Below are 72,089 nucleotides of genomic sequence, written 5' to 3'. Positions count from 1 at the left end.
TTGATGTAGAAGCCCTCCGTAATCAATGCCCCCTCCGATGGAGTGCCGGAAAAGGCCCCAAGATGGATCTCACGGGTACAGAAGGTTGCGGCGGTGGAAATAGGGTTTTGGCTCCGTATATCATGTTTCCAGGGTATATGGGTATATATAGGAGGAAGACACTACAGGAATCAGCTATTTTGCCGTCTACCACGGCGGACGGCAAAGGCATGAACGGCGGACGGCAAAGGCATGAACGGCGGACGGCAAAGGCCTTTGCCGTCAGCCGCGGACGGCAAAAGGCTCCGGCAAAGTAGGCTACGGTAAACAGCTACTTTGCCGTCTGCTTCCTGGCGGCTGACGGCAAAGGCCCTTTGCCGTCTGCCGCGGACGGCAAAAATTGTGCTCTCAGTCCGTTAAGTGGCTAACGGCAGGCCTTTGCCGTCCGCCGCGGACGACAAACTTTCTAGTGCCTTTGCCGTCTGCCAGCGGACGGCAAACTTTTTAGTGTCTTTGCCGTCCGCCGTATGATGTCATCTACACGTCACTACATGGCAGGCCTTTGCCGTCCGCCGCTGACGGCAAACTCTTTTACTCTTTGCCGTCTGCCACTGTAGGCAAACTGACCAAATGGGTCAGCTCCCAGGAAGCACAGCTGGATGCCACGTGGCTTCTTTGCCGTCCGCGGCGGACGGCAAAGAGCCTGCATATTGGCTCTTTTTTCTGTTTTTTATTAAATCCAACAATTTTCACAGCAAATATATATGACATATATAGATATATTTCACAGGCATTCATATCACAAAATTCCATCCATAAACAAAGTTCCTTCATACATAAACAAAGTTTCATCCATAAACAAAGTTCCTTCATACATAAACAAAGTTCCATTCATATCACAAAGAGCCTTCATACATAAACAAAGTTCCATCCATACAGAAACAAGAAGACTAGAACAAGAAGAGTAGCTTCCATGAAGTGAATGAAATCTGCAAAATGGCAAAATAAGAAAGTTAGAAATAGGTGACTAGAACAAGAAGAGTAGAACAAGAAGAAGACTAGAACAAGAAGAAGACTAGAACAAGAAGAGTATGTCATTTATGAGCTAACTTACGTGAAATGGATCATATATGAGCTAACTAAGTTGAAATGGGTCGTTTATGAGCTAGCTAAGGTGAAATGGATCATTTATGAGCTAACTTAGTTGAAATGGCTCGTTTATGAGCTAACTAAGGTCAAATGGATCGTTTTTTAGGTAACTAAGGTGAAATGGATCGTTTTTTTTAGCTAACTTAGGTGAAATGGATCATTTATGAGCTAACTTAGTTGAAATGGATCGTTTTTGAGCTAACTTAGGTGAAATGGATCATTTATGAGCTAATTTAGTTGAAATGGATCTTTTTGAGCTAACTTAGGTGAAATGGATCATATAAGAGCTAATTTAGGTGAAATGGATCGTTTTTTAGCTAACTTGGTGAAATGGATCGTTTATGAGCTAAATTAGTTGAAATGGATCGTTTATGAGATAACCTAGGTAAGATGGGTCATTTTGGAGTTAACCTAGGTGAAATGGGCCATTTTAAAGCTAACGTAGGTAAAATGGATCATTTAGGAGCTAATCTAGGTAAAATGGGTCATTTTTGAGCTAACTTGGATGAACTGCATCATTTATAAGCTAACCTAGGTAAAATGGGTCATTTTGGAGGAAAAGAAGCTAACTCTAGGTCATTATGGTAAGCATATTGGAGGAAATAAAGCTAAGTCTAGGTCTTTATGCATTTGTTAAGCAAAACACTAGAGAAACTTACCGTGATCAGGGCGGTGTAGGAGCGGGGTGGCTAGTGCCGCTACCTGGAGAAGGATCGTGCGATGCGTTTCTGGAGTTAAGCTGCACCAAAGATCATTTCCAATGTCTCGTTAGCATTATGACACTCAAATGTTAAGACTAGCAAGTAATGTCCATTCAAATTAAACTCACCGTGCTCCCAGGAGCAATCACTGGCATCGGCGGAGCGGGCTGACCGGACTTCTCGCACACAGACTGCACATTTGGTTTTCACAACAGAGTCATACTAGTTAGTAATGAGACTCAAATGTTAAGACTAGCAAGTAATCTGCAGAAGAAACTCACCACAAGGAGCTCGTACATGGCCCTTGCCTGCATGTCATTCCGTGCCCTCTCCTCCTCCATCATCTTTCTCGTCCTCTCCTCCATCTCCCGCTGCCTCTCCGCCACCTCCACCAGAAGTTTCTCCGTTCTATCTCTCTCAGTCTGTATAGCAGCCTGCAACACCACTCACATGACCATTTGTAATCATTGATGGAAGCGCACACAATGTAATGGAGAAAGATAACTGAGTACGTATCACTAACCTTGATGGCGAGTTGCACTGGCCGTTCACGAGGCCTTATCTCAGGAGCGGAGCTCGACTGGCGCGCCTTGATCTCCGGGAGAGTGCTAGGATAACGGATAAGTCCATCTCCAATGGCTATGGAGCCATGGGACCTCCCGCCACCAGATATCATCACCAGCTCTGGATCAATGGGACCCTGGCTCGGGTTAAAGTCCTCCCCTTTCCTCGCCTTCCCCTCATCTCTATATCTCACGAGCTTGTTGTGGGAGGAGATGTTGGTGAAGTTGTTTGCATCATCGAGGTCAGACTGAGAGAAAGCCTTGACTTTCTTGAAAGAGGCAGTGTGGGCCATGGCATACAGGTCGTACACCTCTGGCACCTTATCCGCCTTATTGTAGCGTGCCTGAAAGAGAGAAACAATGAAAATTAGTAATTAAAGGGCTCAAGCTAGCATGATGAATGAATTGCATGAATCATGAAGCAAACCACATACCCAGTTGCGCCCGAACTGATATAAGTTGGAGCTGCCTTGATGGTGTGGCACACCTTCCATTTGGGCACGTTAGTCCTTGGCCTCGTTGTGGAGGGCTAGCCATTCTTTTGAGCACCACTCATCGACCAACACCTCCCAACAATCCATCCGATCCGCACACCATCTCGGAGGCGCCTAAGTTAGCAAATAGAAACTTGAGCGCTACGGCTAAGAGTTACTAAATGAAGGAACTTAAGTAGAAGGCCTTAAGAATTACCTTCATGTACTGCTCCTTACTCAGGAACTTATCGCGGCACGCCGGCTTGGTCTTCTTGATACCACGCAAGGCGTAGTAGTCTCGAACAGCCTGCACCCGAGCCTCGTGCCGTAAGTTCTGGAGTAGGCGCTTGTAGACGTTCTCGATAACATGTGCTGCGTCCTCCTCGTATCCCTCCTCACACCTGTATAATGTCTGCAATCAAATGAGACAATATTGATTAGTACAATTAATAACTAGCTAGTTGAAGATTTTTAAATGTGTAAAGGAGAAATTACCCAGAACTTTCTGATCACCATGTTTGCCCTCGTGTCACACACGACGCCGTCGATAATCTCATCCGGCGGGGCCGGGGCAGCCACGTAGTGCTCCCAGCTCAATCCAAGCTCTGGAAGCCTACCCTCACTAGGCAACGTGACAAACCCCGGGAAGTTTTGCCGGCAAAGAACTCCAAGGACGGAGTTGGGCCGGCGGACACTATGATGGTGGTCCCAACCCCTGCAGCATGACAAGGCCAACGCATTAGTTATTTGAAGAAACGTGAATGCAGAAGGTACAAAAATATTAAATGCACTTACGTACCTCTCCCCATCAGGGAAAATCAACCACCTCTGCTCGCGGGTCGCCGGCACGGACGGGAGCCGTGTAGCACCACGCTGGTAGACGGTGCCCCCCTCCTCCTCAAGATCAGTCGGCTCCCCGCCATCATCAGCATGGCCACTCGGCTCCTCGGGCTGATCCGGCTAGGTACCCCATCCGGATGTGCGCTCCTCCGGGTTCTCGTGGGCCGAACTCTCGTGGGCCGAAGGCCAGTCGACCCGAGGCTCGTGGGCCCAAGACCCGTGGACCGGAGGCTCGTGGACCGGAGTCCGTGTAGCCTCCTCCTCGGACGAGTCCACCCTAGCAGTCACGTGCTCGGGTGAAACAGCTGGGGGTGGCAGCGAGGAAGGCGCCGTAGCAGTCACCCTACCTCCTCTCCCGCGACCACGTGCCCCACCTCCTCTCTTCCTACCTCGTCCCCTGCTGGGCACCGTGGTCGACGAAGAAGGGCCCGGCGGTGTGGCCATACTGTCCAGCAACGCTCGGCGGAGAGGTGCGTCTGGAATGGAAGACCTCAGACCACGCGCCGACGAAGAAAGGGCCTTGGCGCGCTCCCGACCAGCGCCCACCATCTTTCAACACCTGCCATGACAAACAGTAAACGAAATTAGTACAACATAAAAAAAAGACCGACATGAATAATAATATGTGTATCACTTAAGTGTATCACCATCAAGTACAACATAAAAAACTTTAATACCTGACACTACTAATAATCTCGATCAGTATCATCAATAAATGCATAATCATCATCATCACTATAATCAATGACGGGCTCATAGGGTTCAGTGGCATCAACATGTGGAAGGCCACCTTGACGTAATCCGTCAAGCAATGACAGGTCATCCGCAGCAGTAACCTCTTCTTGTTCCGGCTCTTCTTGTTCCTCCTCTGGGGTGATGTCGGATTCACTGTCGCTGTCTACTTCAATGTTTTGGGGTGAAGTATAGCGGTTCTTGAAACGCTTTTTGGAAAGACGTGTCTCTTGGAAGAATTCTCCTTCATATGTGTCTGGGTTAATGTGAGGTTCATAATCCTCTTCCTTTGGGGGAGATAGTCTAGCACGCGGCGGCACTTCATAAACGACATCCCAACCTTTCAGATTTGGATTAGTTTGGCAGGCCCACGGTAGATAGAATACTTGGGTCGCCTGTTGAGCCGTAATATAGACATCAGGAACATCTAAATGGGTGCTTTGGTTGATTTCAACTAGCCCTATATGTTCATGAGTCCTTCTAGTCTCCTTCGGCTGAAACCAATAACATTTGAAGACTACGACATTCGGTGGGTTTTCACCATAGAATAGAAGTTCATAAATTGCTTCAACTCTCCCATAATACTCGGTACCTCCTTCGCCGATAGCAGATACACAACAATTTGTAGACTTTCCGGTCGGCCATAGATAGCTCTTTGCCATAGGTACGAAAGCGATACCCGTTGATGTCGTATTTGTCAAATGAACGGACCTTATAGTCAAAACCATTAGCGACTTGTCTCAATTCGGCGTCCATAGACTCTGAATTAGCCTACAAGTTTAATATGAAAGGATTGTTGCATTACGCACAAATTAGCGAATGAAACCGGGATAGCCGCCTACAAATTAGCCTACAAGTCTAATAGAAATTACCGTTTGTTTGAACCAAGAGATGAAACCGGGATAGCCGCCTCCTTGCTTTGCGAGAAGCTCATACTCTTCGACAGAATCCTTTTGGATCACCGCTCCATACGAGAATAAGGCGACGTATCGACTGTATGAAATATCCAGGAATAAGAGCAGTTCAAAGGAAATAGAAGTTGCGAAACTATGTACCGAGAACTTACTCGATGTACGGCCGCACTTCTATCAGGTTGTTGAAGATATACAATGAAATGGTCCGGCCATTGTTCGTTATCCAAAGATACTGGATTTGAAACACTGGCTGGTGCGAGATTCCCTTTGAATAGGCTGAGGTTGGATCCACCCTTTTTAGGGTCGTCAGCATTGTACCGAGGCTTCGGATTATGCAAATGACGATTTTTGGCTTCGTAGTGTGCTGTCACGAAGTTTGCCGCCTCCTCAGTGATGAATGCCTCAGCCATCGATGCTTCAATTCTACGTTTATTTTTACATTTTTGTCGAAGCGTCTTCTGCATCCTCTCAGTTGGGTAGCACCAACGATTTTGCACGGGCCCCCCCAATCTTGCCTCGGTCGGGAGATGCAAAATCAAATGTTGCATTGGATTAAAGAAGCCCGGTGGAAAGATCTTCTCTAACTTGCAGATCAACTCCGGCGCCAACTCTTCCATTTCTTCTAGCACGCCAGGCGATAGTTCTTTCGCACAAAGAACACGGAAGAAATAGCTGAGTTCTGCCAGTACTAGCCATTCATCCTCAGGGATGAAGCCACGCAACATCACCGGCATTACCCGCTCAATCCATATGTGCCAATCATGACTCTTGAGACCAAATATCTTCAATTTATCAAGACTGGCTCCCCTCTGTAGATTCGCTGCATACCCATCGGGGAACATCAACTGCATTTTCACCCACAAGATAATTTCCCTCATAGCTGGCCTTCCAAGATTGAACCATGCCTTTGGCTTCGTCCAGTTCTGCTTTCCTTTCGGTTCTTTCATGTTTTGTAACGGCCTATCACATAGCGCCTCCAGATCGACTCTAGCCTTAGTATTATCCTTTGACTTCCCATCTATGCCGAACAATGTACCAAAAAGTGCCTCGGCGATATTCTTCTCAGTGTGCATCACGTCGATGTTGTGTGGGCAAAGGAGGTCTTTGAAGTAAGGCAGATCCCATAAGCATGTTTTGTGAGTCCAGGCGTGCTTAGAATTATACCCCTTGAAGTACCCTGGACGCTCTGGATCTGGCTCGAGAGCGTTTAACTGATCCAGGGTCTGTTGGCCTGTCAATGCAGGTGGTGCAGAGTTTTTGACAACTCTACCTCTGATGAAGTTCTTCTTGTCTTTCCTGAACTTATGGCGAGGATTCAGGAACTGTCTATGCATGTCGAAGCAAGAAAACTTGCGACCGGCCTGAAGCCAACGAAACTCAAGAGCTCCCTTGCATGTGGGGCACGGGAACCTTCCATGCACACACCAGCCAACGAATAGCGCATACGCCGGCAAGTCATGCGTCGAGTACATGTACCAGACACGCATTATGAAGTTCCGTTTGCTATAGGCGTCGTATGTCTTGAACCCATTATCCCAGGCTTCTTGCAATTCGTCCTTAAGCGGTTGCATGTACACATTCATATTTTTCCCCGGATAGTTGGGCCCTGGAATTATCAACGTCAGGAAAATGTTCTTTCTTTGCATAATCTGTCCGGGGGGGAGATTGAGTGGAAAGACAAATACGGGCCAACAACTGTATTGGGCTGCCGTCATACCAAACACACTGAACCCATCCGTGCTGATGCCGACTCGAGGATGCCTCGGATCTGCCGCTTTGTCACCATGTAATTCATCAAACTTTTTCCACGCAACACCATCCGATGTGTGTACAATCATCAGATTCCCATCTGCATCTAGTTCGGTTCTTTTGCCCGTTTTGTGCCATGTCATCTGTCTGGCCGTCTCTTCGACCATGAAAAGACGTTGAAGTCTTGGTACGATTGGCATATACCGAAGAACACTAACGGGGATTTTGGTCTGTGTCTTCTCACCCATACCGTTGTCTACCACAACATACCTGGAAGACTTGCAAATGGGACAATAGTTCAAGTCCGCATAGTCAAGCCTAAACAAGACACATCCTTTCTCACAGGCATGTATCTTATCATAGGGCATCTTCAGTGCACGGAGGATTTTGTCCGACTGGTACAGGTTTGCAGGCATTACATGGCCTTTGGGTAGAAAGCGTCCAAATACTGTCATCATTGCATCGTAGCATTCTCTGCCCAAGTTGAACTGAGCCTTCAGAGCCATTACTTGTGAGATGGCATCCAACTGACAAAGCTCAGTGTGCTCATGGAGCGGACGTTTTGAAGACTCCAACATTTCATTGAAGGCCTTTGCAGATTCCTCCATCTCCTCGTCCGAATCCCGAGCATCATCAAAGTCTTGCACCATGTTTTCCATCCCGGTACCATGCTCGTCGGTGCGACGACGATCCACCTCAGCTCGGTCACGTTGGGCAGACTCACCATGAAATGTCCACACCGTATAATCGGGCGTAAAACCACTCTTCTGCAGGTGTTTGCCCATTTCAGCCTCTGTCCTCTTTTCCCAATTGCCGCACCGTAAACAGGGGCACCAGGTTTTCCTCTGGCCATTTGCAAATGCGGCTCGCACAAACCCCTTGGTTTTTGTGAACCATTCAGTGCTCCATTTGTTCTGACCAGTGTGACCGGTGTACATCCACGCACGATCACTCATCTTGACTTTCAGAGCTACTAGACACACAACAAATATATATATATATATATATATAATTCACCATGTATATATTCATCAGTTGATCTACTTTGTCAATTTTATTACGTCCATGCAACCTACACTCTAATAGGTAATGATAGGTCCTAATCCCACCCGAGTATGTTTAGATTGGGTTCATTTTCCCATGCTATGCTCCGGATCCTACGCAAAATTTCGGCAGCACCTCCCCGCTGTTCTCCTGATACACGTCTCTGCAATAAACAGAGAGGATGTGTATCCGGAGAACAACAGGGGAGGCACTGACGAAATTTATGCGTCGGATCCGGAGCAAAGCATATGGGAAAACGAACCCAATCTAAACATACTCGGGCTGTCCATGGATAGCGTTGGACAATTCGAAAGAATCAAGGTTATAAATATGCAAATGCATGCATATTTATAACTATGACGCTTTCGAACGGGAGACACATATTGGTTACGCATACTGATGATTCAAGACACATATATAGCTAGCTATCAAGTTTCATCGGAATAGATCAAATAATTAATGGGGGAGGAGGACATGTCATTTGTGCTCACCCACGAACGAAGGGGCAGAGCTCGTCAAACGCACGGCGAGGTCGTCGAACACCAAACCTCGCAGCGATGAAACAACTGCACATTTAAAACTACCCGATCAACACAATTATATATGATGTTTTTCATAACAAAATCGAAAAATATATGACCTAACTAATAATTCACAAATATATGACCCCGTCGGCTTCTGGAAGGCCAAAGAACACCTTTTCGGGAGGTGTCGGGGGTCGGGGTGTCGTGTCGGTGTCGGGGTGCCGTGTCGGGGTCTGGGTCGGGGTCTCGGGGTCGGGGTGTCGGGTCGGGGTGCCGGGTCGGGGTCAGGGTGCCGTGTCGGTGTCGGGGTCGGGGTGTCGGGTCAGGCTCGGGGTCGGGGTGTCGGGGTCGGGGTCGAGGTCGGGGTCGGGGTCTCGGGATCGGGGTGTCGGGTCGGGGTGCCGGGTCGGGGTCGGGGTGCCGTGTCGGTGTCGGGGTCGGGGTGTCGGGTCAGGCTCGGGGTCGGGGTGCCGGGTCGGGGTCGGGGTGTCGTGTCGGTGTCGGCGTAAGGGTGGGTGTGGTGTCAGGGTGTCGGTGTCGGGGTCGGGGTCTCGGGGTCGGGGTGTCGGGTCGGGGTGCCGTGTCGGTGTCGGCGTAAGGGTGGGTGTGGTGTCAGGGTGTCGGTGTCGGTGTGTCGTGTCGGTGTCGGGGTCGGGGTCTCGGGGTCGGGGTGTCGGGTCGGGGTGCCGGGTCGGGGTCGGGGTGCCTTGTCGGTGTCGGGGTCGGGGTGTCGGGTCAGGCTCGGGGTCGGGGTGTCGGGGTCGGGGTCGGGGTCGGGGTGTAGGGGTCGGGGTGTCGTGTCGGGGTGCCGGGTCGGGGTCGGGGTGCCGTGTCGGGTCGGGGTGCCGTGTTGGGTCGGGGTTTTTTCCTCTTTTTTCCTTTTTTTCCTTCTTCTTCTTCTTCTTCTTCTTCTTCTTCTTCTTCCTCCTTTCCTTTTTCCTCTTCTTCTTCTCCTCCTCTCCTCTTTTTTCTTCTTCTTCTTCTTCCTCTTCTTCTTTTTTCTTCTCCTCCTCCTCTTCTTCTTCCTTTCCTTTTTCCTCTTCTTCTTCTGCTCCTCTCCTCTTTTTCTCTTCTTCTTCTTCTTTCCTCAAACTAAACTAAACCTAAAACTAAACCTAAAACTAAACCTAAATCTAAAACTAAAACTAAAACTAAAACTAAATCTAAACTAAACATAAACCTAAAACTAATAAAACAGAAAAAAAGGAAAAAAACTAAATCTAAACCTAAAACTAAACTAAAACTAAACCTAAAACTAAAACTAAATCTAAACTAAACATAAACCTAAAACTAAAAAAACAGAAAAAAAGGAAAAAAATGAGGTAGAGCTCACCTGGGGGGCCGGGGCGGCGGGGGGTCGGGGCGGGGGGGGGGCGACGGGGCGGTGGGGCGGCGGGGGGCCGGAGCGGTGGGGCGCCGGGGCGGCGGGGGCGACGGGGCGGCGGGGGCGACGGGTGGTGGGGCGGCGGGGGGCCGGGGCGGCAGTGGCGACGGGGCGGGGGGCCGGCGGGGCGGCGGGGTGGTGGGGCGGCGGCGGCGGCGGTGGGGTGGGAAGTGGTGGCGGGGCGCGGCGAGGAGAGAACAGAGAGTAACGGCCCGTACCCCCCCCCCCCCCCCCGCCCGTTAGGTAGTCTCCTCTTTGCCGTCCGCCTCTCTTTGCCGTCCGCCCTTTTCCCTCTTTGTCGTCTGCTGGCAGACGGCAAAGAGGTGGGGCGTTAAGTTTTTTCCAAACGGGCGGGGGGTGGGGGCCACCTCTCTCTTTGCCGTCCGCCAGCGGACGGCAAAGAGCTCGCGGATGGCAAAGAGCTTCTTTGACGTCTGCCTTTTCTTTGCCGTCTGCTTTTGGGTAGCTGATGGCAAAGAGCTTCTTTGCCGTCAGCTAGCAGACGGCAAAGAGCTGGCAGATGGCAAATTAGCTGATTCCAGTAGTGAGAAGTACATTGGTGGAGCAACGAGGGGGCCACGAGGGTGGAGGGCGCGCCTGGGGGAGGTGGGCGCACCCCCCTACCTCGTGCCCTCCTCATTGATTGCTTTACGTAGACTCCAAGTCCTCTGGATCACGTTTGTTCCAAAAATCACATTCCCGAAGGTTTCATTCCGTTTGGACTCCGTTTGATATTCTTTTTCTGCAAAACACTGAAATAGGCAAAAAACATCAATTTGGGCTGGGCCTCCGGTTAATAGGTTAGTCCCAAAAATAATATAAAAGTGTATAATGAAGCCCATTAAACATCCAAACAGATTATAATATAGCATGGAACAATCAAAAAATTTAGATACGTTGGAGACGTATCAACCTCCATAAACGAGAAACATATCCTTAGTCCTTGTCAGGTATTTCAGGATGTTCTTGAACGCTGTCCAATGATCCACTCCTGGATTACTTTGGTACCTCCCTGCTAAACTAATAGCAAGGCACACATCAGGTCTGGTACACAACATTGCATACATGATAGAACCTATGGCTGAACCATAGGGAATGACTTTCATTTTCTCTCTATCTTCTGCAGTGGGCGGGCATTGAGTCTGACTCAACTTCACACCTTGTAACATAGGCAAGAACCCTTTCTTTGCTTCATCCATTTTGAACTTCTTCAAAACATTATCAAGGTATGTGCTTTGTGAAAGTCCAATTAAGCGTCTTGATCTATCTCTATAGATCTTGATGCCCAATATATAAGCAGCTTCACCGAGGTCTTTCATTGAAAAACTCTTATTCAAGTATCCTTTTATGCTATCCAGAAATTCTATATTATTTCCAATCAACAATATGTCATCCACATATAATACTAGAAATGCTACAGAGCTCCCACTCACTTTCTTGTAAATACAGGCTTCTCTAAAAGTCTGTATAAAACCATATGCTTTGATCACACTATCAAAACATTTATTCCAACTCCGAGATGCTTGCACCAGTCCATAAATGGATCGCTGGAGCTTGCACACTTTGTTAGCATCCTTTGGATTGATAAATCCTTCGGGTTGCATCATATACAACTCGTCTTCCAGAAATCCATTCAGGAATGTAGTCTTTACATCCATTTGCCAAATTTCATAATCATAAAATGCAGCAATTGCTAACATGATTCGGATGGACTAAAGCATCACTACGGGTGAGAACGTCTCATCGTAGTCAACTCCTTGAACTTTTCAAAAACCTTTTGCAACAAGTCGAGCTTTGTAGACAGTAACATTACCGTCAGCGTCAGCCTTCTTCTTGAAAATCCATTTATTCTCTATGGCTTGCCGATCATCGGGCAAGTCAAACAAAGTCCACACTTTGTTCTCATACATAGATCCCATCTCAGATTTCATGGCCTCAAGCCATTTCGTGGAATCTGGGCTCATCATCGCTTCCTCATAGTTCGTAGGTTTGTCATGGTCAAGTAACATGACCTCTAGAACCAGATTACCGTACCACTCTGGTGGGGATCTTACTCTGGTTGACCTACGAGGTTCGGTAGTAACTTTATTTGAAGTTACATGATCATCATCATTAGCTTCCTCACTAATTGGTGTAGGAGTCACAGGAACTGATTTCTATGATTTTCCAATAAGGGAGCAGGTATAGTTACCTCATCAAGTTCTACTTTCCTCCCACTCACTTCTTTCGAGAGAAACTCCTTCCCTAGAAAGGATCCATTCTTAACAACGAATGTCTTGCCTTCGGGTCTGTGATAGAAGGTGTACCCAACAGTCTCCTTTCGGTATCCTATGAAGACACATTTCTCCGATTTGGGTTCGAGCTTATCAGGTTGAAGCTTTTTCACATAAGCATCGCAGCCCCAAACTTTAAGAAACAGCAACTTGGGTTTCTTGCTAAACCACGGTTCATAAGGTGTCGCCTCAACGGATTTAGATGGTGCCCTATTTAACATGAATGCAACAGTCTCTAAAGCATAACCCCCAAACGATAGTGGTAAATCAGTAAGAGACATCATAGATCGCACCATATCTAATAGAGTGCGGTTACGAGTTCGGACACACCATTACGCTGTGGTGTTTCGGGTGGCGTGAGTTGCGAAACTATTCCGCATTGTTTCAAATGAAGACCAAACTCGTAACTCAAATATTCTCCTCCAAGATCAGATCATAGAAACTTTATTTTCTTGTTACGATGATTTTCCACTTCACTCTAAAATTCTTTGAACCTTTTAAATGCTTCAGACTTATGTTTCATCAAGTAGATATACCCATATCTGCTCAAATCATCTGTGAAGGTTAGAAAATAACGATATCCGCCGCGAGCCTCAATATTCATTGGACAACATACATCAGTATGTATGATTTCCAAGAAATCTGTTGCTCGCTCCATTGTTCTGGAGAACGGAGTTTTAGTCATCTTGCCCATGAGGCATGGTTCACAAGTACCAAGTGATTCATAATCAAGTGATTCCAAAAGTCCATCAGAATGGAGTTTCTTCATGCGCTTTACACCTATATGACCCAAACGGCAGTGCCACAAATAAGTTGCACTATCATTATCAACTCTGCATCTTTTGGCTTCAATATTATGAATATGTGTGTCACTACTATCGAGATTCAACAAAAATAGACCACTCTTCAAGGGTGCGTGACCATAAAAGATATTACTCATATAAATAGAACAATCATTATTCTCGGATTTAAATGAATAACCGTCTCGCATCAAACAAGATAGATATAATGTTCATGCTTAACGCTGGCACCAAATAACAATTATTCAGGTCTAAAACTAATCCCGAAGATAGATGTAGAGGTAGCGTGCCGACGGCGATCACATCGACTTTGGAACCATTTCCCACGCGCATCGTCACCTCGTCCTTAGCCAATCTTCGCTTAATCCGTAGTCCCTGTTTCGAGTTGCAAATATTAGCAACAGAACCAGTATCAAATACCCAGGCACTACTGCGAGCATTAGTAAGGTACACATCAATAACATGTATATCACATATACCTTTGTTCACCTTGCCATCCTTCTTATCCGCCAAATACTTGGGACAGTTCCGCTTCCAGTGACCAGTCCCTTTGCAGTAGAAGCACTCAGTCTCAGGCTTAGGTCCAGACATGGGTTTCTTCACTTGAGCAGTAACTTGCTTGCCGTTCTTCTTGAAGTTCCCCTTCTTCCCTTTACCCTTTTTCTTGAAACTAGTGGTCTTGTTGACCATCAACACTTGATGCTCCTTCTTGATTTCTACCTCTGCAGCCTTTAGCATTGCGAAGAGCTCGGGAATTGTCTTATCCATCCCTTGCATATTATAGTTCATCACGAAGCTTTTGTAGCTTGGTGGCAGTGATTGAAGAACTCTGTCAATGACACTATCAACCGGAAGATTAACTCCCAGCTGAGTCAAGTGATTATGATACCCAAACATTTTGAGTATATGTTCACTGACAGAACTATTCTCCTCCATTTACAGCTGTAGAACTTATTGGAGACTTCATATCTCTCAATCCGGAGAACGGAGTACCAAGAGACTGTAACTTGGAACACAACCGGGAGTGCCAAGTATTCCTCATCCATGGCCTTTTTCCACTTCGGACCACCAAGTGCTTCACGTACATTCTTTGGTTCACCTACAGCACAAAAAGAGCCCCAACGGACACAACCATCCTTATAAACATTAGGTTTGATAATACCACTTTGTGACCTGGTTTGCAAGCGCACAGGAGGAGGCGGAGCAGGTTGATCAGATTGAATTGCAGCCGGTTTTGTGAAGCAGAGTTGGCAGAGTCAGCGGCAGCCACAGAAGATCCCAAGCCGACCACAGCCGATCCCGAGGCAGATGCCTGGGACGGGTCAGCAAGATGCGGTGTTGCCGCCCGTGGCGAACTGCCAATTGGCAGATCCGGGCTGGATGCTAGAGATTGCAGCGGCAGAGAGGCGTCTGAGCCCGCACCCGAGCCGCCACGTGGGTCCCGCGGAGCCGCAGGAGTGGCCCGACCAGGAGCACGAGGGGGTGGCCCGCCTGGCCGACAAGAGGCGCGTGGGGCTGGCCCGCCTGGCCCAGACGAGGGTGTCAGCCGACCGGGAGACAGCCCGCCAGGGGGCCCGCCTGGCCGCCCGTCTGACGCGTCTGGCGACGCGGATCCCGGGGCAGATGGCGCTGCTGCTGCATCAGGGAGCGATCCCGAGGTGATACTCCCACCCGAATCCGCTCCAGGGGCTGCGTCCGGATCCTCTGCAACATGTGATCCTGGCTGCATAAAATCAAGATCATTTTGACCTATTTCTTCACTGATTTCTTGGCCTGTTTCCTGCACACTTTCAGCAGAATGATCATCAAGAGTATTAGATATAGACATAGGGCCTGCAGCTGCATCCACTCCTTGGAGAAAATTACGTGGAAGAAGATGAGATGGTAAAAGAACAAGTTCTTTGCGGAGTTGTGCACCGGCATTTGAATGAAGTTTAGCAAAGGGAAAGACTTGTTCGTCGAAAACAACGTCGCGAGAGATATAGACACGCCCGGAAGAGATATCAAGACATTTGTACCCCTTGTGAAGACTAATATAACCCAAAAAAGCACATTGCTTAGAGCGAAACTCAAGCTTCCGCTTGTTGAAAGGGCATAAGTTGGGCCACACAGCGCACCCAAAAATGCAAAGGAAGGTGTAGTCTGGTTTGGTTCCAAAAAGATGTTTTAGAGGAGTTTGATTTTTAATAACACGACTAGGAACACGATTGATAAGGCAGACAGCTGTGAGGAACGCTTCGTCCCAAAACTTTAATGGCATGAATGCATGGGCCAAAAGGGAGAGACCAACTTCCACAATGTGTCTGTTGTTTTCTTTCTGCAGCTCCATTGTGTTGATGGGCATGAGGGCAAGAGACATGGTGAGTAATGCCAATGCACTCAAAAAAAGGGTTGAGCTTTTGGTATTCACCTCCCCAGTCTGTTTGCATAACGAGAATTTTACGATTGAAAAGACGTTCAACATGAGCTTGAAAGAGGTGAAATTTCTCAAACACATCAGACTTATTTTTGAGCAAATAGATCCAACTAAACTTGCTAAAATCATCAATAAAACTGACGTAGTACTTTTGTCTGCCTACAGAGACGGGTCCAGGACTCCAAACATCTGAATAAATGAGCTCTAAAGGGGCTTTGGACTCACTATTGGAACGGGAATAAGGTAGTTGATGGCTCTTGGCCATCTGACATGCATCGCAAACCAAAAAATCGTGTGTGTGCTCCAGGTTGGTTCGTAGGCTACACACAGGTGATTTTTTGGGTGGCGGAATCGATGTTGTCGAGTCTGTGGTTGCTTCCATCCATGAAGCTCGCGGGCGCTCCGCTGAGGTGATTTCTTCTGAACCCATGGACCGCAGCTTTGCGGAAGACCAGTTCCGATTGGTGGAAGCCAATGTTGCCTTGTACTGCAGTGGTGAGAGCAAGGTCGTTGGTGACTCAAACGACATGGCTCCTCAAGATACGACCGCAGCAGTTGTGTAAGAGGATGGAGATGCAGAGGGTGTGGTCGTCAACAACTCAAAAGGCTCTTGCTGGACTCGACGGTAACGAACAGTCACCCTGGCATGGCACATGTTGACGGAGTCAACTCCCGTGCTGCGTACATGAAACTGGAGTGATGCACGCTTGACGGCGACATGGAGGTGTGCTGCACTCCGGTGCCTGCTGGTATACGTGAGCCCGCACAGAATATCAATAAAGCAAATACAGCCGCTGTACAGCGGACTCTTCTACGAATACAGTCAATATATGGGAGCATCATGCACGCTTGGCACCGATCGTGACGAGCACTGACGGGGCTGATTCCGGCTTGCAGGTAGCTCGGCCACCAAAGGCCACTTTCGATCTAATAGATCCTATATTAGTTTATAGAGGGAGTACTACTTATTTAACTTGCGAAATGCAGAGAGCATTACATTCTGTAATGTGCTAACTTCATTGAAGGGATAGATATTGATTTGTTGGTTATACATCCCCAAAGGACTTTATGATGGTGCCCGGGGATTCTACTCGACCATTATGAGTGAGTAATTCAAAACCAAAATCAACCAATTTGATTTAAAATCACTTCATGAATCATGAATGGCGCCAGTACGAGTAATTAGTAATTACCGCCCAATAAGGGCCGCTGGTACCTTTTAAAGGTTCACCACAATACATGGGGTCCTCTGTTGAATTGTGGAACTTAATAAATGTATCTGCCCATCCTTTTGGTGGGTAACTAATGAAATTAGAGTGCGAGGTAGTATTGCTCACGCCTCACGCAGCAACTGAGACAACCGAGCTGCCACTTCGGTTCAGCGCTTCGCAGGGACTGCACCATACCTAAGTAAATGGACTCTGTCTTTCTTTGTTGCCGCTGTCCTTTTTTTGGCGTCAGTTAATTTAGCAGAGCACAACAGCCAGCCAACATCCCGTTTCCAGCTGCAATGCCCGATGATACGATGACAGAAAGCAATGAATAATACCAGCTGAACTTGAAAACTGCATCCAATACGATGACGTGCTAAGTGCAGTGGGTTCCGAAAACGAAAATTGAAAAGTCACATAAGTCCGGAGTTGCCACCAGAGAAAAAGAAAGTAGTTAAATAGTAAAATTCAGTGTCGGGAACAAACATGAATACTACATGATACATACATGGTTCATACAATGAGATGGCTGTGAGAGAGTCAATTGCCCCTGTATTATACATGGCTAATCTGTTGTGCCCGTACATGGTTAATCTTGAAGCGGCAGCACTACATGTGTTACCGACTGTGATGTATTATCCCTCTTCTTTTGGAACAGAGCAAGTTGCCGTTTTCTTTTTTCGGCTTCAGCTGCATCATCCTGTTCTAGCTGCAATTTGCATATGGCATACAACAAAGGAATACAACAAAGGAATACACAAAGGATACTTCCTGTCAGTAGCTTGTGATTTTTATATGAATGCACAGCAAAGGAAGTGCTATGTAGTGCGTTTTTTAAGTGATACATACCACTGCTGCATTACAGACTTACAGTCCTGCTGTATACGCCCGAGTGACGTCAATTACTAGTCCTACTGCATCTGCATGTATAGGAGTAGAAGGCAGAAGTGCGGTAATAAGAATCCGATGGAAACACACACACACACACACACACACACACACAGAGAGAGAGAGTTTAATAGTCAGTCAACAATGTTCACTCTCACGTGCTCCGCTACCTGTCTCTCAACCTGCTCCCTCTGCACCTCAAATATTTTACTGTAATATCTGTAACCATCTTTCTGCACCTCTAATATTTCATTGAAATAACTGTCACCATTTTTAGGCAACTGAATTTCTTTGAGGCTTTTGAGGGCTGGCAGCCCGGAGATGACCTTCAGCTCTGTGCACACACCAATTTGTAGCAGCTCAAGCTTGGGCATTGTGCCTTCTTCAAACAACACCGACCGTAGTTTATCTAATCTATCGAACCACAGCACCAAGAGGCTCGGGAAAGATGACCCCTGGAAATGGAGTTGTGCCCCCATGAACGAGTTAAATTGCAGGCGTAGTACCGCTATATTTGGTAGGACCCCGATGGCTTGTATGGCATCATCTTGCTCCAATCTGCTACGTTTTAACACCAACTTGGAGAGATTTTGAAGCCTATGGATCCATTCTGTTACATTGACTAGCTTACCATGCAGAGCAAGGTTCTCCAGGCTGCTGGGTGGCAACAAACCCTCACCAAAACAGCCATCTAACTCATTCCTATCTTCATTCGGGTCACCTATTTCAACTGATAAAGATTGAAGTTGATTATGATCAGCAATGGCAGACCATAACTCATTGATGTTTCTGTAGCTCAGACCACCCACTTTAAGCTTACGTAGCTGAGTAAGCTCTCCAAACTCTTTTACAGTGGCATTTCCATTTCTCCCGGAAACATCAACAGCACCTAGGGCATGAAGGGCCTTCAATTTACCAATCCCTTTAGGAAGAATAATGCCATCTAGGTTCCTCTCCTGGAAGCGGTATAGATTGAATATATCATACCTGTTCAAACCGGCATCTAATACTTGTGGTCTCAAGAAAACATGACTGCTAGACAACAAAACGCTGCATCTTTTACCTGTGGAAATACGATCAATGTAACCTTGATACTTATCAACTATGTCATCCTCTACCCTAACACCAAAACGGTCCACATAATCATCTGCATGAAGGTTTTGTAGCTTCCGAAGATCGGTGATTATTGTTGGCAACTCAGATATGCGTGTACCTCTAACATCCAGTGTTTCGAGGTGCCTCAAATTCCCGAAAGAATTAGGCAGGCAGAAAATGTTGCAACATCCTCGAAAAGAAAGGTACTTGAGGTGACGGAGCTGCCCGATTTGATCAAGATGATGATCTCTTAACCCCAGTGTGTCTTCTAAGTCAAGCACTCGCACAAACCTCATATTTTCGGAGATGAAAAACGATCTCCACTCTCCAAACACGGTCAATGACCGTACGTGTGACAAGTCTAGCATGCTCTCCAGCACATCTTTGTCCCTTTTCCAGTTGCTGCCTATGACAAGATGGCGTATTGCACCTTGTGTCTTGCTCAAACAACATCTTTCCTCCAGTGTGAAAACAAGGTTTTCCTCCCTAGCCTTTGAGACACATATTTCACGGATCATATCATGAAGTTGGCAAGAATTGATTTTCTGTTTGTATTGGTCTATCCCTTCCCCTGGAAGGATCATACTCCTATCCAAAAGCTCATCAAAGTACCTCCGACAAAGTTCAGCTGCAGTGATGCCAAGCATATCCCTTGAGTAACCCTCTGCAATCCACCGTCTCATCAAGCGACCCCACCTAATTCGGTGGTCTTCTGGAAATATGGACAGGTACAAGAAAGCATACTTGAGATGGTATGGTAGACCATCGTAGCTCCTCATAAGAATTGACTTTATTGTCATAAGTTCAGGATTTATCTCCAGTTCAGAGCTAATACACTCATTCATTTTTCTCCATTCAATCGCAGTTTTTGGCTTAGTGGCTAGGAATCCACCGATGGTCGTTATTGCAAGGGGAAGTCCACCACATTTTTGCAGGGTAACTCTTGCTTGTTCCATTATAGCTGGGGCTAAATCAGTTTTTACAATATTGTCTTTGAATACCTGCAACAGACATTATTTGACAAAGTTAATTATTTGGACTAAAGAATTATTGTGGTTAAATTAAGAATATGAAATAATATGAACTTGTTTGTCCTAGCTTCAAGTGGCTTCTAGAAGCCAGAGTTGAGTCGCTGACCATCACAAGGGTAGGTTCACTGTGAAAAAAATCCCCAACTTTGATAAAAAAATTATTATTTTTGAACTTTAAATTTCTTACTCCATCCAATCCATAATAATTTTAATCACAACAATTATTATGATCGGGTGGAGTACTATTACATGGAATGGTGTGAACTTTAATTTTCTGCATATGGAGAATTAACTAAGCATTGGAATTTCCATGTATATTCTGTTGTGCCCTAAACATGGCAATCCCAGATACTGCTAAAATTCAAATGTACACCCAAGAGCGCATGCTCTAGGTAAAAAAAGAACATGTTCTGGACTTTATTAAAATCCCAAAAAATCGGGTAAAAGTACTATTTACATTTGTTGAAGAATTTTGCATATTTTTCCCTGTGAAATGAAAATAAAGATGAGGAAAAATGGGTGCTATTTTTGCCCTTGAAAATTGTATGCATAAGCTTGGTATCAAACCTGATGTCAGGTTAGTAACTGTATTTTATGGACAAGATCCGCTTCAAACAATACCGGTAAAAAGAAGACAATTTTACTGTCATGACAAGATTTACTCCAAACAATACCAGTAAAAAAGACTAACTCCTAACATAGTGATTTAGCTACTTCACACAATGAGGAAGTGCCGGCAAGTCCAAGATGAGCACGCAAGACACCCTGTCCACAGTGTAAAGATGTTGAACCACCAAGCACGGTCGGCAACCTGAATGCCACACAAAGTCATACCTACATCTATGCAACAGACACCTAAGACACTTGATGTTATCCGCTCGCCGCGTCATGATGCAAACAACCCATACTAGCTAAAGAATGGAATGGTCATCGTACATGCACCGCCGACGAATTTAGACACCAGCCAAACCAGGCAACTTGAGTCACATCGCTATGCTGACATGGCACACGTTCCACCAGGATCCACTCCCTTGCCACGCGAGGCCACAACACCTTCACATTGCAGACGCCACCGTGAACCTGCGAACAAGATGATTCCTGCAGATCCAGCAAGCCGCCAGTCATGGCTCACATGGGCGCAGCAACATGCATGCTGTTGCTTGCCCCGGTTTCTGCCAAATCTGTGACTGCCACCGGCAAGCTCCTGATAGCACCCAGAAATGGACCAACTCTTAGCCATCACTGGCCCTAAACCTGATCATTCACCGGGCCGGGCTTGTCAAAGCCCAAAGCAAAAATCCCAAGCATGAGCCCGGTCCAACCCGAAACACATGAACAGTTACATTTTTAAATTAAATAATAATATTTGGGGTATTAAATAATAAAATATACCTATATTTTGAATAAAACGTACATTTATGGTCATTTCTGGCTTTTTCGGGCCAGGCTTCAAGCCAGAAAATGGAGCCCGGGCATGGCCCAAATGCCGGGCTTTCAGGCTCGGGCCTCCCAGCCGGGCTAACCATGCACAGGTCTAACTGGCCCACCATCCTCTGGAGGCTCCAACACGCTGCACATCAGGAGGCTTCACTCACAGTGTCCAAAACCGCACCTATTCACATGAACCCAACTCCCACCATGACGTGTGCCTTGAATTCAGCAAGCTGGTCCAGATCTAATATTTTGTTCGATATAATAATGGAGGGCTTTTTCATAGATCAAATATTTTGGTATGTATAATACTATTGGAGCATGAACATTTTTATTTCAAACAGATATTAGCTTTTATACTTCCACAAAGTCTGGGCAGAGAGAAGGCTCAAACTTATGATATTTGTACTGATGCAAGGAGAAGCACAACTCATATGAAAGGTAATAAATGATACTAAATATAAAAGTACCTTCTTTATGAACAGGTCAAGTGCCTCGTCATATTTCAGAACTCCAAGAGGGTACATGTTCCTGACTTCTCTTGAACAATGTTCGGCAATCTTTTTTTCTCTTGTGGTGACTATGATCCGTTCAGCATTATCTAAGCACTGTTTGACCAACTCCCATTCAGAAGTGGACGATATATCATCAAGAACAATAAGGCACTTTTTTTCTGTTAGTAGCCGAGCTAGCTCCTGCTTCAACTCTTGAAGTTTCATCCCTGATACGTTTTTCTTCTGCACGCCAGTTGTTGTTGCTCGAGCAGGATCTTCTTGAACAGTATTCTGAAGCTGCCAAGCCAAATCTCTAAGGAGTACTTCAGGGTTAAAAGGACGCAATGCAGTGGCCCAAGCACGCTTCCAGCCACCAAGCTCTTGGTTTCGGTAGATGCTTCGGACAAGAGTGGTTTTTCCAAGACCCCCCATTCCCCAAACTGAAATCACCTTACGGCCTTGATTGTGGTCTGGTTGGCCCACTAACTTGATAACAAAAGATTTCTCTGTTTCTCGCCCACAGAGCAGTCCATCAGCCAGTGTCAGTGTCCTGCTGCGATCAACCTTCTTTCTAACAGTTGGGTTATGAGCTTTTTCAGCACCTGCATTATTAGGTTCTTGGTCTTCCTCCTGTATTTCACCGGTGGACATTGATGTATTCTTCTTGGTAGTAGTAACTATGTTTGAGTCGGATATAGGCTCAGCAGAACATGATGCATGCATAGCCTAAACAAAAAACAGATATATGAGAATTTATGTACCTGTACTCCACACATTTTCACATCTAGACTACCTGCTGCGTGTCTTTCAAAATATTGAGGATTTTCAAATGCACACTTTTAGTGACAGCAGTATGCCCCAAAAATCATCTAAGTTCATATATATCCATAGTTTAACTTCAAAGCAGAATGTATTTTTCAATTAGTGTGTTATTTCCCTCTAAATTTTATATTTTGTTGAATATGTTTGAGCACCAGGATTAGCTCATTCATAACGTGCACGTGCACGACGTGTGCGTGCGTGTATGAGGATAGAAACAATACACTACTGAACATTTATGGAACCCAAATATAATCCATAGACAAGCAAATCTAATTTGAATTTTGATCAGCTGGTGGAGTCCCACCTTCGGTTTCTCCTCTGACGTAGCAAGCCTTGCTTTGTCGTTGGTGTCATGCATTGCCACACGAACACCATCCATACTGGTCTGCTGTTTTGAATTCTGCAACTAGGCGTTAAATGAAAAGAAGAATCAATCATCCATACAGAAAAAGAAACAAACACATAGCAGAAAACCTACAAGAAAAAGATTTACCTTTGTGTGGAACAAATAAATTGTTTGATCACATGACAACTGCTCCAACTCCGAAACTTGGTATGGGTTCTCTGTGCACAAGCTTGCAATTTCAGCTTGCTGCGTGGAAACGATGATTCTACTATGTTTCTTGTTGTCAGGAAATAACTTCTTAATGAAATGCCACTCTTCTATGGTGACCAGGTCATTTATGACAACCAGGTAGCTGTTCCTACACAACTCCACATTACACATACGGGCTAAATCTCTTTGATCCATCTTCTCCATGTTGGCCAGAATTTCAGCCCCAACTCTTCTTTCTTGTTCAGGCTTTCCGACCTCATCATGGTAATTTCCATAAAATTGCCATACCAAGCTCCTGAGGAACTCTTGTGGACTGAAAGGATGCATCAACCTTATCCAAGCACAGAATCCAAACATTTTCAATACCTTTGGGTCATCATAAACCTTCTGGATGGCAGACGTCTTCCCGAGATCACTGCTGGTTCCCCACATGGCGATCACCCTAAGATTCACATCGTTCCTCGTAATTAGCTGGTGGAGGTCCACCTCTGATGATTTTTCATGCTCTAGGGTAGCAAACCTTGCTTCGTTGATGCCAAACATTGCAGCGCCGGCGATGCTGGCCTGCTCCTCTGCCACGGTAGGCTTGGAGGCTGAGCTCTCCTTGATGAGCCGATAGCGCAGGTTCCTGTTGCTCACGTCCTCCACCTCAGCCCTCAGCTGCTTCACCTCCTTGGCGATGCGGCGTCGGTCACCTGGGTTGCGGGGGATGCACCCCCAAAAAGGCTTTTTCTCCGAGTGGAGGCCGAAGTCCATTAGGCTGTCCTCCACTTTGTAGGCCAGGGCCCCGATCTGGTTCACCCAGGTGGCAAGCACCTTATTTTGGCTTTGCTCCTCATCGGCCGTCATCAGGAACGACTGCATCATCTGCAGTTCGTCCCTGATGAAGTTCACATCGCGCTCGACACCGAGCTGCAGCGCGATCTCCTCCGCCGCCTTGGACGTGGCATAGCCCAGTGCGCCGCCCAGCGCGGCCTTCCCCAAGCTCACCCCCGTCGCCTCCATGGCTGTGCTTCCTGGCTGTGATGTGGAGGTGGTGGTGCTAATGGCAGATGTGAGTCTAACAGCTGTTAAGGGCGACTGAATTAATAAGGGGACTCCATTTCAGCCACCAGCTTTATGTCAAGTGGGCATTTTTCTTCTTCATAGGCTGAAGGCTCGAGGCAGCATCATGTGCGCTGAGGTCCTAACAAAGTAATTTAGCACCATCATACGAACCCACATGCACAAGCCCAGCTCATGTTGGCTTTCAGATTGTTAAAACTAGGCTGCATGACCTGACTATGTTGGCTTTATATCAAAGGTTGATCCAAAGGTGAGTGCTGCCCCATTAATGTAATGTTTCTCATTTTGATTCTCTCGTTTAATTTGTATTCATCCTTTAGTTTAACTGGGCGGCATGACCTGACTGACTAATAGTTACAGTACAAATTTTACAAACTGATTTGGGACAGAATTACTAGCAGTCTGCAAAAGTTCGCCACAAGAGTACAGCACAATCAAATTAGACTGTACCTTCACTGCCGGCCCGTGTGGGGATCTTGTGGGAGACTGCGACCATGTCGTCGGCGCAGCTTGGGCTCCACCGCGGCGGAGGGCGACGCGCTTGAGGTGGCCTGCACGCGAGTGTGCCGCCGCGACTGAACCGCCCGAGGGGCGACGCAATAGCAATCGACGCCGTAGCCGCGCCTGCAGCAGTCCGATAGCTGCCACGCTCCAGCCTCCCATGACCGCCGTCTGACTGCCATCGCGCCCCGCCGCCAGGCTCCGCCGTCACCGCCCCCCTACTTTCAGTGATTTCAGGATGATGCTGTGTGCTCGAGGGAAGCGTACCCAGGGATTACGCTTTCGTTGTGTGGATGTGTATTCTGTGTATTTTACGCCTTTTCAAGTATTTTTCCGTTTTCCAGAAAAACTACCGTTTACGGCAAATCGAGGCCAAAGAAAAATATAGTCTCCAACAGCTTCCATAAACCCGAAAAAAGATTATGTCATCCCGGAAGTCGCCACGCCTCCCATGCCCCGCCTCACTGCTCTGCCCGCCGTCGCGTCGCCTCCGCAAGGCCGACCACCGCCGCCGCCACGCCTCCTCTGCCCCGCCTCACTGCTCCGGCCGCCGCCGTCATGCCTCCCCTGCTCCGCCTCACTCCTCCGACCGCCGTCGCGCCGCCTCCGCAAGGCCGGCCACCGCGCCACCACGCCTCCTCTGCCCCGCCTCACTGCTCCGGCCGCCGCGCGGCACGCCTCCCCTGCCCCGCCTCACTGCTCCGACCGCCGTCGCGCCGCCTCCGCAAGGCCAGCCACCGCCGCCGCTAAGCCTCCTTTGTCCCGCCTCACTGCTCCGACCGCTCTCGCGTGCCTCCGCAAGGTCGGCCACCGCCACCGCCACGCCTCCTCTGCCCCACCTCACTGCTCCGGCCGCCGTCGCCACGCCTCCCCTGCCCCGCCTCACTGCTCCGACCGTCGTCGCGCTGCCTCCGCAAGGCTGGCCACCGCCACTGCCATGCCTCCTCTGCCCCACCTCACTGCTCCGGCCGCCGTCGCCCCGGTGTGTCACTGACTTGCGGGGCCCATCGTTGTTTAATATGGAATACTAAAAAATATATTTCTATTTTAAGGGAAGAAGTTTTACGGGAACTAAGAAAAGTAGATGTTAAAAACATTCCTTAAATTATACAGTCATCCCGTAAAATGATTTTTACAAAAAGATTTTTATTGGAGCTATTGAAGTTGCTCTTATGAGTTACTACGAGGCAATAGTTGAATTTTACTTTTGTCGTTTGCTTCTCACCAGACCAACCCGTCAATTAGTTGCATGCAAAATAGTTCATCAACTATGGTTACTCCAAGATGACCATTTTTCACCCAGATTAGATTTACACTATACACTCTTTCATAACGCTCCTGCTCAGCCAACTGATCAATTGGATCTTCTTTTGATCGAACCACCCACATCAATCTTATCCATAGATTTGTTTTTTGCAACATAGCCCCTGTTGCAATCTTACCGAGAGCAACAGGAGATCGGTTGCACGAAGACACAGACATAGGTCCCCACTGGCGTGTGGTGGCGCACCTCTAACTTCCCCTCCATAATTGAACGACCCTAAACCCAGCGGCACAGCTCCCTTCAGCGCCGCCGTGTGCACCTTCTCATCCATGGCCGCCACGGCCTCACCTCCCCCTCCTTTAATCCATGGCACTGTCGACGACTCTAGGGGGAGCTCGCGGGTTCTAGCGTGCCCTGTCAGCCTCCTCCACGCGAAAGCAATCTGCTGGTCGTGACCGACTACGCCCCACACCCAACAGCGTGCTCCTATACTCCTATGCTCCCCATCTCGTTTTGGACAGGATCAAGCCACCGACGACAGGGACTCTTGTTGCAATGGCACAATTTTGTTTGCGAGCCAAAGATGCTTTTTTTTAACAAAGGTCTTGTTGCAAAGGTCACCACAACAACACCTTTGTTGCAAAGATCGAAGGAAGAAACATGTTCGGGAAAGAAAACGGTTTGAAAAATATTTTTGCAACAAGGCTCTTGTTGTAGAAGGCCGAGAGCAACAAGCGGCTTCTGTTGCCAAGATTGGAGGTGGGAATGGGAAGATGCAACAAGGCTGTTGTTGCAGAGTGGCACATGAGCTCTAGCTCCAAAATTCCGCTGATGTCTAAGGTTACTATTCTGATAGTTCTATTAGTTGTTTTTTTTTGCAGGGAAGTTCTATTAGTTGGTTGGCTGTTATGTACAGGGGTATGTGATGTTCTACTTAACTTTGTGAGGATATCATGTTGTGTTATCCTTGTAGAAATGTGCTCATATCTAGGTTGAATATTTGTAGTGTTTTATTGAGTTGCACATTGATTGTTCTAGCTTAGTCTTTTGGTTATTCAGACCTAAACACAGTAGCCTTTTACATGGGGGGGGGGGGGGGGGGGGGGGGGGGGTAGAACATGAAACACGAATACTATATGTAATCTGGTTATTTTTTTATTGTTCCAGATTCGATCGAATTGTAGCATAAAGATAGTCCACCATCATGGCAATGCTTTACTCTTAACATTATGTAAAATGTTCTAGTGGTTGTAATAATAATTTCGTCTGAAGACGCGCAAAAGCACACGCAAAAGCCCGGTAGCAGCCATACACATTAAACTTGCACGTTGGGACCGAGGTGCACCCACTCTCACCCCATGTGTATGTCTCTCCTGCTTCTCCAAATGCGCAGCAAGTGTCCCATTTCAATGGTTGAATCTTTCTAAAAATTTCATTGCAATCTTTCTAAAAATTTCAAGGTACATGCTTTCATGAAAGCTGCGGTAGCAGTACCAAATACTATATTATGAACGGATATCTCCAAATAGGTTTATGAACAAGATTTCTTTCCCTAGCGGTAGCTAGGGTTACACCTTCCCTCCAAGTAACACTGGTGAGTCCGTGTATTCACCTCCCCTCTGCCGGAGGGGGTTCCGCTGCCTCGGCTCGGGCTAATAGTTTAGCCTAGGGTTTGGGTTTTAGTCCTCGCATGGGCGATGTTCAGGCGGGTGGTGATGCTTCTTTTTTGGAGTTGGTCTTTCAATCTCCTATCTTCTTCAAGTTTGTCTATCTGGACGAACTCGACAGAGCTCTAGTGTAGATTCTTGCAGTCTCCTTTACCGAAAAAGGCTTTCGCCCTGCTTTATATATAAAGCACGATCCACAAGCAACATGATACAAATTCATGCCACCACCGCACATGACACACACACCCAAGGCAAGATACAAAGGTGCCGAGCACCGCCACACCACCCCAACGACTACCAAGCCACTACACATGCGCAAGGATGAACCGCTTGGAACCAACAGAGACCTCCAAGCCTCCGAGGAGAGGTGAGACGGAAAACGACGGGACAAGGACTCCAAGATGGTGCCTCCTAGAAGGGAACGAGCAATGATAGGCGCCACCATCCGATCCAAAGGTCGAGTTTTCACCCGGAGCAACTTGAAGAGGTAAGGGCACCGCGGCGGAGCCTTCATGAAGGATACGGTGTCCACGGACGCCACCGCCGTCGGCCAATACAAGATTGGGCAAGTGATGTACCCTAGCACACCCACCCCTCCGACGCATCCAAGCACCGCCAACCACCAGCGACCACCCACCCGCATGGCCATGGCCGCTCGCCCGCATCGGAGGTGCAAGTTCTGCCCACGAACGTCGTGCCTCCCGCCACCAGGGCCACCGCCCAGCATCCAGACACCCCCAAGACCATCCAAAGAGATCAACTTTGAGCCACAGGGACTCCCCGACCGACGAACCGTAGCATACGCCGCGCCTTGAACACCGTCGGAGCTGCGACGACCCGCACACGGACGGGGAAAGGGGGAGGTGGGGGAGCGGACGCATCCGGATCGGCACACCCCTGTGGTAGTGGCGGGTGGCCCAAGCACGTCGGCACCGCCCATCCCTCCAGCCAACCTCCACACCGGACACACCCCTGTGCCGCCCCACCGCAGCAAACCCGCGCAAAGCCATCGACGCAGATCCGACCACCGGCAAGGAGGATCCCCACGGACCACCACCAATCGCCAAGAATACTCACCGGGGTGCCCATCTGCCCTGCCGCTGTTGTCAACTCCTGGAGCCCGACCAACACGCCCATCTACCGCCGTCGCTGCGCCTCCACCACCACCAGTTGCGGCCACGGTAGGGGCGGACGCTCGCAGCTCGTGCCGCCCTCGGCCCGCGCCGCCTGGGCCCAGATCTGGCCGAGACGCCGCTAGAACCCACCGCACACCACCACCGCTGCAGCCCCTTCACACCGCCGCCCACAGCCCGTGAGTCCGCCGCCAGCTGCTGCCGCCGCGCCGCCACGCCCCGAGCAAACGCCGCGCCGCCGGCTGACCCGGAGGCCCCCGCGCCCACCAGATCGAGCAGGGGAAGGAGAGTGTCCCGCCGCCGCCAGCACTGGCCGGGCTTTGCCTGCCAGTATGTCGAGGCGGTGGCGAGGGGAGGGAGGAGCGAGGAGGGGGGGCTGCTCGCGACGGCGCTAGGGATGCACCCCCCCCTGGCGCTCACGGGAGCGTCGCGGGAGGGGGGACGAGGGGAGGTCTTGTTTCTTTGCAATTGTGAGAGTTCTTGCGGTCTCCTTTGGATGTCCATGTTAAGGTTTCTTGTCGTGCGCGTGCGGTGGCGAGATATAATGGCAGGCAATTCAGACTGATTCAAGTGTTCAAGGACGACAATTGGGGCTCCAGTGTGCTGGTCCTTAGGAGCGTATGCACGAAGACTTCCCGGTTGTCAACGACAAGGTTAGGCCGCCTCCAGTAGGGAAGTGGTGACAACAGCACATCCGCGGCTTGTTTTGAAGGTGACAGTGGTCGTTTGGTGGTCCAGAGACCTGGATGTAATGTTTATTATGTTTGGGATACTTTGTACTTTTGGTGATCTTTTTAAATAGATCTAGATGGTTTTTTTCAAAAAAGGATGATAATACACGCAAGTAATTAAAACAAACTAATACTCATACAAGTAGCTAGGGAACATTGCTAATTTTTTTTGAGGAAAACAACAGGACTCTGCTGCTTATTTTTATTAAAATTTATTTAGAAAAACACAAAGTCTAGAAGTCTCAAAGAATAAATAAAAGGCTACACAGGAGGACTCTGCTGCCAATTATATTTTCATATAAAGCAGAGGCATTCACAATTGTTTAGCCAAAACGTAGTACAAAGCACTACACAAAAAGCAGTAAATTGAGTTTAATTACGGTGTGGCACAACGCGCTAATCAGCTGAGTGTGAGTAAAAGACGATATAGAAAGTAGAGTCTTAAACAAACCCCATGATAAACTAATCAGCTCGCTGTGACGGACGTGCACCCACTCTCAACCCGTGGTTTGTCTTCTTGTAATCGGCAGTTCGTGCTCCGATTGAAACTTTGCATCTTGCCTGCAGAAAAGGAGCGAAGCACATGAAATGGGAAGACAGAACCAAAAGCTTATGGTATTTTACAGTTCAAGATACATGTACCCGTGAATGCTGAGGTGGTTGCGCCAAAAGCTGCATTAATTAAAATAGATGAAACAGCCCATAGGGGTAGCTAGGGACCTCTGCTAATTATGCTTTCATAGAAAGCAGATGCATGATCAACTGTCAAGACATAACAAACTACAAAGCACTGCACAAAAAGGAGCCAAGCACGTTTATTTACAAGTGGCACAGCGCACTGCTAATCAGTCGAGTGAGGAAAGCTGACCAAGAAAGCAGAGACCTATAAGCCTGCACTGCACCAAGGACCTATCATGTGCATCGATCTGAAGACTCTCTTGTGCAACCGATGCACACTTAAAACTCAAGATAAAATGCTCTACAAATTTATGAAAATAATTGAATACATCGACACAATATAAACTGGCCCATCATGGTTCACGCCATGAAATTTGTTATTGGATGACGGATTTCTTGTATGAACATGGTGCTTCGAATACCCATCGGCTGAACGACTCATTTTGGACTATGGATTTCGGGGAATTTTGGAAATTCGCACATCCCCAACCCCAAGACAGTGCAAGACTTCTTTGCTTGAGAGCTGGAGAAAAGCAGTACTTTTTCTGTTAAAAGTGCTTACCGGCTTGGCGAACTTTGATCGTGATGAATCTTTTGCTGGGGGTGCTTCTAATAGCTAACCTCAAGGCCATAGATCACTTTAGAATTGCATATGGAGGTCTTTGGTTCTATAGAAAAGGAACATCAAGGCAGCGTCGGGTGCACTAGCCACCTCACTGTGTAAAGTCTACCATTTTTTTAACCCGCAACAAATATTTTTGGCATTTTTATACATGTTCAATATTTTTAAGATGCAAGATTCACATTTTTCTAAATTTATGTAAAATATTTTTGTAATATATATATTCAAAATATAAATAAAAGAAGAAAATAGAATAAAACATGAAGAAAAAAATGCGTATGACATCACGACGACAATAGTACGGCGCAACAGCTGGTAACTGGGCCGGTCCAGTTCTGGCTCCCTGCAGCGAGCCGTTCCTAGGGGTCCCAGAAGGCGGCACATAGCCGCGCCGGAAAACCCTATGCGCCGCTCACTGCATCATAGTGTCGACGCTTCGCACAGGGTTGCGCAACCGAACCATGCAATAGGCCGGCCCAATTGCCAGCGAAGCTTTTTTTCTGTACTGTATTTCTACCGGTTTTGGGAACCTTCTAGAAGGTTTCTGAACCGGGTTTTTTCTTGTTGGTTTCTACTAATGGGGTTTTTTGGTTTTCTTTTTTTCTTTTTCTTTTTTTTTTCGTTTGTCTTGATTCTTCTAATTTTTGTGTTTCTATTTGGACCCTGATAAGTGCCACACTTGTGGCTGAAGTAGATCAGGCCATACATTGTAACACGTAAGCTTTTTTATTTTATTTTCCACACATGCATTCAAACAGGGACGAAAACATATGATGTCATTGGAAATCTTTTAGGTTTTTTCAAACTTTAAAATATTGTATGTCCTAAATGACAAATCTAATTTAATATATATTTTTACCATTAAGTCCGCCGCGGCGAGGACTTCAAAACTAGCTCCTATATTGATATGTTTCGACGATATTTTTTTACGGTCAAAAGTTATCATGTCTATTGCACATAAATTGCCATGGTGTTTACACTGATGTTGCTTTCAACTACTCATTCTTTCACGCTTGAACTAAATTTTGACATGTTAAAAAAAAGAAATTGAGAAACTAAACTTACCATGGTGAATTACTAAAAAATTTCATGATCCATGAAATATTTTTGATAAGGTTCATAATTAAAAAGAAATCCGTCGTCAATTACTTTTAAAATATATGGTCAATGACTCAAATTTTCCATGAACCAGAAACTAAAATTGCCATGGTGAATTACTTAAATTTGCCATGATACATGCACAAAAAATTGCCATGGTTCATTAGAAAAAGAATTCCATTATGAAAATACTAGAATTGCCATGATCTATAAACTAAAATTGCATCATGAATTACTAAAAATTGCCATGATCTATGAATTAAATTTGCCATTGTTAATTACTAAAACTTATCAGGGTCAATTAATAAAATTTACCGTGAAAAGCTGTTCAAATACAATGGTAGTTTTAAATCTAAAAGAGAAAAAAAAATGAGACATATCATGTCAACTTTAGTGTAAGCACTATAACAATTTCAGTGTACCATCATGGTAAATTTTGGCCTCCAAAAAAAAATCATCAAAACATATCAATATGGGATCTAGTTTTGAAGATCTCATCGAGGTGGATTTAATGCTGAAAACGGATTTTTAATCGGATTTTGTATTTAAGAGATAAAACATTTTTAATTCCAAAAACCAAAAAGAGTCCGCTGATGTTATCTTTTTGATGTTGAAAAATAGAGGAAAATTGGGGTGTTTGGAATATGTTGCTTCGTCTCACTTATCATTTGGGTTCTTTTTTGTTTTTCATTTTCCTGTTTATTTTGTTTAAAAATTTCAAACATTGTTCACAATTTGAAAAATGTACTCATTTTCAATAATTTGTTCACAATTTCAGAAACTATGATCATTTTTAGAATTTTGTTCACATTGTAAAAATGTTCTCATTTGTAGAAAAAATTCACAAATGTTTTTAAAAAGAATCATGTTTTCATTTTTTCAGGAGTTTCAAAAAATGTCCCAGTTTCAAAATTTTGAAAAAAGTTCGTGTTTTCGAATTTTGTTCCGAAGTTTCATGTTCGTCTTCCAACTTTGATTTTGGAATTTCAACAAATGTTCCCGTTTAAAAAAATGTTCATCATTTTCAAAAAATGTTTTGCTTCAATAAAATTGTTCAGCTTCAAAAATGTTCCTGTTTTTAAAACTCTTCGTCACTTAAAAAAATCACATTTTTTGAGGAAATGTTTTTATTTTTGCCGAAAATGTTTTCAATTGAACGCGGCTTTGAGTTCTTGTAATCTCCGCGCTATACAAATTAGTTAGACCTGTCTGGTCTATTGGTGTGCTGCACTCACCTCGAATCCGAGGTCATGAGCTCAAATCCTTGCGCCTTCTCTTTCTTTTTACATCTTTTTTAAGTGATGCGCGCGTGGTCTGCTGATGGGATGGCCCAGTGGAGGCACCTGTGCGCGTCGCTCCAACTATTTGCGGCAAATAGGAGCTCCCGGCCGCGCCCATTACTCTGGGCCAGGAAGGGAAACACTGACCGAGTTAGGCGTGATATTTCGGTCCATGCGGCTCCCTTTTTCTCTGGTTTCTACCATGTTTTTTTTATTCTCGAAAAAATTACCACGTGTTTTTTTGGTGAATCTTATTATACTAGTTGTTGATGTTGACTTTTGTCTGAGCAGCTCAAAAAAGGTTTTCTGGGAACAGAAAAAAAAATCAGCTCAAAATAGGTACCGCTCGTTGTACTAGACCAGCGCCAATTAATTTGAATCTATTGTACTAGAGCAGTGTCAATTAATTTGGATCGGAGGGAGCAGTAGTTGTTTCACAACCTGACTAGAATGTTTCCTTCTGACACGGAACAACAGGTATCTAGACCATCCAGCCAGTTCATTATCGTGTTCTTCACAAACCCAAGCATGGCGAATCTTACCATCTTAACTGAGTGATCTCGCCATCATTTGATAATGGATGCATCTCCCTAAACACTTTACGTACATCCATTTACGTTGTTGGAGTAGAACAGCTGCTAAAATACCAGCATGCTATCAATCTCCTCAGCAAGAAAATCCCACAGCTTTTTGTGGACGCACATTAGTATCCTAGCTAGTGCAGCAGGGAGTATTGGTTATACCAAAATGAATGGATTATTCTTCTAATAGCAGACGGATGGAGTATTGGTTACCAGTTTCTCCGCATAGGGTTAGATTACTACACACTTTGGGCAGCAAAGAAGATGCTTATGTAACGTTTAACTGTGGACTGAAGCATGCCTCGACATGCATGTTCAGTGCACTATCTTCAGCATTCCGAGCCTGTACGACTCTGAACCGTGGAGGCACAATATACATAGAATGTGTTTGGGCATCGGGCAGACATGCTCTAAGATGTCTAGTTGGCAGAGGCACAATCCTCACTCTATGTATGCATTGAGGAGCAAGTGCACACACCAATTCTTGGTGTGAGAGAACGTCGTACCCTTCCTAGGGCGACGACTGCGTGTTATATAGAGCGGGGCGCGACTTCCCGTATAGCGTACAGAGGAGAGATTACATTGTTAGGATCCTTAACTTGAGACCCAAGGGATAGACTAGAGAGATAGAGATAGTTACAAGAGATAAGAGGAAATCATAACTACCCTAGTCTAAGGTGCGGTGTAGACGACCTCCTGGTTGAACCGGACCTGTGTACGCATCATCTGTCGCTTAACACCCTCCCTTAATCACAACTGTACCAAGTTGAGATTACTCTTGAATTCTTCAAAATTTCTTGTGGGCAACGCTTTGGCAAAGCCATCTGCAACTTGGTCTCGTGAATGAACAAATCTGATTTCCAATTGTCTGTTTGCAACTCTTTCTCTGATAAAGTGGAAATCTATCTTAATATGCTTTGTTCTTGCATGAAACACTGGGTTAGCAGATAGGTAGGTAGCACCCAAGTTGTCACACCACAAACATGGAACTTCGGTATGCTTCACACCAAGTTCTCTTAACATAGACTGAACCCAGATAATTTCTGTTGTAGCATTTGCTAATGCTTTATACTCTGCTTCAGTGCTTGACCTAGATACAGTAGCCTGTTTCTTAGCACACCATGATATCAAGTTTGGTCCAAAGAACACTGCAAAACCACCAGTGGATCGTCTATCATCCACACATCCTGCCCAATCAGAATCAGAAAATGCACTGACAAGATTGGATGATGACTTGCTGAAAAAGAGACCAAGCTTCATAGTATGTTTAACATATCTCACAATGCGCTTTGCAGCAGTCCAGTGAACTGTGGTGGGTGCATGAAGAAACTGGCATACCTTGTTGACAGCAAAAGATAAATCAGGTCTAGTTAAGGTTAAATACTGAAGAGCCCCAACTAAACTTCTGTATCTAGTACTATCTTCTTGATTCAAGAGAACTCCCTCTTCAAGTGATAATTTTTCTGTACTTGAGAGGGGGGTCAACGATGGTTTGCATCCTTGTAAACCAACTCTTCTTACCAGGTCAGCAGCATATTTTTCTTGAGATAGGTGGAGGCCATCTTCATGTTTCTTTACCTCAATACCTAGAAAGTAATGCAGGTCTCCCAAATCCTTGAGAGCAAACTCAGCATTTAAGTCTTTTAACAGCCCTGTCACTGCTTCATCTGATGAACTTGTAACAATGATATCATCCACATAAATCAACACAAATATTGATGTATTTGACTTATTGTAAATAAACAGAGATGTGTCAGACTTGGAAGGAGTAAAACCAAGTGCTCTGGGAGCCTGCTTTGGTCCATATAGAGCTTTATCAAGCTTGCACACATAGGAAGGCTTACTTTTGTTTTCAAACCCAGGAGGCTGTTTCATGTATACTTCCTCTTCCAGTTCCAGAACGCCATGAAGAAACGCATTCTTGACATCCAGTTGTCTAAGACTCCATCCCCTGGATACAGCAATAGACAGCACAAGGCGAATAGTTGCAGCTTTAACAACAGGACTAAATGTGTCCTCATAGTCAATACCATACTGCTGTTTGAAGCCTTTTGCAACCAACCTGACCTTGTAGCGATCTATAGTTCCATCAGACTTTCTCTTTATTCTGTAAACCCACTTGCAATCAATTAAATTTTTACCTCGCCGTGGGGGAACTAAATGCCATGTTCTGTTTTTCTGAAGTGCCATGTATTCTGCTTCCATGGCCTTTTTCCACTTTTCATCACTAAGTGCCTCATCAAGAGTGTCTGGCTCACCTGTAGAACAAGCTAGGCCAAATTTGGTTATTTGCTTATAGTTAAGAGGTTTAATTACCCCTCTTTGCAACCTTGTACGCGAAGGAACAGGAGGAGCCGCACGGTTGCCCTCCGCAGATGATCCAGCCTCTGGACAAAGCGATCCCGAGGCGGATACCCCTGGCGCCCCCGACGCGGTTTCTAGAGCAGCAGGATTTTCTGCGGCACCATCGGTCGGTGTGGTTGTGCCGGGCGGAGCAGAAGATCCCGACCCATGCATGCGGTCTGCGCCAGACCCATCATGACACAATGATTGCGCGGGCCCAGCAGAATCCACGCCGGATCGCACGTCCGCGGCAGGACTAGCGGCAGGATCGGCACCGGATCCCGTGCCTGCATCAGTTTCCGCGCCTGGAGGCCCACCTGGCTGGCGGCGCACGTAGTGGCGGGGTCCGCCCGCTGGCCAGCGAGGCGGAGGCTGGCATGTGTCGCCAGCTGGTTGGCGCGGAGCGGATGGCGCGCCTAGTCCAGTTTGAGCCGCCCGCGTGGCAGTTGCTGGCTGGCTGCTACCGCGCCCGGCGGTTGGAGCAGAACCCGACGCGCTGACGCCCTGCTGCGGCACAGATCCCGTGGGGGATTCGCTGGCGCGCTGCTGGGGCACCGATCCCGAGCCGGATATGTCCCCCGTTCGGTGGCACATGAAATATCGCTCGTTTGGAGCGTATTGTGCACCGTTTTGAGTATTTCCTTCGCCATTTTTTTCAGCGTTTGCATCTGCATCAGTACAAGACTCAAAAGCAAGGTTATGAGGATTAGTCAATAGTTGATCATCACAATCATTTCCCCCTTGATGAACACCGGTGAGACTAGACGGTAGGAGAAGTATTTCTTGACGTAGGAGAGCTCCGGCATTGGGTGAAGATTTGCGAAGGGAAATTTTGTTTCATCAAACACTACATCTCGGGAGATATAGACACGACCCGTGGGAATGTCAAGGCACTTAACGCCCTTGTGTTGGGCACTATAACCAATGAATGCACACTGTTTGGATCTAAGCATGAGTTTGCGATCATTGTAGGGGCGAAGATTTGGCCAGCAGGCGCATCCAAACACACGAAGTGACGTGTAGTCTGGTTTGGTGTGAAGGAGCCTTTCCATGGGAGTTTCATTGTTAATCACACGACTAGGTAGCATATTTATAATGTGGACAGCAGTGAGGAAAGCCTCGTCCCAAAATTTGAGGGGCATGGAGGCGCCGGCTAGAAGGGAGAACCCAACATCAACAATATGTCGATGCTTACGCTCGGCTGACCCATTCTGTTGATGGGCATGAGGACACAAAACATGATGGGATATGCCAAGTTTCTGAAAAAATGAGTTTAGCTTCTCATATTCCCCTCCCCAATCATATTGGAGAGCAAGAATTTTACTGTCAAATTTTCTTTCTACAAGAGCTTGGAAATTGAGAAAAGCTTGGCAAACATCCGAACGTTTCTTAAGGAGATAGATCCACGTGAATTTGCTATAGTCGTCAATGAAACTCACATAATATGTATGTCTACCAACAGAGGAGGGAGCAGGCCCCAGACATCAGAAAAAATGAGTTGTAACGGTTTGGTAGAAATACTTATAGAAATTGGATAAGGCAATTGGTGGCTCTTGGCCCTTTGACACGAATCACAAATTGTTTCAACATCACGATCCCCAACATATGGGAGTTTATTTTCCTAAGCAAACGCTCAACTAAAGAGAAACTTGCATGACCTAATCGATCGTGCCACCGTGTTGAAGACACTTTGGTGGCACTAAAAGCTTGTTTATTGGATCTTCTAATCTCCGGAATCAACGGGTAAAGCCCACGAACGCCTCTACCTCGATACAGCACCCTCCTCGTTGCCTGATCCTTGATCAAAAAGAAGAAGGGGTGAAATTCAAGAAAGACATGATTATCAATGGCAATGCGGTGGACAGAAAGAAGATTTTTGTTGGCACTAGGGACATGCAAGATGCGTTTGAGATGAATTTTTCTATGAGGGGTTTTAATAATTGAGTGACCAATATGACCAATCTTCATACCTTCTCCACTAGCAGTGTGGATGTGATCTTGGCCGCGGTACTTCTCCCGCATGGTCACCTTCTCCAGCTCACCGGTGATGTGGTTTGTGGCACCGCTGTCGACGTACCAATTTGTGTCGACGCCGTAGGAAGCTTCAGCAGCCCCGGCCACCTTTTCATCTTGAGATGAATCTTCATCTTCATCAAACCGGTACCAACAGTCCTTTGCAGAGTGGCCCAGCTTACCGCAGATTTGGCAGCGGATAGCATCAGGCCGAGACTTGTTGGTGGAGCCATTAGATCGCCGGCCGCCCTTGGTGTTGGAGTAGGAGGGTCGGCCGCCGCCGCGTGTGTTGTTGCCGCTGGTGTTGCCCCCGCCAGGGCCCCTGCTCTTCCCGCGAGGAGGGCCACGAGGACGAGAGCCACCGCCACGCCCACGGGTGGCGACATTTGCCGAAGACTTGAAGCCGCCACCGGTCCCAGCCCCTTGGAAGAGGGCCACTCGTTGATCGAAGTTGCTCATCTGAGCGAACAGTTCGTCAAGAGTGACCGGGATGACACGAGCATCAAGGGCAGAGACCAGCTGGTTGATATTCCATGTCCAGGGCGTTGATGATGTAGGAGATGAGCTTGTCGTCGTCCAGGGGTTTGCCGGCCGCCGCGAGCTCGTCAGCGAGAGATCGCATGTGTGCGAAGAAGGTGGCCACGGATTGTGTGCCCTTCTGCGCGTTGGTGAGCGCCGCCCGGATGTTGTTGACGCGGGACAGCGAGGTCGACGAGAACATCTTCGCCAGCGCCGACCAGAGCTCGTGTGCATGGGTGATCGACGTGACCTGCACGAGCACTTCCTTCGAGAGGTTATTCAGGAGATATCCCAGTACCTGTTGATCCTCCCGGATCCACACGTGGTGGAGCGGATTTGGGACGGACTCCTCCTTGCCATCCTTGTCCTTGGTGACGACGACTTTGGCCGGCTCGGGTATGCTTCCATCAACATACTCGAAGAAACCAGCACCTCGGAGCTGCGGCGTGATCTGGGTGCGCCAAAGGATGTAGTTGGTGCGGGTGAGGCGTTCGGTGATCTGGCCGGAGAGGGTTGAGTTGGAGGAGCCGGAGGAGGCCATGGTAGGAGGTTTGTGGCAATGGAGGAACTAGATGAGATGGAAGAGGTAGGCTCTGATTACCATGTGAGAGAACGTCGTACCCTTCCTAGGGCGACGGCTGCGTGTTATATAGAGCGTGGCGCGACTTCCCGTATAGCGTACAGAGGAGAGATTACATTGTTAGGATCCTTAACTTGAGACCCAAGGGATAGACTAGAGAGATAGAGATAGTTACAAGAGATAAGAGGAAATCATAACTACCCCAGTCTAAGGTGCGGTGTAGACGACCTCCTGGTTGAACCGGACCTGTGTACACATCACCTGTCGCTTAACATTTGGCACACAGAAACTTGGGTGCACCGGCCCAGAGCTTCATCTCTTCCTTCTTGCCTCTGTTCCACATCTGCGCTACAGGGTCTACGTAACATACGTCTGAGCTATCTGAGTAAACGAACTCGGTCGTCATTGAACCCTGACGATCATGTCTCGCAGCTCTCCCGGCAAACTTTATTTTTCTAGTTTCATTTACTAATCGAAGTACGTGGTCACCAATCAGCGCTGCTCTGCTCCTTTCCTCGGTTTCCTCTGCTCTGCTTCACAGTAGAGAGCCACCTCTCCAGCTCTTACCCAACTCTTGAGCTATCTGTCGCGAAGCTCTCTGGACAAACTATTTTTTTCCATGTTGCTTTTACTAATGATCAAATGTGAATGGTGAGGAAGGTAGTACATGTAACACATAGGCCTGCTCTACTCGGACAAAATACCGGTGGCCACACAAAAATTACAACCAACCCAAAGCATCCCGGGATTCTTACATGAAAATTCAAAAGAATTTGAAAACAAAATGATACAGATTTTTTTTAGGGCTATGTATATCAACCAATTAGATCGAGGCAGCCGTACATGTGTACAGTCACAGCAAATGTATCTTGTGTTGAAATCAATTCAGTTCGGTGGACTTCCTGAAAAATCAGTTCCACGGACAGCAGAAAAAGAGGCAAGGCTTTTTGGTATATTTCTTTTAAGGAAAATTCGAAAATCAGGAACGGAGAAGAGAGGTAACCAGATCATTCATTCATCCCCTAGGAGTAGAAGTATTTTGCTCATCGTCTACATAATAAGGATGGGACTCAGATTTTTACCTCAAAAAATACGTAGCATCCCTTAGGTTCAAATGTTGTTGAAGGAGCTTTTGCCGTGCTGTTGAGATGCAGGAGGAGGTGAGCTGGTGTGTGTGCAACCTTCTTCGGTGCTCCGTCTCGTCTCTAAATTCAGTTAATTCCAAAAAAGGAAAATGGACTCAATTCTGAACTCAGTTAGTTTATGAACCTGAGAGCTTCAGGTTTTATGACGTGCTAAATTCAGTTAGTTCCTCCTAGTTCTAGGTGTATAATAAATAAATAGGTTCTGCCATCTCCTTCAGCGCGACACAACACCTATGCACCGTCTCGACTCTGAATAAATGGAATCTGCCATTGTACCATTGTTTTCGGTTAGCAGTGCATCATTAAGAACTGCATTTGATTCCAAGATTCAGTCAAATATCCAGTTTCATGTGTAGGTGGTTAATGACCCGACTTCAAATTCAAACCGAGCAAATACACAACTGCAGCAGTAGTCAAAAACGAAGAAAAAGAAACGCAGAGCCAGCAGAGAAAGACTTGTGCAGCTGAATTCAGCATGGGAGAAGAAGCAATGAGTAGTTATTCTGCCATGGCGGGATCTACTACAGTAGTACTAGAGGAACAATTACAAGAGTAACAACACACACCAATCTTTGCTCTCCGATGGAGTCTATATAGGCGTATATACATATAAAGAAAGTTTACTCAACAATTTTCACTCTGACGTGCTTCATATGCTCCGCTACCTCACTCTGCACCGATTCCTTCAATGTTTCCCTGAGATAACGACTACCCAACCGAATTTCTTTGAGGCTTGTGAGGGCTGGCAGCCCGGAGAATGCATTCAGCTCCCTGCACAAGTCAACTTGTAGCAGCTCGAGCTTATACATTGCGTCTTTTTCAAACAGCGCCGACTGGAGGTTGTCTAACCAATACAACTGAAGCACCATGAGACTCGGGAAAGATGAGCTCTCGAAGTGGAGCTGTGTCCCATAGAACGAATTCAGCCTCAGACGTAAAACTGCAAGATTTGGTAGTAACCCAAGGGCTTGTATGGCATCAACTTGCTCCAATCTGTTAAACCTTAGCACCAACTTGGACAGATTCTGAAGCGTACGGATCCATTTTGTTACATTGACTAGCTTACCATGCAGAGTGAGGCTCTCGAGGCTGCTTGGTGGCAACAAACCATCACCCAAACAGCCATCTAACACGTTCTTCTCTTCATGCCGGCCACCTATTATTTTAACTGACAAAGATTGAAGTTGATCATGACCAGCAATGGCAGACCATAACTCATTGATGTTTCTGTAGCTGAGACCACCCACTTTAAGCTTATGTAGCTGAGTAAGCTCTCCAAGCTCTTTTACAGTGACATTTCCATTTCTCCCGGAAACATCAACAACACCTAGTGTGTGAAGGGCCTTCAATTTACCAATCCCTCTAGGAAGTATAACGCCATCTAGCTTCATCTTCTGGAAGCGGTATAGATTGAATATATCATACCTGTTCAAACCAGCATCTAAAACTTGTGGTCTCCAGAAAAGATGACTTCTGGACATCAAAGAGCCACATGTATGACCTCTGGAAAAATGTTTAATGTAATTTTTATACTTTTCAACTATGACACCCTCTCCCTTGACATTACCAACGTTGTAGTAATAACTCTCTGCACGGAGGTGTTGTAGCTTCAGAAGATTAGTGATTGTTGTTGGCAACTCATATATACATGTACCTCTAACATCCAGCATTTCAAGGTGCCTCAAATTTCGTAGAGAATTAGGCAGGTATAAAATGTTCCGACATCCTCGAAGAGAAAGATACTTGAGGTGACGGAGCTGCCCAATATCATCAAGATGATGATCTTTTAACTCCAGTGTGTCTTCTAAGTCAAGCACTCGGAGGAACCTCATATTGTCGGAGATGAAAAAGGTTCTCCACTCTCCGAACACGGTCAATGACCGTACATGTGACAAATCTAGCTTGCTCTCCAGCACATCTTTATCCCTTTTCCAGTTGCCGCCAATGACAAGATGACGTATTGCACCTTGTGTGTCACTCAAACAACATCCTTCCTCCAGTGTCAAAACAAAGTTATCCTCCCTAGCCTTTGACATGCATATTTCACGGATCATATCATGAAGTTGGCAAGAACAGATTTTCTGTTTGTATTGGTCTATCCCTTCCCCTGGCAGGATCATACTTCTATCCAGGAGGTCATCAAAGTACCTCCGACAAAGTTCAATTGCAGTCACGCCATGCATATCCCTTGAGTAACCCTCTGCAATCCACCGCCTCACCAAGCGACCCCACCTAATTCTGTGATCTTCTGGAAATATGGACAGGTATAAGAAAACAGATTTGAGATGGTATGGCAAACCATCATAGCTCCTCATAAGAATTGTTTTTATTGCCCTAAGTTCAGGATTTATGTCCAGTTCAGTTCTAATTTGATCATTCATCTTCGTCCACTCAATAGCATTTTTTGGCTTGGTGGCTAGGAATCCACCGATAGTCGATATTGCAAGGGGCAGTCCATCACATTTATGTAGGATGAGTCTTGCTTGCTCCATCATAGCTGGGACTAAATCATTTTTTTCAATATTGTCCTTGAATACCTGTAATGGACATATTTTGACAAAGTTAACTATTTGGATTAAATAATTATTGTTGCTAAACTAAGAATATGAAATAATATAAACTTGTTTTTCCTAGATTCAACTTGACCCTAAGGATAAGTTTGCTCTGAAATTATTCTCTCCGACTATTAACATTTTTGTTGAAATTTCCCTTTTGTTACTCTTACTTGACAGTGATATAAAATGAAATTCTCTTCATATGGAGAATTCATCAGCATTCAAACTACCTTGTATCTAAGTGGTGCACCAAACATTGTCATCCTAGATACTGCTACAATTCAAGTATGCACCTGAGAGCATGAGTGCGATAATTCAAATATGCACATAGGAGCACATGCTCCAGTTTTTTAAAAAAATTGTGCTTCCAAGAAATTCTTAAGAAATCACAAATACAAATTTTCAAGTATTTTGCACAATTACATTTTTTTAATAATGTTGCAAATTTTGCTTATGAAATAAATAAATAAATTTAAGGATAACGAGGTTGCTACTTCAGCCCTTCAAATTTGTGCGCATATGCCTGGTAACAAAGCAGATGATTGGTTGACAATTTTAATTCAATTTCATGATAAGATTCACTCAAACAGTACAGGCAAAAGAACATTATTGCTCGACTCCAAGCAATACCGGGAAAAAAGACTCACACCTAGAAAGTAATTAGCTACTTCACCAGCTTACATTAAAAACAGACAAGTATCACTCATTGAGTATGGTGAGAACATTTGATGCTGCAACTAAATCAAGGAGGCAAAAAATTTACAGAACGTTGCTCAGGGCAAGAAAGAATGTGAGTTGATTGTTTGAACCTACCTAATTACAATCGCAACGTAATCTTTGTTGCATTTCTGTAGCATTTGGAAAAAATTGAGGACACAAAATTGCTACTTCAACTCTTCAAATTTGCTTGCACAGGACAAAAACTGCAAATTTTCAGTGAAACTTTTTCCAAAAATGTGCAAAAGCTTTGCATCTTATTCCATTGTTCAAAAAAATGTAGGCTAAGAATATGCAAGTACATCCAAACAACAACGCAGAGGACAATAGCCAACAAATCGCTAGGCGCTCATTACAACACACACTCCAATAAACCAACAACGGCCTTGATGCCATCACACATGAACACACGCACACACATGCACCCCAATTTGAGAAAAGACGGTAGCCCATCAGCAACAGTGAATCACAACCTCACACCGGACATGGCATAAAGATGTTGAACTACCAAACATGGTCGACAACCTGGATGTCGCACCACCGCAAAAAGCCACACTCTACATCTATCACAACAAACTCCTGAGCTACTAAATATCGTCCTCCTGCCGCCTCATGATGTAGACAGCCAAAGCATGGTCATTGTCCATGAAGTCTGAGGCATTGATACACCAGTCAACACAGGTGTTCAAGCAACATCGCTAGGATGAAATGGCACAAGTTCATCCATGTCCCCCTCCATTGGCACACGAAGCAGCAACACCTCCGTGTCATGGATGACACCATGAACCTGGGAGCTAGACAATGCCTCACAGACCTAGCGAGCCACCGGACATAGCTCAAATCAGTGTATCAACATGCTTGCTGCTGCCCCAGCCTCTGACGGATCTACGGAAACACCACTGGCATAGTCCAGATAGCACCACAAACTACCAGCCCATGGCCATCGCCGGCCCAAGACCATGGAAGGTCCCAGCACGCTGCACATCAGGAGGCTCCACTTGCAGTGTCTAAGAAAGCTACCCAATCACACAAACCCTCCATGGTGCTTACCCAGAAATAAGCAGGCAAGTTCATAATATATATCGAATATTTCCCCAGATCTGTTGGTGGACATTTTTCTAGATCTAATATTTTGGTACGAAGTATTAGTGATTAAACATTTTCTTCAAAGAAGGCATCAGCTATAATACTTCTAAATTTTGAATTGAGAGAAATATCGAGCTTACGAATATCATGTGAAGCAAAACTCGTATGAAAGAGAAGAAATGGTACTAGTTACAAAACTACCTTCTTTATGAAGAGGTCAAGTGCAGCAGCATCTTTCAGACCTTCAAGACAGTACATGTTCTTGTCTTCTCTTGAACAATGTTTGGCAACATTTTTTTGTCTTGTGGTGACTATGATCCTTCCAGCATTATCCAAACATGATTTGACCAAATTCCATTCAGAAGTGGACGATATATCATCAAGACCAACAAGGCACCTTTTCAATTTTAGTACCCGAGCTAACTCATCCTTCAAGTCTTGAAGTTTCATCACTGATATGCTTTTCTTTTGCGCTCCAGTTGATGTTGATCCAGCAGGATCTTCTTGAATAGTATTCTGAAGCTGCAAAACCAAATCCCTAAGGAGTACTTCAGGGTTAAAAGAACGCAATACAGTGGCCCATGCGTGCTTCCAGTCACCAAGCTGCTGGCTTCGGTAGATGCTTCGGACAAGGGTGGTTTTTCCAAGACCCCCCATTCCCCAAACTGAGATCACCTTACAGCCTTGATTCTTGTCTGGTTGGCCAACTAATTTGAGAAGAATAGATTTCTCTGTTTCTCGCCCACAGAGTACTTCATCAGCCAGTACCAGTGTCCTGCTGCGATCAAACTTCTTTCTAGCAGTTGAGTTATGAACTTTTTCTTCATCTGGATTGTTAGGTACTTGGTCCTGCTCCTGTATTTCAGTGGTGAGCATTTCTGTGTTTTTCTCAGTAGTAGTAACATTGTTTGAGTTGGAAATGGGCTCGGCAGAACATGGTTCATGCATAACCTGGAAAAAAAACTATGAGTATTTATGCAGTTGTGTTTTACACATTTTCACATCTAGACTACCCGCTCATCTCTTTAAATATTGAGGATTTCCATGTGCACAATTTTATTGAGAGCGACATATGCCAAAAAAATTATCTAAGTTCATATACATCCTCGGATCAACTTCAAAGCACCGTGTGTTTTTTAGTTAGCTAACTCTGAGCTTGCGGAGAGTGCATGTGAGGATAAGAGGGGCACACTATCGGACATTTACACAACCCAAATATAATTCAGACAATGGAATTCAAGATTAAAATTTTGACCAGCTGGTGGAGTATCACCTTCAGTTTCTGCTTCTTCATAGAAGCAAGCCTTGCTTCATTGGTGTCAAAAAATGCCACACTAACACAACCCATGTTGATCCGCTCCTCTGAATTCTGCAATTAGACACAAAATGAAAAGAAGAATCAATAAGTCATAAATAAAAAGAAGAAATTGTAACAGAAACCAAGACAAGAAAAAGGTTTACCTTCTTGTGGAACAAATAAATAGTTTGATCACATGACAACTGCTTGAACCCCGAAACTTGGTATGGTTTCTCTGTGCACAGGCTTGCAATTTCAACTTGCTGTGTGGAAACGACGATTCTACTTTGTTTATTGTTGTCGGGAAAGTACTTCCTAGCGCAATGCCACTCTTCTATTGTGGACAGGTCATTTATTACAACCAGGTAGCTACTGCTACACAACTGTGCATTAAACACGCAGATCAAATCACTTTGATCCATCTTCTCCATCTTGGCCAGAACAGCCCCAACACTTGTTTCTTGTTCTGGCTTTCCAACCTCATCATGGGAATTTTCATTTAATTGCCTTAGCAGGCTCTGGAGGAACTCTTGTGAATTGGAAGATGGCTTTCCAACCTCATCACAGAAATTTTCATAAAATTGCCTTACCAAGCTCCGGAGGAACTCCTGTGGATTGAAAGGATGCTCAACCTAATCCAAGCACGGAATCCAAACCTTTTCAATACCTTCGGTTCATCATAAACCTCCTGGATGGCTGACGTCTTCCCGAGATCACCGCTAGTTCCCCACATGGCGATCACCCTAAGGTCCACGTCATTGCTGGTAATCAGCTGGTGGAGGTCCACCCCAGATGATTTTTCATGCTCCAAGGCAGCAAATCTTGCTTCGTTGATACCAAACATCGCCGTAGTGGCAATGCTGGCCTGCTCCTCTGCCACGGTAAGCTTGGAGCCTGAGCTCTGCTTGATAAGGCGATAGCGCAGGTTCCTGTTGCTCACGTCCTCCACCTTGGCCCTCAGCTCCTTCACCTCTTTGGCGATGCGGCGTCGATCCCATGGGTTGCGGGGGATGCACCCCAAAAATGGCTTTTTCTCACAGTGGAGGCCGAAATCCATGAGGCTGTCCTCCACCTTGAAGGCCAGGACCCCGATCTGTTTCACCCAGGTGGTGAGCACCTTGTTCTGGCTTTGCTCCTCATCAGCCGTCATTAGGAATGACTGCATCATCTGCAGCTCATCCTTGATGAAGTCCATATCGCGCTCGACGCCGAGCTGCAGCGCGATTTCCTCCGCTGCCTTCGACTTGGCGTAGCCCAGCGCGCCATCAAGCACGGCTTTGCCCACGCTAACCGCCATCGCCTCCATTCTTCTTGGTGTTTTGGTGCTGTGATGAGAGGTGCTGGTGCTAATGCCAGATCAGGAGATATTGATCTTTGCCAGTATTCTTTTGCTTTATCTGCAGAGCTTAACCTTGGAGTACAATGCACTTATTTTAGGTCGCGTGGAGTACCAGAGAGAGCATCTGATGCTTTGCAGAAAGCAGCAAGGAGATAAGATTTGGAGCTTGTGCATCAATGGCCCTTGCAGGCCAGGCAAAGCATCTACTTTTGTCCAAAACAGCAGACCTGTCATTGCACTTATTTTCCTGCCAAGGCTGTTTTCCCAAAGTGATTTCAAATGATACGAACCAAAGATTATAGGTGGAAACGACACCAACTGCTGAACTGATCAAGTAGTATTCCTTTCTTCTTCTTCTTCTTCTTCTTCTTCTTTTGGCTTTCATTGGTAATAAAGTAGCAGCCAGCATATGATTCGAGCTGTGTATATATGGAAAGCAATGAGCAATACCTAACTTGAGAAGTGCATGCCGAGAGCATTAGATTCAGTAATGTGCTAACTTGAGTGAGGGGATAGATGTGGACCTGTTGGTTGCACGTCGGGTAATGCACCTCCAAATGTCCTTGGTGCTGTGCTAACTTCAGCGAGGGGACAACCTTATGTTTGAAAAACCTTTTTCCTATTTATTACTTTTGAATCACTTCTCGATAAATACAGGACACTGATCTTGATCACGCTTCTCTCCTGCATCGAGAACGTGGGGATCCATCAAGTACAAGCAGGTCAGAACTTGGACGACACCGGCAACTCGATTCAGAAATCGGACTACGCAGATTCTTCAGGCTATAGACATGCTGCATGTAAGCTACACAACCGACTCCCCGGCACAAATTGATGGGATGGCAATTAAGCCACAGATCCACTATGGTGCCCGCGAATACGGCGCTTCAGTAAGGCAGTTTAAATTGCTGTGTTTTCTTACTGTCTAGAGACCACTGGGGGTGAGTAATTTAGAATCTGAACAAACCAATTTTTTGACTTGCTTAAAATCACTTGATGAATGGCGCATGTTCTCCTTTGACACTAGTAGGAGTAATTACCAGTCAAATCTCAAGGTTCACTTGCCTGACCGGACAGCCCTACTTTTAGATTGCAGCGGATGATGGAGAGAAATGAGTTACCGAGGCACTGCAGCGGAGGTTGGACTGAAGCAGAGCATTGAGTACCAACTGCTTCGTTCAGACGTGGACACATCATCTTCGCAATAAGCCATGACCCATGAGCGAGGCAGCGTCGGCGTCCGCTCCCGCAACCCCACTGTCTTGCTGGTCGGGCCGCCGCCGCAACCCCGCCCCCGCTGCCGGCCGCGCCCCGTCTCCATCGCACCGCCGCCGCCGCCGGAAACGAACCACCGGAGTCGGGAGACCCCATCGCCAGGCAGGCCCCGTCGTCGCGCCAAGCTTCTCCTCCGGAAAACCTGAAGGGCGTCGCCGCCGGCGGATGAAGCCAATCCAGGCGCCGATTTCTGATTTGGGAGTGGGTGATTTCGATGCTAGAGTGAAGCGAAGGGAAGCCTACTTCGGGCTGGTTGCTTACGCTTCCAGACTTCCAGTATCTAAAAGCGTATTCCTCCTCTTTCACTTAGTGACATGCATAACCCAGTTTGTGTTTTTATATTATTAACAAATATACTCCGAGTACTCCCTCCGTTTTTATTTACTTCGCATATTAGATCGAGTTGACTGAAGTCAAACTTTATAAAATTTGACCAAATTTATAGAAATGAATATAAATATTTAGCATAACCCATCTATATGATGTGGAAGTATATTCAACAACGAATCTAATGTGGTATTGATTTGTTACTGTATATGTTAATATTTTTGTCTATAAACTTTTTCAAAGTTTGTAAAGCTTGACTTTAACCAAAACTAATACGGGGAGGGAGTACATCAGCTAGTAGTTCTGCAATGTCTGTTCACTCACAGAAAAGAAACAAAAAGAAAAAGTGAAGTAACAGATTTGCAAAGTCACGAGTCAATAATGTTGGGTAGGTACTTCATATGCTCCGCTACCTGCCTCCCCGCCTCTTCCTTCACACTTTCTTGGAGATGACTATCCAACCGAATTTCCTTGAGTCTTGTGAGGACTGACAACCGGGAGAATGCATTCACCTCTGCGTCGTGCCCAAATATGTTGCACCTACCTAACTGTAGCACCTCAAGCTTAGGCATTGCATCTTCTTCAAACAACACCGGATAGAGTGTTAATTCAGAGACCTCCAGCAGACCAGCAACATGAGACTCGGGAAAGGTGACCCCTGGAAATGAAGCCATGCCCCACCAAACGGATTAACCCTCAGCCGAAGAACTGCAAGATTCGGTAGCACCCCAAGGCTTCTATGGCATCATCATCTTGCCGCAATACCTGCAATGGACATAATTTGACAAATTTAACTATTTGGATATATAATTATTGTTTAAGAATATGAAATAATACGAACTTGTTGTCCTAGCTTCAAGCTGTGGATTCTGGAACGAAAGCCCTGACCTTAAGGGTAAGTCTGCTTCAAAATTTTGTCTCCGGGTTTGATTTTAGTTTTGTTGAAATCCATGTTTTGTTATTGTTACGTAGGCATGACATGAACATGAAATTCCCTTCATACCAAGAATTCACCAGCAGAAGGGAAGTCTTATGCAGCGGAAAAGTTGTTATCTTGTGACCATGAGGTCATGGGTTCGAGTCTTGGAAACAGCCTATTGCAGAAATACAGAGAAAGACTGCATACAAAAGACCCAAAGTGATCGGATCCTTCTCTGAACCTTAGATACTGCTGCAGGGTAACGCAACAGAAAACAAAAAAATTCTGACCTACGCACCAGCCCAGGACCACTATGGAGACTGCATACAAGGTTTGATCTTTTTCGTTACCGACTCGTAGCGCAGCGAGAAGTAGAGTCGATGGCGATCGGCGGTGCAGATCCCCGCAGCTAGGATTTACAACCTCCCAACCGCGAGGATGTATACCCTCATCTGCTCCTCAGACAGCCCTCCGGGAGGCGGTCGAACAGCCCCCCGGACGGTGTCGCGGACAGCCCTTCGGGAGGACCTTCGAAACTCGAACGGTCACTCGGACAGCCCTTCGGGAGGACCTTCGAAACTCGGACGGTCACACGGACAGCCCTTCGGGAGGCACTCACGAACTAAGACAGAAACTACGATATCTCTACAGAGTTGCACACATACGGTGTCATCTATCCGGCAGGGCTTCGCCGTCCAGAACTAGTTCCCACCGGAACCCAGACAACCTTTCGGCTCTACGAAACTATTTCGCTGGGAGGGAGAGAGAAGCCAGATCATGCATGGCACTTGTATGTGAGAAGGGATGAGTGTGGAGGGCTGCCCCTCCACCTCTATTTATAGGAAATCCCAAGGGGTAGGGTAGTTTAACACAAAAACCCAAAATGCACCACATGAATGAAGTCCTTCCTCAAGGGCATAAGAGTGAAACCAAGGAACAAGAGGGGCTCCAAGGTGGAGCCCCAAGTGTGGCCGGCCACACCCCTTGGGGGGCCCCATGAGGGCCTCCCAATCCATCCATGTCATCCATAGATCTTTTGAGTAAAGCCCCAAAAGGTGGCTTTCCATAAAATATCCCAAAAAGCACTTTCACTATTCATGACGACATTTTTCAGCGTCCGTTCAAACTGAAAATAGTTGTGTGGGCTTAGAACATTTCCAGTACCCACCAAAATTATTTTCAACGCGTCCGAAACAACTCCGGTTTAGTGATTTTCATCTGCGAAAAGCATCTGAAGTGGTTCCGGCAGCTCCGGAGCATATCCGGTTATTATCCCGGAAAATTCCAGAAAGCTTCCAGAATGATTCTAGCACCCTCCAAGAATTATCAGGCATGTGCCGAAACCAATTTGACTTTATGGTATCCCCTGAAACAACTTTTTAGTTTCATCGAAACTCATCCGATGACCTCTTTCTGCGGAACTTTTTCCGCTGTCCGAAACTTTCCCGGTGTCCGAAATTTTTTCGGTAATTTTCTCTCAGACTCCTTGTCTAGTATTCAGCAGATAGATGACCCTTAAGCGTGTGACCCTATAGGTTCGGTGAAGTATAGACATGACTGAAACCCTTTCCGATCAATGATCAACATTGGAGCCGTGGACACCCATATTGACCCCTATACCCACACGAATAAATATTCGAGTGAACCTCCAGTTGCCGTGTGCTATTCCTGTTGCTTCGCGATATGTTACAAATACCTGAGGTGAGACATGTTGGCATTCCCATGGATTAACAACTTGTCCACTATGCTAGTTACCTCGTTACCGGTATTGTTCTCTTTTCTCGTTATCATGTTCCGGCATCCCCGTGATCAAATCACAAAGTGTCTGGCCAGACGATGATGGATACCGTAACACCGAGAGGGCCCATAGATATCTCTCCATCGTCGGAGGAGCAAATCCCAGTCTTGAGCTATCAAGTTACTTGACACACTTTTCCATGAACCCGTAAGCCGCCGTAATAGCCACCCATTTACGGATGACGTTTAACAAACCCCAAAGTTCATGAAGCAAGCATGAAGAAACTCGATACTCTCATGGTCTAAGGAATCATGCAAACGTTAACCATCTCTGTGTTATGTACCATTAACTTTGTGATGAATGAATCTCATAGCATAACATCAATCCGGGTCGATTCAACACAAATGTTCTCTTAACATTTTGCCCTCAAAGTTGCTGGCACCATCATGCAACACTTGAGCTAGTCTTAGAGGCTAGACTATGAATACTTCTTACCATTTATTATTCCACACGTGCATATGAGTCTTCCTCCGAGCCTCGTGGATATTGCAGACTCGAGAATCATCACTAGTAGAAAACAGGGCTTTGGTTCGGCCAGAAAAGAGCATTAATCCCGGTTGCATTACGAACCGGGACTAATGTGAGCATTAGTCCCGGTTCGAGCGGCTAGGGCACCGTACAGGCATTAGTCCCGGTTCAAATGGGACCTTTAGTCCCGGTTGGTGCCACGAACCGGGACTAAAGGGTGCGATGCCCATTAGTACCGGTTCGTGGCACCAACCGGTACTAAAGGTTAGACCTTTAGTCCCGGTTCGAGCCACCAACCGGTACTAATGGGGTTTGAGGCATTAGTACCGGTTCATGGCACGAACCGGTACTAAAGGTCCCATTTTCAAACTCTACCCCCTGTTGGATCGCCTTTTCAGTTTTGTAAAAAGCAAAAGAAAATGATAAAAACTTCAAAAATTAAAATCCTTCCAGATGTAGTTATGTTACTACATGTACTAGTTAGGAAAATTTAAAAACTTAAATTTGGACATGTTTTGCAAAAGTGTAGGGAAAATGTAAAACGGCTATAACTTTTGCATACTACGGCCTGTTTGCAAATTTTTAGAATCCTGAAATTCTAAAAGGAATAAAAGTTATGCTCAAATATCTGTTTTTTTTTTAATTTTTGTTAAATCTGGTCAAACTACTTATTGAAGAAGTATTAGTGTTACTAAATAATTATTCAAGAATATTAGTGTTACTAAATAATTATTTCAGTTTTTTTTTGAATTTTGGTCAAATCTGGTCAAACAATGGTCAAACTAATTATTCAAGAAATATTAGTGTTACTAAATAATTATTTCAGTTTTTTTGAATTTTGGTCAAATCTGGCCAAACTGTGGTCAAATTGTGGTCATACTATGGTCAAACTACTTATTCAAGAAATATTAGTGTTACTAAATAATTATTGTTTTTTAGAACAATAGTTTAAAACTCAAACAGTGAAATGTGTGACTTGATGTTCAAGCTAAATTCCTGAGGGTTAATAGGATTGACATCTTACTATTGTCAGGAAAACAACAAGTGCAGACCTGGAAACGAGGGAGAATAGAACCCGGAAGTTAAGCGTGCTCAGGCTGGAGTAGTGAGAGGATGGGTGACCTTTCGGGAAGTTAGATGATTTGGAATGATGAGGGATGATTAGAGATTAGAGGTTAAATTGAGCAGTGATGAGGGGTGATTAGAGATTAGGGGTTAAAATAATTCAGAAATTTGAAAATAAAAAAAAATAAAAAAAATCATAAAATTTCCTTTAGTACCGGTTGGTGTTACCAACCGGGACTAAAGATGGACCTCCAGGCAGCGGCCACGTGGAGGGCCTTTAGTCCCGGTTCGTTTAAGAACCGGGACTAAAGGAGGAGGCTTTAGTAACGACCCTTTAGTCCCGGTTTCAGAACCGGGACTAAAGGCCCTTATGAACCGGGACTAAAGGCCCTTTTTCTACTAGTGCATTGCAGTTATAGCATGGAACATAAACATAATATGAACTTGGAGATAAATAATATCATTTATTATTGCCTCTAGGGCATATCTCCTACAGACTCCCACTTGCACTAAAGTCAATAATCTAGTTAATGCTAATGCACTTTACACCTATGGCATACTGGTGTAAAAAATGCTTCGCATGTGGTATAGCCTGATGTCCATCGGATCTGACAACTTCAGCTCCATGTGTATCTCTGCATATCCTCACATTTTCATGCTTTCACAAAATTCATATTTTGTGTGGACTTGGCTTTGTATATATGTGAATCATTGGTCGAAACCTGATTCCTCAGACTGAGTTATGGAGCAACTATCTGCAATAGTGTCCCATTGACCAAAGCCTTCTTGGAACCATACAAAGTTCATGAATGAACTATATGATTCAACATCTTTGTCTTTGTCAATTCTAAAGCGGCAACATACTTCGCCTCCGTTATAGAATTCGCCACGGTAACTTGTTTGGAACAATTTCCAACTAACGTGCCGCCATATTGTGTATTACACAAAATCCTTAACTTAAATCAAAAATCGCATGGAGAAAAGATGAAGACTGTATCGATGTAACATTTTACAACGAACTCTTCATGATCTCCGCTTGCGAGAAAACATATCATCAATACTTACTCTAGTACTCAATGACATCTTTCACTATTGTCCCATGATGAGTACTTTGATCACATTAGTATCCATACTCGCAACACCTTGGGAGTATCGTACGTATCTGGTTGTTTTACATACCATGGAATACATGATTAATCCAAACACAAAAGTGTGTGGAATCTGCATCATGCATTTTGCTCATCAGTGTTTTGGGACACCGAGTCTTGCAAAAAACTCTTCCATGTGACACCGGCAAGAATCACTCCCTGACGGTTTTAAATGCTAAAAGGTTTTAGCACCTTGTTAATATGTATTCATTGCTTAGCCCTATTAGGTAAATCTATCTCCATAGATCATTATGCCTAATATTGAGGCTATTTAGCCTAAGCACTTCATCAAAAAACTATTTTCAAATGAAGTCCTAATTCGTGTCAAGAAATTTATTTCCAATTAACAATGTGTCAAGCACACAAGGTTTTTAGAAATATTATTACGCTCCCACTTACTTTTTTGAATTACAAGCATCTTCGTTACCCATTGATGAAGTCAAACCCCTTTGACCATTTCATCAAAGCACGAAGATTCCAACTCCATTTTGCTCTCTTCTGTCTATCGCTGGAACTCTGAAGTTTGCACCCTTACTAGCATCCTCTAGATAGACAAAATGCCTTGGACTGTAACACATGCAAGTCCTTGGTTTCATTTCCATCAGATGGAGCATGTTATTGATTCAGGTGATACATCTGGTAATGAAATTGTTGATGCACATGATGAACCCATCGTTAATGATGATCATGTCACTCCCACTCCAAATCAGCCTATTGTTCCACCTAGTTGGAATCTTGCACGTGACAGAGTTAGGCGGGGTATTAGTAAACTTGACAGGTTAATTGAAGAGTGCAATATTGTTTCTTTTGCTTTATCTGTTGCAGAAGAAATTGAAGGTAATGCTGAGCCTTCTTCATATTCCGAGGCTAGTATTTCTGATGATAGTAATAAGTGGATGACCGCAATGCATGATGAGATGGAATCACTTGAAAAGAATGGCACTTGGGATTTAGTAAAATTACCTAGAGAGAAGAAACCTATTCGTTGCAAGTGGGTTTTCAAGAGGAAAGATGATGTTTCTCCTAATGATGAGACAAGATATAAAGCAAGGTTAGTTGCTAAAGGTTACAGTCAGATTCCAGGTATTGATTATAACGAAGTCTTTTCTCCTGTTGTGAAGCATAGCTCTATTCGCACTTTACTCGGTATTGTTGCATGCATGACCTTGAGCTTGAACAATTGGATGTTAATACTGCATTTTTACATGGAGAATTAGAAGAGGATATTTATATGGAACAATCCGAAGGCTTTGTTATTCCTGGAAAAGAAAAGCTTGTCTATAAGTTAAAGAAATCTCTATGGATTGAAGCAATCCCCTAGACAGTGGTACAAGAGATTTGACACCTTTATGCTCTCTCAAGGTTTCAAAAGGTCTAATTATGATAGTTGTGTTTATTTGAAAACTGTTAGTGGTTCAGCTATTTATTTGCTCCTTTATGTTGATGATATGCTAATTGCTGCAAAGAGTATGTCAGAGATTAATGAACTAAAGAAGCAATTGAGTAATGAATTTGAGATGAAGGATTTGGGTGTAGCAAAGAAAATACTCGGCATAGAAATATCCAGAGATAGACCATCTGGAAAAGTATATCTAAGTCAGAAGGGATATATTGATAAAGTTCTTCGTCGTTTTAATATGCATAATGCAAGCCAGCAACTACTCCGTTAGCTGCACACTTCAAATTATCATCAGCTTTATGTCCTAAGTCAGATGCAGATATTGAGTACATGTCTAGAGTTCCCTATTCGAGTGCAGTTGGTTCACTTATGTATGCCATGGTTTGTTCTCGTCCGGATTTATCATATGAATTGAGTGTTGTCAGTAGATACATGGCTAATCCTGGAGAAGAGCATTGGAAAGCAGTTCAGTGGATTTTCAGATACCTGCGAGGTACTTCTAATGCTTATTTACAGTTTGGGAAAACTAGAGATGGACTTGTTGGTTTTGTTGATTCTGATTTTACTGGTGATTTGGATAAGAGAATATCACTCACAGGTTATATTTTCACCATTGGTGGTTGTGCTGTGAGTTGGAGAGCAACTTTGCAGTCTATTGTGCCTTGTTCCACTACTGATGCCGAGTATATGGCTATTTCTAAGGCATGCAAAGAAGCTATCTGGTTGAGAGGTTTGTACATTGAGCTTTGTGGAGATTCATCTTGCCCAACCATATTTTCTGACAGTCAAAGTGCCATATATCTTACAAAGAATCCAATGTATCATGAGAGCACAAAGCACATTGATGTTAGATTTCATTATATTCGAGATGTTGTTGTTGAAGGCAATTTGAAGGTATGCAAGATAAGTACTCATGATAATCCCGCTGACATGATGACAAAGCCAGTTCCTATCAATAAGTTTGAGTTTTGCTCAAGCTTAGTTGGTATTTCTCACTAGTCCGATGGACTTTGATGCACAAGATGTTTATGCTGATTTGGATGGAGTTATTTACTTTCTTCGACCACTGGAGGGAATTTGGATTAAGGTGAAGATTGTTAAATTGTGATCCAAATTATACCATGTTGGACTAGACGTAGTATAATCGGTGTGGGCCTTTGCGTTGACGTCGACGCGTACGAGTACAACTCGTTTACTTGTCCTTCAAGGACTCTCATGTATTGCCCTCATATATACCCCATGTAGTCGCACCTAAGACGGTCTGTCGTCTCGTGTTTGTAATACTCCTCCTCATAGTGATTGCGCCTTCATGCATCCGTGGTTTTCTTCCGCAAGGGTTTTCACGTAAAAATCCATGTCTCTCTGTCTCTCGTTTATTTCTCACTATTATCTAAACGATGTCTCGTGCACTGCTCTAACTGACAAAGGTTGAAGTTGATTGTGACCAGGTGGAACCATGCCGCATCGATCTATCTGTCTTGGCACTAATGCTAAAGATGTCGGTAATAGTGGACTGGCTGGTCGATCGCTGGAACAGGAGAGGAAAAGATGCCTGATGCTATGGGAGTGCTGGTGGCACGCATGTGGTTGCGGGCGGGGTGTCGTGGTTGATCTGCGAGCGGCTGCTGAATGGCGTTTCTGGTTCCAGAGCCATTTGCCAGCTAGAAGATGTTATCGGTTGATGTAAGAGTTTCGGTAGCCAGCGATCGAGGATGCCGTGCTGCCAGGGTAACGGAAAATAATGCATCCGTTCCAATAAAAAAAGGTCCATCGTTCGGTAAATAAGAAAGCTACCCCTTGTGTCCCGATCTCCACTTGGAAACAAAGACTGGATCAAGTCCGTCAATGCGAGAGGGGAGTTTTGAATGCTACTTTCACACTACGGAAATATCCAAAGCCGTTCACTGGCAGAGAATTCTCGGACTTGTTCTTGAGTCTTGACACAGGTACACGTGTTACATGAGAAATCAATGCCAACCTTGTGGGTTGTGGGACAACATTCTAACCCGTGCTAGGGTGTGGTGTACTGAACTGTTCAAAAACGTTGCCAGTCGTCTTTCTTTTTTCTTCGCAACGCCGATGGAACGTGTAATTTCGTTTTACAAAATGGAGTACTCCAGTGTAATCCCGTTTAGCACAGTGATGTTGGACAGGTATATATGTGCAAGAGGGCCAACGCTGCAAGCTAAAGCAGCGAGACACCTAAAGCTCAATACACCATCTTCCCACAAATACTGTGATGAAGAAGATGAGGCTCCTCTGCTTGCTTGCGCTGCTGTTGCTACGGACGGCAACGGCACGAGCATCCGCTGCCGTGCAAGGAAGCCAGGCCGGGAACAGGAGTAGTCTTCCGTCCCTGGCCGGCTGCCAGAAGAGCTGTGGCAACCTGAGTTTCGAGTACCCGTTCGGCATAGGGGCGGGCTGCTTCCGGCCACCGCAGCGGGACTTTGAGCTCATCTGCAACAATGCCGACGGTGCCTCGCAGCACCCCAGACTCTTCCTGCACGACGGCCACACGGAGGTCGTCGGTGATATCATCACGAGCGATGAGGATGGCTTACCAGAAATTGATGTATCATTTTCCCGTTCCGTCTCCGTGAGCCCTGAGGTCGAGGCATACAACATGTCCTGGAATCCATGGAAATCTCCCTGTTACTATCATGTAAGTTTAAACTTCACTGGTTGCAACTTCGACATGTATATGCTCGACCCCGACACCAACAAGATGGTGGGTGGATGCAATACTACATGCCCTCACGAAGATATCACGGATTCGGTGGCCAGGCAGGACTGCAACGGTACAGGATGTTGCACCACCCAGGTTTACTCCGAGTTTGCTAGGGGCTTCGACATCAAGTTTGTCCGCCACAAGATTGGGAAGCTGAAGCTCAAAGCGCACAATAACCGAAGCTCCATATGGGATACGATTGATGTAACCTCTAATGACGCCTTAATTACCTGGGCTATCGCCGTTGATGAACCTGGCCCCTTGGGAAACAGTACAGATTATGCATGTCTCAGCAACCATAGCAGCAGTCAACTGGCTTATCAGTATCACTATACAGATACTCCTCAGTATAATTGTTACTGTGACGGTGGTTACCGAGGCAATCCATACATAACCGATGGCTGCTCGCGTGACAAAGGTAATTACTCTGTGATAAAAAAAATCCTAGTTTTCTTATTGTGTTACTTTTTTCCTTGCAGCATGCATATAAAGTAAATTTTCTTCAACAGTATGCACCAACCAAAATAAATATTCCTTCAACTGTAACCAGTCTTGTTCCCACATGCTCGCATATATAGGCTTCACAAAAAAACAATTGAAGCCATAAAAAGCCGGTGCTCTCCTCTTTGGCGCAGCCCAGGCTACTCTCATTTGGTCATATCTTAGTGTTCTTTCGTGCATGATATATGGTTTCCCCAATGCATGGTATCCAAAGATGTTGTATCTTAGGGGCCAGGTGTCTTGGAGTTCTGGCTCAAATGCTCCTGCATGAACAGTAGAATCTAATAATAAAATATTCTAATTTAGAAAAAATGAACATGGACGTGGCTCCTAACTGCATGCACATTTCCGTCAAGAAAATAGCCTTTTTAGCCATCGACTTTCCCCAGCACACCCACAAATCTTTTCTTCACAGAAATTTTCATGTAAAAAGAAACAAAAATGTTCATTATAAAAAAAATTCTGAATTTTTTTTAGATTTTTTTACTATTCATGGGGAGCATATGAGTTCTAGCTTCATCCCTGATTTCAACTAGGGCCTTGTGGAAAGAGTTCTATCTATGATAAGATACAAATATAGTACATATCTATCCGAAAGTTTCCTTCTCAGCTCGAGCTCATATGAGCTCGGGTGAACAGTAAAATCAAAACAAATTCAAGAAAGTGATTTTTTTTTGTGACAAACGTTGAAAAATGTTTTCAATGCTTGCAAAGCTTCATCATCAAATTAAATGACATTCGTGGAAGTCGTGGCAAAAACAATGATGCTCCGAGCGAGTTATTTTTGGAGTGCTGATTTTTTCCATGACTTCCACAAATGCCAATTTTTATGAAACTATGCAAGCATTTAAAACGCTTGTCAAATTTTGCCACAGAAATATTCAGATTCTTTTATAAATTTTTCACTTTTTTGGAATTTTATTGTTCACCTGAGCTCATATGAGCTCGAGCTCAGTTAATCCGCTTCCGTATCTATCCTTTCTCTGAGAAAAGTATATATCTCTCCTTATTTACAAAGGTGCCTCTCAGACTTTTGCGGCTAAAAGTCTGTACAACTTGGAACACTAGGAGAGGCCTACCCATTACCATCACGAGTTAAACCATTAGTACCGACACTACTACTTGTTCATCTAAAAATAGTTATTTTAAAAGCGGATAATCTCCGGCCTCTGCATAGATTGATACACGGTCACATATTACTTACTATTAAGATCGGTGACAATGAATGCCAAATATTGAAGATGAACATATCAACAGAAATAAAAGAACAAGGCCATCCACATTGGATATGTAGCATCATTGTAGTGCTATCATAAACCGTATGACCGTGGACCAGAATCCACTGGACAAGCGATATGTGACCTAACAAAGGGCGCAAGGCTCAAAGACAACACCTTCGAGAAGGAATCGTAGCTCGCAAGACAATGTTGGTTGGTTCAACCATAATCAAACATGGGGATATCACCCAACTCTGAAGTAGAACTTCAAGCCAACACTTTCAACAAGGAAACGACATGTGGTCGTTGACGCTGCCTAATCTAGCTCATATACATTTGGCATGTGGTTCTTTTATAGTACTATATATCTGGTTAATAAAGCTCTAATTCCCTTGAAAATTGAAACAGTGTGTGTTAGTCGCATCATTAATTTGTTAGGATCTTGCATAAAAAAATGTTGGGATTGTTAGGAGTTGATCACGTGACCTCTTGTATTTGGTAGGATTTTCGAAAGTGTCCTTCTCAGCTTGAACTCGTATGAGCTCGGTATGAACAGTAAAATCCCAAAAAAAACTGATTTTTTGTGGAAAACACTGACAAATGTTTTGAATGCTTGTAAAGTTTCATCATGAAATAACATTCATGGAAGTCGTGTTAAAAAGAAACAAAATGAGCACTTCCAAATGTTTTTGAAAATAACATTTTTGGAGCATTAATTTTGTTTTGTTTTGCCACGTCTTTCATGAATGTCATTACATGATGAAACTTTACAAGTACAAAACATTTGTCAATGGTTGCTACAAAAAAACAGAATGTTTTGATGATTATTTTTACGTTTTTGGGATTTTACTGTTCATATGAGCTCATATGAGCTCGAGCTCAGAATTTGCATCGTAGGACTTCTCTTCTTGTTTGAGAGGTAATCTTAAAATAGATGCACTGACCTTTTTATGAAATCAGGATACGATCCGATACAACGGAAGACCAACTGCTCTAGATGGTGTGGGAAAATCAGTGTCCCTTTCCCATTTGGCCTAGAGGACGGTTGTTTTGCAAGGATGTCATTTCAGCTCCATTGTACAAATTCGTCAATGCCTGCCCTCCAGTTTCCTCAAAACACAATATACCCCACTTATGTAAAGTATATAAATATAACAGAGGGGCTAGTGAATGTTAAATACAGCTTAGATGGTGAAGGGTACCGTTCAGTGTTTGTATCTGGAGATCCAGACCTATATGTTGCCTCTGGGGGTGTAGTACCACAGCAGTGGGCCGTAGCCAATTTATCATGCCAGGAGGCACAGGAGAATAGGACTGGATATGCATGTGTCAGTATGAATAGCACATGCTTGGGTGTCAGGTCTGAACGAGAATATGTTGGTTACCGTTGCAAATGTATGGCCGGCTTTGATGGGAATCCATATATCACGGATGGCTGCAAAGGTACTACACACTGCAACTCTCTACTTCCTCTGTTCTGCACCTCCTAAATCCTACTAGTATGCAAAACGTCTCTTTGTTAGGGAAATGACATAATAAATGGGTGTTCGCACACCTTTTCGAGAAGTGATACTTTTATATCTCAAAATAATCTCAGTCAAAAAAAAAGTCATTGATATGCAGAAACTACTCAATCTCGAAGTCTATATCTACTTTATGCACATGGTAACCTGTAAATAAGTTGTATATGCACAAATATCTGCATGAGTTCATTCTATAATTTCTGCTATGCCCCTAATGATTACAATTAAATGAAGCTCAAAATAACCTATGCTAGTATTACTTGCAGGCACTAATGGGCAACTTATTTACAATACTTATGTATTTTAATCTCGCATTATACTCATTGTTGCAGATGTTGACGAGTGCAAGACACCAGGCACATGTAATGGGACTTGTCATAACACCGAAGGAAGTCACTATTGCACCGAATGTCCTAGAAATACAGTGTATGATACTACAATAAAGATGTGTGTATCAACTAAAGAGCAGAATCTGGTACTAGGTGAGTTCTATGGAACAACCAATTCCACGCAATGAGCTACATACACTCCTGAACATTGATAACAAGCATAATCATTACAGGTATCGCCATTGGGATTGGCGTTGGTTTTGGAATTCTACTTCTCATATCAATTGTAATATTATTCGTCCATAGATGGAAAAAAGGCATCAAGAAGAAACTGCGAAGAAAGCATTTTCGGCAGAACCAAGGTCTACTCCTTGAACAATTGATATCTTCAGATGAAAATGCGAGTGACAACACTAAGATTTTCTCACTATCAGAGTTAGAAAAGGCAACAAATAATTTTGATCCCACACGTATCGTTGGTCGTGGAGGGCATGTCATGGTTTATAAAGGCATCTTATCCGACCAACGGGTAGTGGCCATAAAGAAGTCTAAAGTCATTGAGCAAGTAGAGATAAGCCAGTTTATCAATGAGGTTGCAGTCCTCTCCCAGGTAAATCACCGGAATATTGTGAAGCTCTTCGGTTGTTGTCTTGAGACCGAAGTCCCACTGTTAGTGTATGACTTCATCCCTAATGGTTCATTATTTGAAGTCCTTCATGCCAATACCACTAGCAGCTCAATCTTGTCTTGGGATGACTGTTTGAAAATTGCTGCAGAAGCTGCTGGAGCACTCTATTACCTCCACTCGGCTGCTTCAGTATCAATATTTCATCGTGATGTGAAGTCCACTAACATACTCTTAGATGGAAATTACACAGCAAAAGTTTCAGATTTTGGTGCTTCAAGGTTGGTTCCTATAGACCAAACTCATGTCGTTACAAATATACAAGGCACCTTTGGATACTTGGATCCAGAATATTACCACACGGGTATATTGAATGAGAAGAGTGACGTCTACAGTTTTGGTGTAGTGCTTGTAGAGTTGCTGCTCAGGAAGAAGCCTATTTTTACAACTGACTCTGGGCTAAAGCAAAACTTGTCCAACTACTTCCTTTGGGAGATGAGGGAGAAACCACTCGCAGAAATAGTAGCTACTCAAGTTCTGGAGGAAGCAGCAATTGAAGAGATTAATGATGTCTCTAGTCTTGCAGAGACTTGTTTGCGACTACGAGGCCAAGAGAGACCTACAATGAAACAAGTGGAAATGAAATTGCAGTATGTGCGATCCAAAAGGTTGAGAGCATGCCAGGTTGCTGTGACAAATGAATACATGCAACCCTTGTCAAGTGGACAAAGCCAAGATACTCTTCCTATGTTGACTACTCCGAGTGGTATAGCAGACAGAGTTAATATAGCTTCTCAGAGGAACCAAAATTGCTACAGCTTGGAGCAAGAGTTCATGGCATCGGCGACTCTCCCACGCTAGTCCATCGTGTTCTTAGCATTAATGTTTGGTTGTCTACTTTTCCTATTGAAGTGCTATATCATTTGCCTCCTATGATGGAGAGGGTAAAGTATACTCTACACTGTATAGTGCACTAAATAATGGGCGCTTTATACTGTCCAGATTGGAAAGTTTCATTCTTATTCTTGCCTTAACAAAAATTGTAATCGTGCTACGGATGTACAATATTATTAGTATATCCTTGCTGCATTGTGAACTGTAACACCCTGATTTTCATGTGTTAAAACAATTAAAAGCAAAGGATGTGACAACATGTTCAAATCAAGTAATGTATTTTACTTGGAGTTGCCCAAATAAATGGAAAAAAGTCAGTATATTAATGCAATGCCACTCCAGTTCTAATTAGGGTATCTTGTTCTAGCTTTAAAATTACCTTATCAAGCTCCGGAGGAACTCTTGTGGATTGAAATGATGCATCAACCCTAATCCAAGCACAGAACCCAAACTGTTTCAATACTTTTGGGTCATCGAACATGGGCAGACACCCTAAGATCCACATAGTTGTTGGTAATCAGCCAGTGGAGGTTCATATATGATGACTTTCCGTGCACCAAGGCATCAAACCATGCTTCGTTGATGCAAAACATTGCAGCAGTGGCAATGCCGGTCTGGCCCTCTGTTCTGGTAGGCTTGGAGCATGAACACTCCTGGATGAGGCGATAACGCAGGTTCCCTTGCTCATGTCGTCCACCTCAGCCCTCCTTCACCTCCTTGGCGATGCACCACAAAATGGTTGCGGGGGATACAAACCAAGATTATAGCTAGAAACGACACCAAGTGCTGAACGGATCAAGTAGTAATTTTCTTTTTCTATTATCGTTGGTTAGTAGAGTAGCAGCTAGCATCCGATTCTAGCTACAATGTATATATGGAAAGGCATAATAATTAACTTGCCAAATGCAGAGAGCATTACATTCAGTAATGTGCTAACTTGATTGAGGGGGTAGATATTGATCTGTTGGTTATACATCTCCAAACGACTTGGTGATATACAAGTCAGTGAGGGTACAGCTTTATGCCTGAAAACCTTTTTTTTTCTTTTTAAAAATACTTTTGAACAAATACAGGGCATAAGCTCAAGCAGAGTTCACTATAATGCAGGTTATTTAGACTAGAGAAGACAGAAGACGCAACATGTGAGCTACTCCCTCTGTAAACTAATATAAGAGCGTTTAGATCACTAAAGTAGTAATCTAAACGCTCTTATATTAGTTTACGGAGGGAGTACAAAACAGACTCTGCTAGAACAAATTGGTGGGATGGGAATTAAGGCACAGGTCAACGATGGTGTCTGGGGATTCTGCTTGATCATTAAGGAGTGAGTAAATCAAAACCAAAATCAACCAATTTGATTTGAAATCACTTGATGAATGAATGGCGGTACGACTAGGAGTAATTACAGCCCAATAAGGGCCACTGGTACCTTTTGGAGGTTCACCGCCACTGTCGTGTTGGTAGGCCAGCCGCCGCAACCCCACCCCCGCCGCTGGGCGCCGTCTCGCTCGGACCTGTCAAATCCCGACATGGATCGACAGTATAAACCAACAGAATAGCACAAATCAGAGATAAGATAAGATAAACTCCCGATGGTGGACACCCGTCTATGAATTGGGGATTTCTACTGAAGCTAGAGGAATTTAGGGTAGCAGTAGTTGTGGATACAAGGTGATGCCCTCCTCGACGCACGCACGCGCTTACATGGCACCTGTAGGTAGCTTGAGATTTGAATGAATGTACCCAAGGACAGCAGAGAAAGTGCTCTGTATTAACCATATGAACAGGGCAAGTTCTTCAGAAAATGAATGGAGGGAGTATCTGTTACGAAAATGTATGGATTCTCTTCCAATAGCAGATGGGTTGAGTATCTGTTACAGTGCTAGTTTGGCATAGGTTAGATAGGGACACACCTTGGTCAGCGAAGAAGGTTGGTTGGTTGCGTTGAACTCTGAACTGAAGCCTGCCTGCCTCAACCATGTTCAGTGTTCTATCTTTAGAGTTCCAAATCCGTACCGTACGATTCAGTGGCGTAAGCATATCCAAAACCACAAATCAGATCACTGTCATCAAAGGAAATGTGCAACAAGAAGAAGAAGCTTGCCCCGTGCTGTGCTGGAGGACTGTTTGGCTGGTGTGTGTGCTGACTTTCTACAGTTCTTGTAACCTTGTTTGTTGCGGATGCCGCTATTTGGCTAGTAAGAACTAAAGAAATGCATTCAAAGATTCCGCCGAATATTCAAAGATTCCGCTGAATATTCTGTTTCATGAGGATGATGCTGTTGGTGGATTACGACCCAACTTGAAAGATTCAGTTGTAAGTTGAAGAACTGTTTGTTGGTCATAGAAATTTCTTTCATTGTCCGGATGATGATGCTTCTCAAGAAAGAAAAAAGTAACAAGTCTGTGGGAATGATATCTCTGCCAGTTGCTCCACTTCAGTGTTTTATGCTTTTGCTGGCTAGCAGCTTCTAAAGGTTCAAACTGAAGCCCTTAATAGTTACAAAGATATCCAAATACTCCCTCCGTTCCTAAATACTCCATATATTTGACGTTTTGGAAGTTTAATTTGAACTTCCAAAACGCCATATATTTTAGGAACAGAGGGAGTATTTATGCAATCAACTAGTACTTCAAAGGATAAGTCATAAGTTTGTGAACTGTCAAGTTAATAAATTTATTTGCTGATCTTATTTGTGCAGTAGCTGACTAATGAAATTTGTTGCTGCACAGGAACTAAGCTTGAACCATCGAAGCAGTCTTGAAGCTGCAGTACCATCTGTGTGCTCCTCTTCTAGGTCTTTATATTCAGAAAAGGAGGATGTCTTGTGGTGCTGAATGCTTGCTGCTCCTTACAAAAAGTAAAGAAAAGAAATACTTGCAGCATTAATTCGGCCGAGTGAGAGTGGCATGCATATATTGCCCAGTTCTTTTTTATGAACAAATGCATCAATAAGTAGTTCTGCAATGACTACTGTCTCAAAAATTAAAGTCAAGTCACAGTTTTGTAAACCTGGAAGTCAACAGCAGAGGAAGAGTTGTGAAATTTAATTCAATGTGAAGAACAAACATCTTCACATGTCAGCATTTCGGTATCTACTATAGGTACGTAGAATACAGGAGCAAGTGCGCACACCAATCCAGAGAGAGGGAGAGAGAGTTTAGTCAACAAAATTCACTCTTGTTGGATAAACAGCAACTGCATTTAGAGGGCCAAAGACCAATACATATACATGTGTATGGTAAAGTGCAAGAGACCCCTTATACAATGGGAATAAACCGAAAAGGGGCTATACACATCTAACACCCCCCCCCCCCCTCTCAAACTCATGGTGGATCAACAACACTAAGTTTGGAGAGAAGAAAACTATGTTGCGCTCGAGTCTGTGCCTTCGTAAAGAAGTCCGCCAACTGTAACTCAGAGGGCACATAGTGAAGAGCGAGAGTCTGATCCTGCACAGCAGCACGCACAAAGTGGGCATCCACAGCGATGTGCTTGGTGACCTCATGCTTCACCGGGTCACGCGCAATACTGATAGCACCAGTACTGTCTAACAATAAGGGAGTCGAGGTAGTAGCAGACATACCAAAATCCTCAAGTAACCACCGTAACCAGATCACCTCAGCCGTCAGCATAGCCATGGCTCGCAACTCAGCCTCTGTACTCGAGGGAGAAACTGCAGTCTATTTCTTGGTCTTCCAGGCAATAAGAGAGCCACCAAGAAAGACACAATAAGCAGACAGCGAGCGTCGATCAGAGGGATCACTAGCCCAGGTAGCATCAGAGTAGGCCTGGAGCTCAAGAGAGCTGGAGCAAGGAAAGAAAAGGCGCTGAGAGATCGTGCCACGAAGATATCATAGAACATGGAGGAGATGACTATAGTGGACAGAGGTGGGGGCTGAAACGAACTGAGTCAGGATGTGGACAGGATAGGAGATGTCAGGACGCGTAACAGCAAGATAGACAAGACTGCCAACAAGGTGACGATAGCGAGTGGGATTAGGGAGAGGGTCACCATCAGAGGCACGAAGCTGAACGTTGAGCTCCACAGGAGTCAAAACTGTGCGCTCATCACCGAGAGCAGCGCGAGCAAGAAGATCCTGAATATATTTTTCTTGGAAGATGTAGAAGCCATCAGAGGTCGAGGAGATCTCAATCCCAAGAAAATAGCAAAGTGGACCAAGATCAGTCATGAGAAACTGGTCGCGAAGGCGAGCCTTAACAAAGGCAATGTAGTCAGAGTCGTCACCAGTGATGATCATGTCATCAACATAGAGGAGGAGAAGAGTCCGACCACGAGGAGACGTGTGAACAGAAGCCACAGCAAGAAGAGTGCGGACAGTGGTCATGTGGGCCACAGGAGCGAATGTCTCATCATAATCGCGCCCCTGCTCCTGTTGAAAACCACGGGCCACAAGACGCGCTTTGTAGCGCTCAAGAGAACCATCAGAGCGAGTCTTAATCTTGTAGACCCACTTGGAGGTGATGGGACGAGCACCGGAAGGGAGAGAAACCAGATCCCATGTGCCAGAGCGCTCAAGGGCAGCAAGCTCTTCGTCCATCGCAAGCTGCCATTCAGGCTGAGTCATGGCAGTCCGATAGGAAGTGGGCTCAGCAAGAACAGAGAGACCATACCGATCAGAAGAGTAGCGATCAGGCAGAGGGCGAGGCCGAGCACGGAGGTTATGAACCGGGGGAGGCGTGAAGGGAGGTGCACCAGAGGTGGAAGGCGCATCAGGAGAAGCATCCTCTGAACAAGGGCGACGAGTATAGTGGAGAGGAAACGGTGAGAGAGGGCGACGGACTGGAGAGGATGGTGGAGAGGTGGAGGAGGAGGATGGGGAAGACGGTGTCGGTGGTGAAGGTGAAGGAATGAGAGGTGCAGGAGGAGGTGAAACCTGAGGCACATAGCATGCTGTATCGGGGAGAAGAAGAAAAGAGATATCATCCACAGAGAAAATCGAGGAAGAAGGACGTGGGTGGAAAGAGCGAGACTCATCAAAGGTCACATCACGCGAGATGCACAAACGACGACCAACAGGATCCCAACAGCGATAGCCCTTGTGCTCATCACTGTAGCCAAGGAAAACACACTCAATCGACTGAGCAGTCAGTTTGGTGCGTTCTCGCGGGGCAAGAAGGACATAGCACACACATCCAAACATGCGAAGAGCTGAGTAGTCAGGAGAACGACCAATGAGACACTCCATAGGAATACCACCCTGCAGAGCAGTCGATGGCTGAATGTTGATTAGGTATGTAGATGCAAAAACAGCCTCAGCCCAAAAGTGGGGTCGAAGGGAAGCGGCAATCATCAGCGCACGAGCCGTCTTAAGGAGATGACAATGCTTACGTTCGGCAACACCATTCTGAGCATGAGCACCGGGACATGAGAACTGGGCAAGAGTACCCTGTTCCGGAAGAAAACCACGCAACAACTGGCAGATAAACTCACCAGCGGAGTCAGCACAAAAAGTACGAATGGGCGTGGAAAACTAGGTGTGAACCATGGCAGCAAAACGCTTATATATAGAGAGAACTTCGCTACGAGATTTCATGAAGTAGAGCCATGTGTAGCGAGAGAAATCATCAATAAACAAGATATAATATCGATGACCACCTTTCGAATCAAAGGGAGCAGGACCCCAGACATCAGAATGAACTAAGTCAAAAGGACGCTGAGATACTGACTCACTGGTAGGATAAGGTAACTGGGTCTGTTTGCCAAGTCTGCAACCATTACAATGTAAAGAAACATCTCCAGATACAGACTCTAAGAGGCCCTGACGAACTAAAGAAGACAAGCGAGAGCCACAGATGTGACCGAGGCGATGATGCCACTGCTGGAAGGACGCAGACGAAGAGGCAGCAGGAGCATGGGAGCTGGCAGCAGTGATGGCAGCGGAAGGAACACAAAGCCAGTCAACCTCCCAAAGGCCCTCTGACTCACGGCGCCGGGGGCCAGCACCAACCAAAGCCTTGGTGCGACGATCCTGAATGGGGCAAGAGTCGGTATCAAGAATGACGCGACAACCAGAATCAGTAAGTTGGGCAGCGGAAAAAAGATTCATGGTAAGACGAGGAACATGTGAAACACTAGGAACAGAAAAAGATGGAGTGGAAAGAAGACCACGACTAGCAACAGGAAGAGGTGTGCCATCGGCGGTAAGAACATTAACAAGCGAATCAAGAGGTCGGAGAGAAGACAGCACGAAAGAATCAGAAGACATATGAAAGGAGGCTCCAGAATCCAGAACCCACGAAGATGTACCTGACTGTGTAGATGTCTGCGGTGGTGGAGAGGTGGATGCAGTCATAGAAGCAGCGGAACCAGTCGACGAGGAGCCGGAGGAAGCAAGTAGACGCTTGAGGTGTACAATATCCTGGTCAGTGAGTGACGGAGTCGAAGAAGAGACTGGAGTGCCGCTGGAAGAGGAGCGCCTCTAGTCTCGCTTCTTCTGGCGACAGTCAGACTCTGGGTGACCCGACCGGGAGCAGTAACCATAGAAGGTGTCACGACGCGACGTGCTCCTCTCAGCATAAGGAGGGTGACTCAACCCCCCCCCCCCTGAAGGAGTAGGCAGGAGTGGTGGAGCAGTGAGGCGAGCAGATGACACTGGAGCTCGGACGGCCAACACTAAAGGAACCACAAGTAACCCAGCAGAGCGAAGGCGGGTCTCCTCGGCACGAAGCTCAGCAAGCACTTCCGAGATAGGAACACGACCACGGGCAAGCAAGTGAGCACGTCGGGGCTCAAACTCGGAGCGGGGACGAGATAAGAACTCATGAACCCTCTGAAACTCCAAGTCAGACCGCGTAGTCTGACAGCAACAGCAAGTGCCACAAACAACAGTCTGCAGTGAGTCAAGCTGACGCCAGATGGCATAGCACTGTGAATAGAATTCATCAACAAACGAGTCACCCTGCTCTAGAGCATGCTCCTGACGCACCACAGAATAGAGCATCACCAGAGGGCTGATAGCGCTGACAAAGATAGGACCACATCGCTGCAACAGTGTCGAGGCCCACAAACTCCGAAGCAAACTGAGGAAGAACACTCGCAGTGAGAACAACAGCAGCTCGAGCATCATCATTGCACCACTGAGTGTAAGCAGACAGATCATCACGGTAGACAGAGAGACCATCAGAATATGCGGATACCTGCTGATCATAAGCATCAACTGTAGCATCATCAAGAGCCTTGGCTGCATCCCGATCAGCCTGAGAAGCATCAGCAGCAAGCACCAGCGGTACCGGCAGCACGGGAGCCACCGGAGCAACAGGGCAGGGCGGACGGGGTACCTCGCCAGAGAGAACGCCCCACAGCAGAAGGCCGTGTATATGGATACGCATGAAACCCGCAAACTCAGCATAGTTGGTGCCATCAAAGATCATCGAGCAGCAAGAACAGCCACATAGCCCGAAGATGACATACTAAGATATCCCTCTGTTTTTTTTTGAAGTCAACGAAGGCTCGATCTGGATCTGGCAGAGATGCTCACGAGGCCAGAAACCGAGCGGGGGAGAGATGCTCACGAGGGGGGATCGAGCAGGCGAATGAGGCCCGATCTGCAGCAGCACCCAAGGGCCGAAACGGATCGGGGCAGCAGCTCCCGAGACCCGATCCAGAACAGGAGCCGGCGGCGCTCGAGGACAGCAGCGCCCGCTGGAGCAGGGGCGGCCGGGGAGGAGAGAGCGCAGCACACGTGCGGGGGCCGAGTGAAGCAGCAGCTGGGCGGAGCAGCAGCGCACGCGCGGGGCTGGGCGGAGCAGCAAGCCATACAGGGCGGCGGCCAGGCGGAGGAGGCGACGGGGCCGGGCAGCGGAGCAGACCAGGGCGGCCGGAGTCGCGGCGAGGAGGACCGGGGCGGTCGGATCCGCAGCGAGGACAGCCGGGGCGGCCGGATCCGCGGCGAGAAGAGCCGGACCGGGCAGTGGGTGGATCGGGGGAGGAGCTAGCACGGAGTTGCAACGTGCGAGAGAGAGGGGAACCTAACATCTGATACCATGTTGGATAAACAGCAACTGCATTCAGAGGTCCAAAGGCCAATACATATACATGCGTATGGTAAAGTACAAGAGACCCCTTATACAATGAGAATAAACCGAAAAGGGGCTATACACATCTAACAACTCTCACGTGCTTCATATGCTCCACCTGCCTCTCCATGTCTTTCTTGAGTTTGCTATTAGACAACCGAATTTCCTTGAGGCTTGTGAGGACCGCTGGCAGCCCGGAGAATCCATTCAGGCGGACGCAAAAATCAACTTGTAGCAGCTCGAGCTTAGGCATTGTGCCTTCTTCAAACAACACCGACTCGAGGTTGTATAATCGTGAGAGTTGTAGCTCCACGAGACTAGGGAAAGATGAGCTCTGGAATTGGAGATCTATCCCCGTGAACGCCTCCCAGAGGCGTAGGACTGCAATATTTGGTAGGAACCCAAGGGCTTGTATGGCATCACCATCTTGACTCAAGTAGCTCTCCCGTAGTACCAGCTTGGAGAGATTCTGAAGCATATGGATCCATTTTGTTACATTGGCTAGCCTACCTTCCAGAGTGAGGCTCTCCAGGCTGCTTGGTGGCAACA

At 45.5% G+C, this 72,089-nt stretch overlaps 2 protein-coding genes and 3 pseudogenes across 5 annotated transcripts; 1 reads left to right on the top strand and 4 right to left on the bottom strand.

The window, feature by feature from the left end:
- Positions 1-17,194: 17,194 nt before the first annotated feature.
- LOC123143068 (disease resistance protein Pik-2) lies at positions 17,195-24,882 on the bottom strand. Of its 4 annotated transcripts, none has more exons than XM_044561847.1 (5): positions 23,590-24,882; positions 23,007-23,511; positions 22,818-22,919; positions 21,668-22,417; positions 17,195-19,736 (listed from the first exon to the last, which is right to left on the bottom strand). In XM_044561847.1, the coding sequence occupies exons 1-5, from the start codon at positions 24,072-24,074 to the stop codon at positions 17,775-17,777; spliced, it is 3,804 nt and encodes a 1,267-aa protein (XP_044417782.1). In that variant the 5' UTR covers positions 24,075-24,882; the 3' UTR covers positions 17,195-17,774. The 4 variants fall into 4 exon arrangements, with proteins under 4 accessions (XP_044417782.1, XP_044417780.1, XP_044417779.1 ...); XM_044561845.1 differs by having other exon boundaries at positions 23,007-24,255; positions 24,585-24,863; XM_044561844.1 differs by having other exon boundaries at positions 23,007-24,882.
- Positions 24,883-38,488: 13,606 nt separating this feature from the next.
- LOC123146606 (uncharacterized) lies at positions 38,489-38,628 on the bottom strand (annotated as a pseudogene).
- Positions 38,629-40,772: 2,144 nt separating this feature from the next.
- Positions 40,773-50,205, bottom strand: LOC123143066 (disease resistance protein Pik-2-like; annotated as a pseudogene).
- A 7,511-nt stretch (positions 50,206-57,716) lies between these two features.
- Positions 57,717-63,645, top strand: LOC123143065 (wall-associated receptor kinase 5). The gene is made up of 4 exons (XM_044561843.1): positions 57,717-58,828; positions 61,089-61,571; positions 61,984-62,133; positions 62,214-63,645. Exons 1-4 carry the CDS (start codon positions 57,922-57,924, stop codon positions 63,464-63,466), a joined length of 2,793 nt encoding a protein of 930 aa, XP_044417778.1. The 5' UTR covers positions 57,717-57,921; the 3' UTR covers positions 63,467-63,645.
- A 7,854-nt stretch (positions 63,646-71,499) lies between these two features.
- The window catches only part of LOC123143064 (disease resistance protein Pik-2-like), a 6,066-nt pseudogene continuing 5,476 nt past the window's right edge, over positions 71,500-72,089 (bottom strand).

Source organism: Triticum aestivum, chromosome 6D (assembly GCF_018294505.1).
Source record: "Triticum aestivum cultivar Chinese Spring chromosome 6D, IWGSC CS RefSeq v2.1, whole genome shotgun sequence".
Lineage (NCBI taxonomy): Eukaryota > Viridiplantae > Streptophyta > Magnoliopsida > Poales > Poaceae > Triticum > Triticum aestivum.
The sequence above is the reverse complement of the archived record's forward strand: the minus strand, read 5'-3'. Positions and strand labels throughout refer to the sequence as shown.

Coding starts and splice junctions, on each gene's coding strand:
- LOC123143065 (XM_044561843.1), top strand. CDS start 57,922: ATGAAGAAGATGAGGCTCCTCTGCTTGCTTGCGCTGCTGTTGCTACGG. Junction 58,829..61,088: donor TGGCTGCTCGCGTGACAAAG/GTAATTACTCTG, acceptor TTATGAAATCAG/GATACGATCCGATACAACGG. Junction 61,572..61,983: donor TATCACGGATGGCTGCAAAG/GTACTACACACT, acceptor TCATTGTTGCAG/ATGTTGACGAGTGCAAGACA.
- LOC123143068 (XM_044561844.1), bottom strand. CDS start 24,074: ATGGAGGCGACGGGGGTGAGCTTGGGGAAGGCCGCGCTGGGCGGCGCA. Junction 22,920..23,006: donor TTTATTTGTTCCACACAAAG/GTAAATCTTTTT, acceptor TTTAACGCCTAG/TTGCAGAATTCAAAACAGCA. Junction 19,737..21,667: donor TTGACCTGTTCATAAAGAAG/GTACTTTTATAT, acceptor TGTCTGTTGCAG/GTATTCAAAGACAATATTGT.